A 54,825-nucleotide genomic window follows, 5' to 3' on the forward strand; every position below is an offset into this window, starting at 1 on the left:
GATGTCCTGTAAATGTTTAATAGATATTGAAATCTAGTTCACTCAGCCAACTCTGACATTTTCAGCTTCTGTAAAACTCAGTAAACAGAATCTAGTCTGCATGGTAAAGTCAGGAGTCTAAATCCTCTAAGCTTTTTCTTATACCAGTAATCTCAGAGACTTTTACAGACAAATTATTTACTCCTGTAAGTGAAGATCTGCTGAATTCAAAGCAGAAAAGAGACTCAGCCCTATTTCATTCCCAAGTTTCCTTCTGTGGGTAGCAGGTGCCTTGGTTTCAGCTTTCTTATCCTCAATGTCCCTATTTTTACCCCTTTATGGCACGTACTTGAATGATAAGAAGTGCAGCCTTCCGCTTCTAAGACACTGTTTCCTAGGAGGAAGAGCAGCCCTAATCTCTGCACAGAGATAAGGAGCCACTTAGACCTACTGCATATTCTTAGTATTTCTTTGCAAGAACATGCAGTGAAACGATGTTCAGCCTTAGAAGCTGTGTCCTAAAAGCAGTGAGGGTTGGCAAAGCTCAGCATTTGTGAAAAGCCCAGGCTATTTATTTAGAGGCCTAAATATGCTTTTTGGAGTCTGACATTAGGCACTGATTTTTAAAAAATTTCTTCTTAAGAGAAACTCTATATTACATACAAAATTCTTTCACCTCTTAGAAGTCTGGAAAACTTCTGCCCAATTCTGGGCTCCCCAGTTCAAGAAGGACAAGAAACTATTGAGAGAGTCCAGCATAGAGCCACTAAGATTATGAGGGGACTGGAGCATCTCCCATACGAGGAAAGGCTGAGAAAGCTGAGTCTGTTTAGCTTGGAGAAGACTGAGGGGGGAATCTCATTAATCCTTAAAAAAATCTGAAGGGCGAGTGTCAGGACGATGTGACCAGACTCTTTTCAGTTGTGCCCAGCAACAGGACAAGGGGCAATGGTCCATAGGAGGTTTAACTTAAACATAAGGAGAAACTTTACTATGAGGGTGACAGAGCACTGGACCAGGCTGCCTGGAGAGGTTGTGGAGTCTCCTTCCTTGGAGGCATTCAAAATCCTCCTGCAGGAGCTCCTGTGTGATCTTCTCTGGGTGATCCTGCTCTGGCAGGGGGATTGGACTTGATGATCTTCAGAGGTCCCTTCCAACCCCTACCATTCTGTGATTCTGTCTGTGTCCTATGCGACCTATACTGCTAAATGGGAAATATACTATCATACAATAGTTCTCCTGACTTCAGTTGCACTTTCACTAAACAAGGATCCCATCTTTCCTGCAATTAAAGTAAACTTCCTTTGATTTTAATGAAGATTTTGCCTGTACAAAGTGTCTTCTGTTGGTTTCAGGTGCTAGATTTAAGTGCTGTACAGTACCACCATAGTCCACCTCACTTCTACTCCTCCACCACCTACCACACAAAATAAACAAATAAAAATATATATATATCAGAGAACACTTTTGATCCAAACCCACAGCAAACTATACATCTGTTCAAAATGGTGAAGAATATTGATGAGGCTAAAGTTTAAACAGTAGCTTAATGTATGGAAGCAACAGGATTTAAATGGGTACAGATGTTTTAAATTAGGGCAGCCTGTGGGCAGGATGAATTTATCTGGCATGAACAGGTCAGCTTGAAATCTAATACAGAGTTTATTTACTATTGTTAACTTAATACAGAGCAAATAGCAGGTGAGTGTGAGCAGGGCAGTTGTAATTCCATCAGGAGCTGCTGGTTATATCACAAACCATGAGCACAAAGCACGATTCACCAGAATCCTTGGACTGATTTATCGCCTTTTCCTTTAGAACTGGGCTGCAATTGGATCAGATCCAAGGTCTGGGTCCACACAGACTCCATCCATCCATTGCTGCATGTCATTAACCTATTAAGCTTCCCATGGCAGTGCTCTCATTTTACCACTCCCTGCTGGCTTCTGTCATCCTCCAGTCATCGTTATGTCTTCCTCTTTTCGGAACCCCCTGTATTCTTTCCCTGTTTTGTTCGTGTCTCCTAAGCTCATGACATTTTTAACAACTTATTGTAATCAAGTAAAAGAAACCACTAAGCAAGCACTTGGTGTGATCACATTAGACAAGTTATTCACCCACGTGTCAAGGTAATTGTAGCTGTGTTAAGTCATTGAAACACAAGGTCCTAGTTATGTTTTGACTTCATTGAATACAGGACTTAGTCCATAATTAAATGAAAAAGTGGGAAGGACAAAGACCAGTCCTCACATGTTCACAGAGAGCATGATTGTCAGAATATTTTTTTTTTCATATCCTGAAGTCAAACGTTGATTTTTGTTCCCAAGCTTGCTTGGAGGGGGAAAAACAACCAACCAACCAAACAAACAAACAAACAAAACCACACCAAAAAAATACGCAAAGCCATTTTTGGCTCAAAGACTCAGATCCTAGCTATGCTATCAGAATTCCAGAGAAGCTCTACAGATCCCATCACAAAACTGTACTACAAGTCACTTTTGTATTTCAACCAAAAAAAATCAATTGCACTTCCAGACAGCTTTAATGATCCCATTCCCATAGGCTTAACATTTTTGTTGGTACAGTAGTAAAATGAAACATGAATCTTTCCACAGGGTGACGATCAGGGTCAAGAAGAAATGAGAAGCCAGCAGCAACTGCAGATTCTACCTACAGCACTGCTGAAGTGTGTGCCAAATTGATGCTTGGTTTTACACCGTAAATTTAGCAACGTGATTTATGTAGTTTTGAACATTTGTTTTTAAACAATTGCTTGAGTTCCCTCATGTTTCAACCACTTTGGGATGCAACAAATCAACCAGGTGGCCAAGATGTGTTACAGGCTGCAAAGAGCACGCACAACACCGTGCCCCCTGCTTCAAGCTGAGCACCACTGAACAATGAGAAAATCCCCTTTCACCACTGGATTCTGAACATCGACTAGCAGGTTTCTGCTGCTGAGGAGCAGGTTGGGGCTTGAGCACTGTCCAGCAGGTGTACAGTTAAAATTAAAACTCATTTGTGTAACACAAACACATGGCTGGAGCATGCCCTCTTCCTCATGCCCATCAGCTATCTGTGTAACAGCCCTGTAATACCAGAATTACCAGCTGACTCCACAGCCAGTTTTAAGGCTACCCCATAGCATTTCAGTCTTAATAGATAAACATGGTAAGCTGGTGGAAGCTGGTCAGGAGATACAGCTGTTGCTGTTTTTACATAGCTTCCCACCTTGGGCGTGTACACAGCAGACACAATGTCATCTGATCTCATTCACTCCTCTGGGCCATGTCCCAACACAGAACAGCTGATACAACTTACCACTTAAGAACTGCAAGCACTAAAAGTTAAAAAGATCTTCATTTTCACTACTTTTTTTCCCCACAGGTGAAGTAGCAATGGCCTCATGAGAATCTGACGGTGTTCAGCTGGTATCTGGTCAGACACCTTTATACTGGAAAGATTCTGGCAATATAGAAATGTTAAGCTAGAACTGCCAATTCCTGATTTTCAGAACAGATTTTAGACTGCCTCCCAAGAAGACATATCATTTCAGAAACAACTGTGCTGTAACACAATTAACACTGCTCTAAGACACCAGCTGATTCATCTCTCCAGCCTCCTCAGAGCCTGGCCATCACCATGTAGCTAATGCACGTAGGTGCACGGCCACGCATCATGTAGGTCCACGTACACATACACTGTGAGCTCCAGGAGGTATCAGTGCCTTGCTGTAGCTCCTCACAGGCAGCACTGAAATAAAGTTTGTTACTGCTAAGAAGACCTCGAAGGTACAGATAGGAACACAGAACATGCTGGCAAAGCCAACATAGTAAGTAAACAATGTCTGTGAGGCAAGACCCTATCCTCAAACAGCGTAGCAACAGCTCCACTGCGTCTGACTACTAACCACCTCCCTTCTCCCTCTGTTAACTCCCCAACATACCATTTGTTGCGTGTTTAGCAGACACAAAAACAGGACAGGTCCCTCCACAGTCTCGAAGGAGCCAGGGGCTCAAAGAGCTCCGCCCATTTGTCTGCTGGGCAGGAGGCTCCAGCTGCAGATGCCTGAAGTGCAAGTCTCAGTGCTGCCCCTGGGCAAACCGAAGCCTACAAAGCGCCTCAGAGCCATCTTGGGCATCTCTTCATCCTTTCAGTGCTTTCTCTGAATCCTGCCTACACGCTGCCTCGGTGCCATCGCCGGGCTGTGAGATGCCACCGGACGGCCCCCGCCGCACCACCTCTGGGCTGTGAGGGGTCTCCATATTGCGTCGGCGCCATCTTCAGGCTGCGCGGTGCTCCTGCGCCAGCGCTCTTAATGACTCCCCAGCGGTCCTCACACGTTTTCTTACTTTCCCTCACATGGTGTCTTAAAATTTTTTCAGCTCAAAGGTGTCTCCTGCCGTCTCCCTCTGGGCAGCTCAGAGCCTTTTTTGTCCTCTCCATGTCTTCGAGCTGCCCTGCTGCCATCTCTGCACTGCCTGCTGCTTACAGGCTGCTTCAGCAACATGTGCCTCTGAACTGCCTCAGTTTCTCCTGTTTCTTTTTTGCCCTCTCCCTTAAAGCTTCTGCTGGGCCACCAGTCATAATTCTGCTAAAAGCCTCACAGGATAATGTCTTCAGTGTAATGGAAAATGAGATGCTCTGAGTCTTCAGCTCACCAAGGCTGGAGCCTGGCAGACCTGCCATTAGCCCTCACAAAAGCCTTGACACTGGCTCAGCACACCAAAAGAGCTGAGTGAGCAACATCCTGGCAGCCTGGGCCTGAGTATCAGGCCAGCAACCAAAATTTCTGAACCAGCAATGGGGAAGAAACCTAGTTCTTTATAACAAACTAGATAGCTTAAGATGCCCACAGCTGGTCAGCTAGGACGTGCCGGGCACTTCCATCCTACATCAGCATGGCGAACAACAGAGCCAGGATATGTTTGATCAGCCACCAGAGAGGTCAGGCCTTCAGCGGCACAGTCTCTAGGAATCATTTGTCATGCCTTGCCACTAAATAAAAGCTACCACGGATGGATAGGAGGGCTTTGATGCAGTGTTTAGTATTCACGGTTTATTATCAGCTAACCCTGTTTGGTGCACCATGCAGGACAAACATGTAAATCCGTCAGAAATCTAGGATCTGAGAAATATAGGCAATACAATGTGAGCATATAATAGAGCCATTCTCCAAGGATTGCACACTAATTTCCCCTTTTTGTTGAAAAATTCCTTGCCAAAATTCAAAACTATGTTCCTGAATTAGTTCGGGCTGGATAGCTGGAAGGCATTTTCCTGAAGCCCTCCTGAATCTTCTGCTTACCTATGACTATGGCAGGACATCTGTTCAGTGGAGGTGCTCAATGTGAGTTTATCACAGCTGTGCTCTGTGAGCTGTGATGACTCTCCACCTGCTCCTGGCTGAAATTAGAGCAGTTTCAAAATGGGAATATACATTTTCTACCCTTCCTCAATCTTTCAGTAAAAAATATAAATGGTCTTCTCATTCTTTTTTTTCCCTTCAGCTTCCAGCAGCTTTAATTTTAATTTTAATTTTCTAGCGTAAGAACTGAAAGACATAGGAACAAAAACCTAACGTTTCTTCTTTTGGCATGGGAACTATAATGGAACCTAAGGGTGGTATTATCTATTATTTGTATTACCAAGGGGCCTAGAAAGCCTACTTGGGGACAAAGTTCCTTTTGTCCTCTCAGTACAGGAGACAGTTCAAGAACAGAACAGAAAAGACAGTCTTAGATTGTACCTATGCAATCCAGTCATGCCCATCCCAGACAGGCATGAAGTAGCAATGACCCAGACTTGTACATCTATAAAAGGCAGTGGAGATTTGTCTAGAAATACTTACCAAGGTCCTGGAAGCATTAAATATTTCACTAGCATAGTCCTGTGCTGGAGCTAATAAACCCTGCCTCTCAGTATTTAGGAGCCAAATATCACCCTTACATTAATTCTAATTCTTACATGTAATTTGAAATATGGCTATATTAGAAGGCTCCACTGAAGTCAAAAGTAACTTGTTTCCACATTTCACCTTGGTCTTGTTGGCATTTCTGCCAGTGAAAAAACTGCTCTTGCTGCCACCTTTAGATAAACCTCCTGCTACTGCGGTTTGTCAGTGACCAAATGGTCTGTATGGGCCTGATGAGAGAATAGCAAGACCAGCCACAGGGGATAATCAAGAAGTATTGGAGCAATATAGATAAAGCAATAGGTGGACAGCTAAACACTTAATCTCACTCTTGTGGAAGCCTTTTAGCCTGTGATCCTAGTGATGCAGACCAGTCTGGGGCAGGTAAAAGAAAATACCTCTTCTCATAGTATGTGGGAAGTTCATACCTACAGGAAGTCAGAAAATGAAATACTTGTGGACAGATTTTAGTGGATCATAATGTTTTATGAGTTATAAAAGCTAGAGTTATGCCTGCCTTACTGAGTTCAGCTCAAAACTAAAATGAAAATAGGAATTTGGCTTGGGTTATATTAGAAATTAGAATTTATGTTAGAGTTACATTTTGAATCTAAGTACTGAGAGTTCAATGAACAGGTTTACATTAAACAACATGTCTGATAAAAACTTAAGCGATATATACCAAGAAATGAGTAAGTAAAGAGTCGTCAAAGCCTGAAGTATTCATACCACGTCAGGAAGGGTTCTTACATTCTAACACCATCTATAAAGAATTACCAAGGTAGCAGTGAGCGATACATGTCACACTGAATTCAGGGCAAGCAAAATAGATCACTGAACAGATCCAGTGTGGAAAAGTCCTTTTTCCCACTGTCCTAGCTTTTTAAGTCATGGATGTTGGGAAAAGCATTTATTTTACATTTACATTTACATTGTGAAACTAGTTTTGTTTCTGTGTACTAGTGATGAAGTGCTTGAGGAAGAACATGTATCTGAACTTGAGGAGTAAATTGAGCTGTGGAGTGTTACCCATCTTGGCTTTTACTGGGTAAAACTAATCCCAGTCCTGTATATATTTCCCAAAATCTTAGCTTCATAAAAACTTCAGGTACAGTTTCCAGCCCTTCTGATACAAAAGTTGTTAGAACGTGATACAATGCACAGTAAATGTTAGAAAAACAGTGAAAAGAAATCTTTTTTTAATCTTATGATTTTACAACAATAACAGGGAGTAATGGGCCATTTCATGATTTTTAATCTCTAGATAAAGGCCTCACTGGTGAATAATACTGTGAATCTGTGGAAATACTTCCTTAAGTGCTAGAAAAGAATTATCATGTAATGAGTTTTGCAGTGGATATGTAGAACTCATTTAGATATAAAATGTAATTATGTGGTACGTATCCTGATTAAAAATGGTCTGTTACTGTCTGTTACTGTCTCCTTTTTGATTATTATCCTCATGGCAATTCATCTATGTCTGTTAGAGACAGAGTAAGATGAGGCGACTGTTAACACCTCATATATAACATCTGGAACACCCTATAACATATTTGGCACAGTAAGTTGAGGCAATTTGAGTAATGCTTTATTGTTTCAAGTTATAATGATTTCTGTTTTAAAAGCAGAAAGTGGTAGAGAAGAATACAGTGAAAAAGGAGGCCCTTCTAAATGAAATAAGTATTTTTTAAAGATTCGCTGTGATTTGAACAGCAGAATGAAATTACTTTCAAGAAATCCAGAAAATATTAATTTCTCTAATATATATGGTATATAACTTAACCTTAAATCCCGTATTTGGTAAAGAGTTTTATATAAATATAAATATAAGTGTCCATTATGTACTATGTACGGAAGGATTGAAAAAGAAAATACTATATGTGCTCCATAAACATGCAATGTCATTCTTTTTTTCTGGGATAGAAAGCTGCATGCTTAAAGCTACTGGACAGACAGACAGAAACAGAGATCTATCCTGACATATTCTTAGGGACATGGATTGTTGTACTTTTTTTCCCAATTCCTGTCACAATGGATCCATTTTGTAACCCTGCTCCTTCGCTCCTGGGCATGCCCTGCTCTAGCACCCAGCAGGAGTAAAAGGAAGGAAGAAATAAGAAACAAAAAAGGAACCCGTGGAACAAGCCAACCCCCTAGCCCAACAGGCAAAATGTGTAACAATTCCGTGTTTACACATTTTGACTTTATTTTAGATCATACGTATGTTTTCTTTCTTTTTGGGCTTTGTTTCCTTCAGAACAAAATTAGTCTATGTCCTACCTTTCAAGTTCATTGAAAGATGTTGGAACACACAAAAATTGCGAGTAACATTAAAATGTTAGGCACTCCAAAGTGGGAAATGTCAGAATTAAGATTATCTATGCATCATCTCCCTCTTGGTTGTATACATTAATTACACAACGACAGCTCATAATGTTTTTATTTCAGGCATCCCTTGCCTTAGTCAAGGCACAGAGCACAGAGTGCTTAAGAATTAAGTTGGGGATTTATAAGGTACAGTATCTTGATTGTCTTAATGTGCACTACAGTGTGTGCAATTATTCCTGTGGCCACGGCGTTTAGAGACACTATCAGAGGTTGGAAGTAAAGGTAGGATATATGGTAGACATTACTGTAACAAAAGAGATCCCTTGTCCCAAAAACTTTCCAAGCTAGACAAACAGAAGAGCTGTGGGTTAGAAAAGCAGTAGCAATCAATTTGCCCTGAGTCCTGACCACTGTATTGCCCCCACAAGGAATTAGTGGAGCTCTGACAATAAATCCTGTAGCTCAAAAGGTGATTTCTGGACAAAGTGTGGCTATGCTGAAGAGTTTCTGATCCAGCTACCTTTGCCCTAGAGTGCTGGATTATTCTTTGCAGAGAGAAAGCAAGAAAGGCAATTCAAACTGGTGATAACGCCCTGGAGTTAGGTCTGTGATGGATGTCACACATTGTCACAATATAGAATAGCTCCCTAAAATTAAGAAGACACAACAGATCTGGATCTCAATGCTTCTCTACCAGTGAGGCTCACAGAATGTTGCTGTGGCACACTTGGAGCTTAATTACTTATTCATACATTACCAACAACAATTTCAACTATATCCTAGGCCTCTTCTTTGTCAAGGCAAGTGGCAACATTATTTAAATACAGTTTTTTACAGACGGTAGCACAGCTTGATTGCCAGAGATGTCTGTGATTAGAACATCAAGTTTTACAGCTTTTGCAATAGAGCAGTCCTTTCTCTAATGGACCCTTAGAAAAACTTCATTGTTCCCTTTGATGGATTTACATTTGTGCATTTACATACACAGAAATAAAAATCAACCGTGAGATGAAGTAGGACCTGCTTATATAGATGAGGCTGTTCCTGTATGGACACGTTAAAGGAAGGAACCTCACAAAACTCTTTTGTTGCTGCATCCAAATGACCCAGAAAGAAAACTGCACTAAACTTTGCTCATGTGAGTTGCCGGCTTCACTCATGACACTTATACATGACACCAGCAGAGTGCACCCAGACACGGTAGACCATCTTTAGACTCTTCCCTCCACATGTATTCATATGTAGCAACAAGCAACACTTTGAAAGCAAGACAGAAACATGTTCTTCCCAGATTCCCTAGTCTGTTCTTGCATCTATCTCCAGCAAGCAAAATGGCTGGGCTGGCAACTCATTTCAGACTCAAAGCCAAGAATCCGTTATCGTATGTCTTTGGCGTGTCGTACTGGAGCTGTAAGTGTTGACAACTCACATGGGTACAGCCTGCAGCTGCATCCCACATATTCTGATCCTCTTTCAAACTCTTAATACAATAGGGTCTCGAATACATTGTGAGCAGAGGAAAACAACCCCCCATGTTCTATTTTGGTATGTTGAGCCTAACGTCTATTGGCTGGGAGCTGTCATCAGACATGACCATATGTTACTCAATGGTATTACAAGTAAATCCTAATTGAGTGCAAATTATGAAGATTAAAGTCACCTCAGATTTAGCTGTATTATGTTGAGGCAAATGTATTTCAGAGTCCTGTTTCAAATGCTGGCAAATCTCAGCATAGAAATTAACAGGCTGTCATTACCTTGGATTTTATGAGCTGTTTGAAATATCAGGAGTTCCTTGTTTGAAGCCCTTAGTCACAGAATGTAAGAGCAGTGCTTTGCAGCTGAGGCTGAAAAACGCCGAAGACAATTTATTGTCAACAACTTTTGAAAAATTATTAAATATTGATACAACTAAGTCACTGAACAATCTCCTGGTATAAGCTTCTCATAAATAATTATAAAAGACTGGATGACTCCTGTACTAATTGTGGTTAAAATAAAAGTTTTACATTTAAGCAATCCACTGTCAAGATAAGCCAGGACCAGTTTATAACAGATAATGCATTACCCTTTGGAAACAATTAACTGCCAGAAAGATTTTCCTTGATGACTAGAATTTATTACTGTTTCATAAGAGGCCTGTGAAGTAGTGAGGAGCTGAACTTCATCTATTGGTGCGCTTCAGATGATGCACTCCATTTTAATGAGATTAAAGGTTTAGTGCAGATAAAAGATTTTTCTCTGTTCAGTGCACCTGGATTCAACACAGAGATTTCAGTGTGATTCACAGGGAGTCATCGGAGAGCTACATTCATCTTGATTGATAGGAGCTTCTGACTTTTTTCCTTCTTTTCTATTCCATACAGAGACAAAATGATCAGGACAAATTTTGTTCTGTTTTCAGCACTGATCGTGTGCAGCATACCCGCTGAGGAAATCTTTCAGCCAACTCTAGTGCTGGACATGGCTAAGGTGCTTCTGGATAACTACTGCTACCCTGAAAACCTAGTAGGAATGCAAGAAGCTATTGAACACGCAATCAAGAGTGGGGAGATCCTGGACATCTCAGATCCAAAAATGCTGGCCAGTGTCTTGACAGCTGGAGTGCAGGGTGCTCTGAATGACCCAAGACTGGTGATTTCCTACGAGCCATCACTGCATGCAGCTCCCAAACAAGAAGCTGATGCTTCCCCCACTCGTGAACAGCTCCTGAGTCTTATTGAGCATGTGGTCATGTATGACAAGCTGGAGGGCAATGTTGGCTACCTGAGGATTGATTATATCATAGGACAGGAAGTTGTGCAGAAAGTTGGAGCTTTCCTGGTGGACAAGGTGTGGAAGACACTGATCGAGACATCTGCCCTGGTGATAGATCTTCGTCACAGCACTGGTGGACAGATTTCTGGCCTCCCCTTCATCATCTCTTACTTACATGAAGCAGACAAGATGCTGCATGTTGAGACTGTATACAATCGACCCTCCAACACTACCACAGAGATATGGACACTGCCAAAGGTGTTGGGAGAGAGGTACAGCAAAGACAAGGATGTAATTGTTTTGATCAGCCGCCACACTACAGGAGTGGCTGAAGATGTGGCTTACATCCTCAAGCATATGAACAGGGCTATCACCGTTGGGGAGAAGACAGCTGGGGGCTCACTGGACATCCAGAAGCTGCGTATTGGCCCCTCCGATTTCTATATGATGGTTCCTGTGTCACAATCTGTGAGCCCCTTGAGTGGGGGTGGACAGAGCTGGGAGGTGAGTGGGGTGATGCCATGTGTGGCTATTGAGGCAGAGCAAGCCTTGCAGAAGTCCCTGGACATCCTGGCAGTGTGCAGAGCAGTGCCTGGCACTGTAAGCCACCTCACAAACATAATAGAGGACTATTACAGCTTAGTGGAGCGAGTGCCAGCGCTGCTGCGGCACCTCGGCACCTCTGACTTCTCTTCTGTGCAGTCAGCAGAGGACCTGGCCACCAAGCTCAACACTGAGATGCAGACTGTATCTGAAGATCCCCGCCTGTTGGTCCGAGTCATGATGCCAGGAGAAGCTGCTGATCTCCCTGCTGAGAAGCCAATTGCAATGGCAGCCAATTTACCTGACAATGAGCAACTGCTACATGCCTTGGTGGATACTGTCTTCAAGGTGTCAGTGTTGCCAGGCAATGTTGGCTACATGCGCTTCGATGAGTTTGCAGATGCCTCTGTGCTTGCTAAGCTGGGACCTTACATTGTCCACAAAGTGTGGGAGCCCCTCCAAAATACAGAGAACTTGATCATGGACCTACGTTACAATCCGGGGGGCCCTTCCTCCTCTGCTGTGCCTGTGCTACTCTCTTATTTCCAAGATCCTGCTTCTGGCCCTGTCCATCTCTTCACAACCTATGACAGGCGCACTAACCACACACAGGAGCACAACAGTCAGGCAAAACTGCTGGGCCAGCCCTATGGGGCTCAGCGTGGCATCTACCTGCTCATCAGCCACCACACTGCTACAGCTGCTGAGGAGTTTGCTTACCTCATGCAGTCCCTGGGCCGTGCCACACTGATTGGTGAGATCACAGCAGGAAGCCTCTCACACACCCGTACCTTCCCTCTGCTGCAGCCTGAGCAGGGAGTAACCCGTGGCCTAACTATCACAGTTCCTGTTATCACCTTCATTGACAACCATGGGGAAAGCTGGATGGGTGGAGGAGTTGTGCCCGATGCCATAGTGTTGGCTGAGGATGCACTGGAGAAGGCTGAAGAGGTGCTAGCTTTCCACAAGAACATGGGAGTACTTTTAGAGAGTACTGGGCAACTCCTAGAGGCTCACTATGCCATACCAGAAGTGGCTGGTAAGGCCAGTGCTATGCTCAGCACCAAACGGGCCCAAGGAGGTTATCGATCGGCTGTAGACTTTGAGACGTTGGCTTCCCAGCTTACCAGTGACTTGCAGGAAGCTTCAGGGGACCATCGGCTTCATGTTTTCCACAGCCATGTGGAACCAACACTGGAAGAACAGTTTCCCAACATGATTCCTAACCCTGAGGAGCTGAGCTACATTATTGAGGCACTCTTCAAAATTGAGGTCTTTCCAGGTAACGTGGGCTACCTTCGCTTTGATATGATGGCTGAGGCAGAAACAGTAAAGGCCATTGGACCCCAGCTGGTACAGATGGTCTGGAACAAGCTGGTGGACACAGATGCCATGATTATTGACATGAGATACAACACAGGTGGTTATTCCACTGCCATCCCAATACTTTGTTCCTACTTCTTTGAGCCTGAGCCTAGACAACACCTCTACACCATCTTCGATCGTAGTACCTCTCGCAGCACAGAGGTGTGGACTCTACCCCAAGTCTCTGGCAAGAGATATGGCTCTCTCAAGGACATCTACATCCTAACAAGCCATATGAGTGGCTCAGCAGCTGAAGCTTTCACTCGCTCTATGAAGGATCTACACCGGGCCACAGTTATTGGTGAACCCACAGTAGGTGGCTCCCTCTCAGTGGGCATTTATCATGTTGGTAACAGTTCCCTATATGCCTCCATCCCCAGCCAAGTGGTGCTCAGCCCAGTCACTGGTAAAGTATGGAGTGTGTCTGGGGTGGAGCCACACATCACCATCCAGGCCAGTGAAGCCTTGGCTGTAGCTCAGCATATTGCCAACCTGCGTGCCCAGGTGCCACAGACGCTGCAAACTGTAGGCAAGCTTGTGGCAGATAATTATGCCTTTGCGGACATTGGGACTGTTATAGCATCCAACCTCACCAAGAGCATCAACAAAGACAGTTACAAAAGAATTAATACAGAAGAGGAGCTGGCCAGGAAGGTGACTGCCAACTTGCAAGCTCTTTCGGATGATGAGCACCTGAAATTACTCTACATCCCTGAACACGCCAAGGATAACATCCCAGGGATCATGCCAAAACAGGTACAGTTCTCTTGTACCCAGCTATACTGATGCCAGCTGGAATTGGGAGCACTGTCAGATATCTTATCTTGTTTCTAGCCCATATCATAAACCCATCAGGATTTACCTGTACCCAGGAGAGAAGCCAGTGCCTGAGAGGGTTTTGGAGGCTGAGCTCTCTCTGACACTAAGGCAAGTCAGGGTAGTAGCTGATGGCAGCAGATGGTAGTTTTGGATGCATGCATTTTGGGAACAACCTTCAGGCTGTAAATCTCTTTCAGCTGCCACCTGCCACAAGCAACTATGCAGGGCTTCACCGTTAGAGGGAAGATACTGCATTGCCTCTGTGATCCCCTGTCTTTCAGTGCTATGACTTTTCAAGCTGTAATAATGGCAGAAACCCACTGGTTCCAAACTGAGTTTGTAATTTAAGAAAAATTTGGTCACCAGAGTAAATGAATACATACCCAAAACATGCAGCCACCTACTCTTGAAGGGATTTTTTTCTATATAAAATTGCTGCACCTGCCTTCTATTACACCAGAATAACAAGCAACATCTTTGGTAGTGACAGTGGAAAGTTGTTCTGATTGTATCTCAGTCTCAGCATCGGTTTCCAGTGATCTAGAAATACTTTCAAAGAAGTATCTGGGTGCTAGTTAGGTGACCCCAGGGAGAAATTTATTTTTAGTAATCTACTTGTGCCCTTGCTGTGTGGTTTGCACAGCTCTCTGTGCTTTGTTCTGAGCCTGGGCATTTATACGCTGGTCTGCCTTGGCAATCTGTCTTGTTCGTTGTTGTGCTGGAGGGAGCTCCCAGGAGCACTTGTTAAAATTCCATCTTCAAATTAAAGGGAGGGTTAGGATAACCTGATCCCTTTCTTGGATGGAGTAAGCTCCCTCCTGGCTACTGCTCTAGCATGGCTGTCAGAGACATATTTTCTCCAGGACTCATAAAATTACTTTTCTAAGAGAATGCATTTGCCTTTGCAATGAACCAGAGTGTAACAAGTGTCAGGTAGCTATTAAATGTTTCCTGGGGGAGAACATCTGTGGGCTTCCACCCTCGGAATTTTTTGATATGCCTGATTTAATGTGGGCATGACCTTTGTGGTATAATCCCCACCACTGAGGTCAAGGACAAAGTCTAAGCACTGCCAGGGGAGGACATTTTTTTCAAGTTTGTTATCCAAGGGATGCTGGCCCCATTCTTGCCTCTAAGCTTAAATGGAAATAATTAATGAAAGGATTTTTCTATTCCATCACTCTCTTTCCTTCCTACCTTTGTTGAGTGTTGGGTAAACTTCACTCCAAAGATGTTTTTGACAGAGCTCCCTGCTAAATTTTTAGCGACATATCAGTGGTGATACATCATAATTTCTCTTCATTCTACAAAGTGGGCCCATCTTGAAAGTTAATCACTGTTTTCACTGAAGGCTGTTGGTGGATGCTGTTGGTTATTTTTACTTGTTCAAGCCTTACTTACTTTATTCAGACTTGGAACATTGAGAACAGGATGTACAGAACAAATACCTTCTTTGTCCCATGACGTGATAGAGCTAGTGAAGAAATGGCATTATACTGATTAATGCCTCTGTTCACCTCAGTGATTGGAAGATGTCAGGGATACATCCATAAGAAGGAAACCATATCAGGATGGATGAAAATCAGCAAAAATGTGGGAAATGATGTATAAATAGCAGAGGAGAAACACAAGTCTTTTATGAGGCTAAAATAGTTTCCAAAGGCATATGCATTCTCTTATAGTGCTTGAGGAAATTGGGAGGCAAAGAGACAAGAGAGCAGTGTTAAGACACTTTAAGGTGAAAGAAGGTGAGTGAACAAAGACGCTGAAGTCATTACAGTAAAGGCTTATCCTTGTGATAGAGGTAAAAGAAAATTCACCTCTTCCACAGATCACTGGGCAGCAAGAGTACCTTCATTTCTTGCCTTGCCTTTTCAGGGCCAGGAGGGATGTTTTCTGTGGAACATTTCAAGAATACCCCATACCAATAACCCAGAGAGCTAATGCCTTAAGATTACAGTGAGGCTTACGTGATGGCACTAATTGCATTTGTAAGTTTGGGGTTTTTTTTTGCCAGTCCTATATACATGGACACAGTGGCTCTTTTGATTTGTATTCCATTTATTTCTCAAAAGTCTAAGAGCTGGTTTGTCTCTTTTGCTACCTATCTTCCAAGCCACCCTTTGCATTGACAGCGGGATTTTCTTGTTAATGACCTTGACAGTGAAGCAGATCCAAGACAATTAAATGTAAGTGATGATGAATAGCTGCAGTAAGGATAGGATGGAACATAGAAGACAGACAAGTGAAACGCTTGTAGACCTTTGCATCTGCTACACTAGAACAGCTGCTGAAGCATGCAAGGTAGTGAATATGTCTCTTGTATGACAGCAGCAAGGTCAGTGCTAGCCAGAGTTGGCTGCTACATAAATGCTACTTTCCAAAGCCAGACTTCCCAGAGGCAAATGTGTATATTGTTTGTGATTCAGAAAATATCCTTTTGCTTATAAGGCAGAGCTCTGTAAACTTGCTGATGTGCAGTTCAGTAATCCCTACTTCTTATTCTTCCGTTTGCCTCTCTCTCCCTCCAGTCACACCTTCCTCTCCATGCTGCAACCTTTGTGTTCATGAATATCTGAGTATTGTACACTACTTATAGAAGAACTGCTGACTGGTTTTGGCAAATGTGTTATGTCAATTTTAAGTGACAGAAGTCTCTCTGAGTGGCTCTTCAGGCCCCTTGATAATGCCCAAATACTTTTAATGCAGTCTTCACACCTAAGAGAATTTTTATATTAATGTTTTAAATAATCGGCTGAAAATGATGATCAGAGTAAAAGGCAAAAAGGAATCCCTAATAAAGATAAATGGTTCCTGTTTGAAGTCCTCCTTTTCCCAGGTAAATAATATGTATCTATAACAGAATATTGTACTCACTGAAAGAGGCAATAGTTACAGATGTTTCCCCAGAAAGGAGTTTAGTTTACTTGTGTCCCTTCCTTTATGAGTGAAATCAAAATGCTCAGCCTCAAAGCATCAAGATAAATAATAAAATTACTACATCCATCTCTAACAGGTAGGAAAAAAATGTTGTGGGCCCATATGTTGCTGATTTGTATCAACATAACCACAGTAAAGTCAGTGGAACTATACAAGTTTATACAAGCAATAAAAAGTCTTGTGTTTAACTCTCATTGACTCTTAACCTTTTGCAATTCATGCTTGCATCTTGTAATTGGTGACACTTTGTTAATCACTTGCTCTTTTTCTAGTACTTTTCATCTCGTCCTGATACCCAAGCTCAATGCAGCTATGTTTGCAGTTACAATCCCATTTGTGCTCGTTAGTTTTTCCATTGTCATTAATGTTACAGTAGATTTGGCCATTAGTTTTAAGGATTTTCAATGGGTTTTGATTGAAAATCAAAATTTAGCCGTGAATCGTGTTTTTTCAAATTGCTTTCATATGTAATCTTCCAGGGCACTGACTAGAAAATAACTGCTCACTTGCTTGCAATGAGTAAGTTACAAGCTGTGTGTTGTCAGAGCAGGCTTACACACCACTGTGCAGTGCCACCCTTTCCAGGGTGGAAGTTCAGTTTCTCACTCTGCCCTGCGTTCCCTCAATGGGGACTGAAAGCTTTAAATAACCTCTTTCAATCCTTTCCAGAGCAACAGCTCAGAGGATTTTAGCTTTTGCTTGTGGTAACACCCTCATCCTGGCTGTCTTGGTGCCACAGAGGGCAGTATTAGAATTCAAAGCAACAGTTATGGAAAAACTGGAGAAATTATCTGTGAAGAGCAGGTTGAGGTTAAATAAGAACACATGGAAGGTTTTTGCACTGTTTCTAGGGTGAGAGTAATTGACTGCATAACTCTGGGAGGAAAACAGTATGTTTAGGGAGAGTCCTCTAAAAATGTATATGGGTTCTTCAGAGTCCATAAGCTGAACACAAGTCAATATAGTCAAATTGTTGCAGTGAAAAACAAAACAAAAAGATCATCAGACTGGGATGGATAAAGAGGAATATAATCAGTAAGACATGTGAAGTCTTCTGCAACATTCAGGGGTAAAGAAAATTCAGCTAGAAAATACTACACACAGTCTTGGGCAATGGGAAGATATGGGTCAAGTGGGGAGACCACAGAAAAGAGAAACAGGAATAAAGAGAAGACTGAATAAGAGTAATCTTCAAAGAGTTTAAAACGTTTGAGTTGTTTATTCCAGAGAGAAGAAAACTGAGAGGAAACACGAAAACAGTCTTCAGATACATAAGGGAGTGTTTCAGATATGAAGAGAGTAATCGGTTCCCTTGGCCATGGTGAACAGGCCAAGAAGCAATGCACTTAAACTGTAGAAAGCCGTGAACTTGGACTGTATACACTAGATGTTAAAAACATCTTTGTTTTTAAGATGGATTTTTTTAAGGCTAGTGACGTACTAGACTGGATTGCCTGGAAATCACCCAGCAATCTGGCTGTTTTTAAGAGCAAGTGAGCATCAGCTGGCAGGGATATAGCTCAGTCCTTGAGCTGGGGACCTACTAGGAACGATGCTTCCATCCCAGCCTGTGAGGGTACACAAGGAACCCACATGTTATTCTAAGAAAGAAAGGTGCAACCCTGCCAACTAGCCCAGTCTCAGGCTTTGCAATGGCACAAGGTTGATGGCTGCTAATATTTAACAGGCATTTGACAGCACTAACAACCTTAATGGAAATCAGAGTTACAGGTCAGCATAAAATTAGCTATGAAAATACGGTTTCCATCTAAATAGACAAAACAGCTTAGGGGAGAGGGAAAGGGGGAAAAGAGAGAAGAGAGGCACAACTGGAAAAGTAGTTTGCCCATGGCTGGGATATGTGTCTGTAGCAGAATCAGTGATTGAATTCCGTGCATGAGGTCCAGGGCAGAATTCTAGGTCCTGTTTTGTGTCACATTACTTGTTCAAGTTATGCCACTCACATGTGGAAAGGGACTGAAGAATAGGGCTGAAGACCCTATACGGTTAACAAAAACCAGTTCTTCCTTAGCTTGTAGGTCCTTTAGTCTAGCCACATTGCTTATAGTGTTCTTACTAAGGGCACCTGAGGGTTTATATTTACCCATCAAGTCATTTGTATGTAAACATTGCCTGACTGAGCAGCAGGATCTTACTCTCAGCTGCATCCTGTCCCAGCTTGTCCTTGGCCTGAAAACAGAGCCCAGCCTTCCAAAGAAGAGCGTGCAGTTGCTCTCTGAAACTAAGCTCACCTCCTTAGGCACCAGCAGCACATGGCCCACGTGCCAGTGTCACAGACTTGCAGTTTTCTGGGGCAGCCACTCTATACTATCAGTCCCTGCCTCCTCCCCTCTTTTGTTTAAATATAAAGATGCTTTCCTCATCCCCCACCCCCTGAAATTACTCTCTGAGTGCTTTCCATCTGACTTCTGGTCTTAGAGCCTTTAGAATAAATATATTTTCATACTTTTTCCTGCAGCTGTTAAGAAGAAGAGTTTCTTTGAAATCCCTGCATATTCATTTTATCCCATGAGACCTAAGGCTTTAAGAGCAATCTGCCCACCCTGAGATCTGTAATGAATTTCTAAGAGTTAGCAACACTGCTAGCAAGTACTGAAATCTTCATTGAACAAAGATGTGATTCAGCCCAGTAAAAGAGCGAGTAGAAAAAAAAAATACCATAGACAGAGAGGTTATTCTTAATCAACATGCTTATGGGTATGCATCTAGCAATTATTTTTGGAGACAGAGCTAAGAAATCTATGTGTTTAGTTGAAGCATCACCGGCAAGTAACTGAGAGTAACACATCAATATTATTTGTAGATGGTACCAATAAGTGATGATTTTTTTTCTCCTGGAGGGATCAGTACCTCTGAACTAGATATAAGCTCTGTCAGAATAATGCAGTGTGTGCTGGATATATTCTTCAAAACTGTGGTTTATTAAAGTACAGTGGGCAGATCAAGTAGCATTGCTGTCACTGGGAAGTGGATTGGAAATGACAAACTCAGTAGTGCTGGACTGATATATTTACAGTCCAGATACAGCAGTTATTTACATAAAGCACAGTGAGGAAAAAGGTTACAGAAAAGGACTCAGTAGAATTTGCTTTTACCATCAGATCAACAACTACTGGCCAGTAAGGCTTTTTAATTAATGTTTGAAATGTTAGCAGTTTTGGCATACAGAAGGCACTCAATGTTGAAGAAGCCCAGGGCAACCAGAAGTGTGATATTCTGGGTAATATTCCCTCAGGTAAAGGTAAAGTGCTTGAGCTGTATCGAGTACAGCTGCATTCACACACCTTGGAAACCCTCTTTCTGCTGTAGCAGACCTGCTTTTGGCAGGAGCACAATCCCAGGTCAGAGCACCACATGTAGGGCAGGAGATTGTTTGACTCCTTTACAGTTGCAGAAAGCCCAAATGCCTCTCAGATTCTGTGGCATATTGCAGGTTGGGAGAGCACCTTTTAGCACGTGGCTCACTGCTGACTCCTTGTTCTTTTGGGTGTAAAAGTATGGATTGTCTAGGGCTGAGCTATGGCAGAGGGTAACTGATTAAACAGCAAGTATAAAATAATTTTCACAGCAGCCTTGAGGAGAAAAGGCCAATATGCTGAAGGTCATATAAGTCATATGTATCCCAAAGCCTTATTTCCTTAAGCTGAAGGAGAATCTTCCGTTTTCAGAGAAATGCATGCAAAATGTAAGTTTAGCAATATGACCAGGCTATGTCTCCAATGCGTGTAGGGGTTACTAGAATAACTTCATTAGTTGACTACACATTGCTCTTAAAAAAAAAGCCTGCTGTTTAATAACATAAGATAAACAAAATTAAATTAATCACAGCCTAACACACAAGACTCCAGGCACATAGCCACCATATAAGAGATTTAATACGTCTGCCTCATGAGTATCCCAGGACATGCCCAGCACATCAAGTTCCTCACTGTCACAGGGACTTGCTCATTGGGAGGGGCTGAGGCCAACCTCACCTGCAGCCAGCAGCTGTTTGTCAGCTGAGGCCAGTCAAGAGGTTATAAAAGTCCTGAGTGTATTATTGAGAAAGAACAACTAAAGGGAACAAGTGGGCTTGGGTGGCAGGCCTGGGATAGTGGCCTGTGCTGCAGACTGAGGAATGGTTCTTGTAGCCTGCTCAGCCTCTTTGGTCCAAGGAAATTCCTGTATTTTTGAAAAATAAACTAAGCACCAACAAATAGGTGCCAGATCCAGATGGTAGGTGTGCTATTGATGCACTCTATACTGGGCAAACAGTGCAGCAGCCAATGTTAACCTATACTAAATATGCAAAAATCTTAATATCGTTTATTATGTTCTTCAGACTTGGTCACATTCCTCACGTGTGTCCCACCTGGACTAAACTTGACCCACGTAATTCTTTTTCAGTTTTGTACCAAGCTATCAGTGCCAGCAAATGATTTGCTTTGTTTTTCCAAACTCTTTCAGATCCCTTCTCCAGAAGTATTTGAAGATCTGATTAAACTTTCATTCCACACAAATGTATTTGAAAACAACATCGGCTATCTGAGGTTCGATATGTTTGGAGACTGTGAACTTCTAACCCAGGTGTCCGACCTACTGGTAGAGCATGTTTGGAAGAAAATCGTTCACACAGATGCGTTAATCGTAGACATGAGGTAAACCATTGATAGCAAATAAGCAAAGCTCTTTCAAAACAGCATTTTATTTGTAACAGTGAATTAACTTTACATGGCTTACTGTCCTGTTTACAGGCTAACATTTCTGGGTTTAAATGAGAAAAGGAAACCAGCCAAGGAAAACAGTAACAGTCTGGAAGTATATCTCAAAATAAATTGTATCATCTCTTGAGATGTTTAGAACTAAATAGGCACATTTCGGGAATATGTTGCAGAATGCAATCCTAGATGTCACATCTGTTTTCATTCTCTGATTTCTTTCTAATCTAAATCCGCGTGTGCCTTGTATTAATTGTGTGTGTGTGTGTGTATATATGTATATATATGGCTTAATTGAATCTTTTATTGCAGACGGTGGTCAAGTGATTGAACAATCAGAAAAACAAACTATGCATAATGCTGTGTTATAACATCTAGTTTGACATATCTGGAGTGGTAAATTATCCTGGACAATGAGCCTTGGACAGAATGACCCTTGTGCACAAAGCACAAAGGTAGCTTAAAGACACTGTAGCACCCATAGACCCTGCTGCAGCAAGCTACTGCATCTTATGCCTGCTCTCAACTTAGGATTCTGTTGGACACTTCAATGTGTCAATGGTGCCCCAGATCTTATGAGCCAGAAGGTGGCATCCATTTGTTGCCAGCTATCAAAGCAGATTGATATTACAAATATACATTTCCCATACAATACTAAGATAAGTGTTTTCCTTGCTTTGGTCCAGAGACAATGTTTGTGAGCCCAGAACATTACAAATATCAACTAAAGAAAAGAAGGCCTCTGTAAGAACTCATTTTTAATGCTAGAACCACTTACACCCATTGCCATCATGGGGCTCTCAGTATTTGCTAATCTTAATATTCTTCTGCGATTTGAAGCATGTGCAGGAAAAGATGAACACAGCGATGAGAGCAGAGAGAGAGACAAATCCCACTATGTGAGCACAGAGGAGGCAGGGCAGCAACCAACAAAACATACACGTTACTGAATTCAAATTCAGCAAAGGCACCAACATCTTCTTATAGACTTCAGATAGGACTGAAATTTTCCTCTTTCTTGCCACAGTTTTCTGCCAAGCTAAAACTCGTACTAGGGCCAGGGGCAATAAAACAGCAAAGGTGAAATCATGTCTCAGGTATCAAATGGCTCATTATAGTTTTTGGGTTGCTTTGGCTTTTTTTTTATATTTTCTGTATTTCCAGCCCTGCGAGTGCACATGAAAGGTCCAGTCTTTGAAGGCATATAAAAGAGAACCCCAAGCATTTTCCCTTTTGAAAATCTCCCTAAACCAATATTATTATTTTAAGGCAAGGCTGATAATTTCAATTTTGCGTGGGATTAACCATAAGGAATAATGTTTCTCATCTTACAAGATTTCATTCCTGGAACGGCTGGGCCACTTACAAAATTCATATTTTGATAATTTCTGTTTTGCATAGGATTAACCATAACATATAATGTCTCTCTCCTTAATAGTTCCCCTCTGTGGAACAGCTGTGCCACTCGTGATCTTCATATTTTCAATCTTCACAGCTTTGAGAGGAGACACCGATAAACTGAACAGCTTCCGTACTATCACACAAGAAGTCTGTAGTGAAGGAAGTAATTGCCTCCAAGAGTTAAGTTAAAACTCTAGCAACTGCTCAGACATTATTACTGACTAAACTTTCTGCAGTTTCACTGTCCTTGGTGCAAAAGAGTCCCAGGAAGAGCTCTCCAGGATTGCTCTAGCTGCCTGCTTGCTGCCTACTTCAGCCATGATGGCAGCTGCAGGAAACAGGGCTCTGCTGGGTGTAGCTGCCTCCTGAGCTGTGCAGCAGCAGCAGGATCTCCTGACAGCACAGCACTATCTGGGACACACTGAAGAGATTTATTTCAGTTTGAGCCAGTCCCAGTGTGAATCCAGGGTACAGCTCTCACATGCTGCAGAATAAAGAGGCAGCTTCAGTGTTTGAGACAGAGGGCCTCCTGAATTGCATAATCCTTTTCTGGAGGTGAATTAAAATCTTAGTTATGGACTGCACTGAGCAAAACTCATTTGTAGCAGTTTTTTTCTGCAGCGTCTGTGACAGGCACTCCTCACATCAACTACAGGAAAGCACTCCTAGTAGTGAGCAAAGTAGAAATATTTCCAGTGCTGTATGTGCTCGAGTATTAATGAAAAGTGACAGACAAATAATAATTTGGTATTCCATTGTGTGTGTTCATAGCAGGGGTTCTCCAGTGACGCGCTCTTCAGTGAATTTAATCTTCAGAGACTGCTGTGAAAATAACTGCTAACAAAGTTTTCAAACATGACTTTCCTAAATGAAGCAGCTAATGGAATCACAAAGAGAAATGGCCTGATCTTATAAAGTGCCAAACACCAAGTATTCTCATTGAGTGCAGCAGGAAATAAGAACACAACAGATCTACAAACATATGTTGGTTAAGTTGGGATCTACATTTAGACGTTAGGGTTTAGGTATTTACTCGTGCTGCCTATGTCAGTAACAGCATAGGTTATTCAGTGCAAAAGAATAAGAAGAATCAGAAGTTTCTCTGCAGAAGAGTCTTTCCTTACTTTCTGAATTTTTTCCAGGTTGAATCAGGAAAACAATAGACCATTCAGTTTTATGTTTGCATTTGAAGTCGATTGTGGGCAATAACAGTCCAAGACTCTTAGACAGGATTTTGTTTCTCTGATAAATGTGCAAATGCTGATGGGGGAGAATGAATACAAATGTGTCAAAATGCAGCCATAAGCCGTTTCAGTACTGATGTGAAGGAACAATACTTGGAAGGGATATTTACTGTCTGCCAGCAGTTTTCAGTTGTTTCCTTAATATTTTTAATGTTTGAAAAGGTACAACATTGGAGGTTCCACCACTTCCATACCAATCCTGTGCTCATACTTCTTTGATGAAGGACACCAAGTTCTCTTGGACAAAGTTTACGACAGACCCAGTGACTCAGTAAAGGAAATATGGACCCAGTCACAGCTCAGAGGTAAAATGACAGTTGCTTTTTAGAGTAGCTTTTCATTTCAGATGTCCCTTCTTGTGTACAATTAGACATCATAACTCATTTGGTGAAAGCACCTGGCTCAAGCTGTGCAGAGAATGCAAAACCAGAAATATGCACTTCAGCCATGGCCCTTAATGCCGTCTATAAATAACAGTTTATTGCTCCTAGGTATAGGGAGTTTGGCACAGAGGTTTGTAAACTGGTCCCCAGAAGTTTAGCTGAATACTGTGTACAGCAGTTGTGGCTTTTTGCTTTTAGAAGTTGCCAAAATTAAAAATAAATCCTGTATTGCCTGGACCTCTAGTAATATCTCTTCCAATACTCACATATAGTTTTATATGTAGTGCTTCACTTCCTACATGTGTAATACACTGTTTCAGTAGATGAAAACACCCGCAATAGACCAGTTTGCCCAGAAGCAAGAGAGAAAGGAAAGCCCTAAATTTTGCACATCTGAGTGAGTTTGGAGCATTTAGCAATGTATCACACACACCCCCCACACCCTGGCCTGCTGTTCATGGAAGCTGGAAGAATGCTGCAACATGCAGAAAAAGAGCTCTTCAGTGCTCATAAAGCGCAGATAGAGTGCTAAGAAGCCTTAAATGTTAGTTTTAATTATTTTCCCCCTTAGAGCTAAGGCAGTACCAAAAAAGGTGTTGCAATGGTGTCTTCAGTTATTGGCTTTGAGCATGCTGAAATGGTTAAACTCTGCTGCAGGCTGCAGGGCCCATCTATTTTCCTAGGCAGTCAGAGGTGGACTGTGCTAGGGGATGTGATTACTATGGACACATTCCAGTTCCCATCAAAGAGAACAGGCAGACTCACACTAACTTCAAAGGAGCTGGGTCTGGTTCTGTATTATATGTATCTACTGTGAAAAGGGTCTTCTAATGGATATTATCTCTACAGTGAAATGAGAAGATCAAAGATGGTGTGAAAATTAATTACCATGCTATTGGCCCTTCTTTTACAGTTTAGTATGAGAATTATATCTCTTACTGTAAACTTAGTTAAAGAATGACATTTTAAGATCAGTTAAAGAGCAGTTTAGAGTAGTTTTCAAGTTATCAGGTCTCAGTTATAATGCACTGGCCACATTTTCTAAGGAACAAAGCTCTCAAAAAGTATCTAGCATGTTCATATATATTGAAAATAAGGTGCAAAAAACTTCCTCCTCCTGTCAGCAGGTTTATTTGAGAAAGTGACATAACTTGGCTCGGATCCTAATAATAAAGGAGGTTTTGTTGAAGCATTTGGGACAAAGGCCATGCAACAGCTTCCATTCACAGACGATAAAAATCCTGTGGAAACCACTATAATGATAATTTCATAAAATGTAGTTTGCAGGCCAAGCTCTATGACAGCTATGTTCCTAGACAAGGGGTGGGAGTGAAACTAAAGATGCTGCTGGCTGAGTTTTTTGAGTATTCCTGCGGGAGCAGTGGAAAATGCTGCTTTCCTCACCTGCCTATCCCATTTCACTGACAAGAGCTAGAGCTCCTGTAAAAGTCAAAGCCACAGAAGAGCCAGCAGCCGTAACCATGAGCTGGTGTCCCAGCTGCTGGAGCTCATAACCATAAATTGGTGGCACAAGTGCACCACATGGAGTGACAGGCTCTTTTACAGTATAGAGTAAAAGGTGCTTTAATACCATCATAAGTGCAAAGTAAATTTTCAAGTTTCTTTGGTCATTAATAGCTGATAGAGAATGAAGTGTGTTGCATTTTGGCTTTACTTGCTCGGTTATGCAAATAAATCTCTGAAAAGGGGTGCATTTTCTGATGCTTTTTGTCCTTTACGGCAGGAGAGAGGTATGGCTCTCAGAAGGGGCTGATAATCCTCACCAGTGCTGTGACGGCTGGGGCTGCCGAAGAGTTTGTGTACATAATGAAGAGACTGGGCAGAGCTCTCATCATTGGGGAGCAGACCAGTGGTGGCTGCCATTCCCCACGGACACATCAAGTAGACGATACCAACTTCTACATCATCATCCCCACCTCCAGATCAGTGACCTCTGCAGGGACCACGTCTTGGGAAGGGAAAGGGGTGCCTCCTCACATGGAAACATCAGCTGACACAGCACTCATCAAAGCAAAGGAGATGCTCAGTGCTCACCTGCACAGCTCTAGATAGCCCAGTGGGGGAATGTGCCCTTGGAAAAAAAGATAGGCTGTAATTTTCAAAGGCGCCCAAGGGAGTTACACTCTCAGAAGCTGAACCAATAATGGGTTTTGGGAACCCAGAGGAGGATTTAGCCATAATTTAGGTAACTAATACAAAATTGAGACCCCCAAAGATCTCACAGTGTGTGTATGTGTATGTGCAATGTGCGTATGTGCATGAGAGGTGACGGGCAGGCTACAGGTGTTCCTCTTTTTGTTAACTGTCTGGCTCAGTAAAACCATGACTCCTTTACTGCACAAGAGCAAAGGTCCCACAGAAGTTGCAAGCCTCTTCTGCTACCCAGAATAATTTATAGGCATCAGCAGTGATGGTGTTTGGGACCACAGAATTGGATTTAAGTTTCTATCAGCTGAGAGAGGCTTAACAATGGAGTCTCATTTTTTGTGTGGGTTTTGTAGTAACCAAGTTCTTAAGGAAAGCAAGCTGCTTCCCCAGATGTAAACCCTAGAAAGGAGTGGGAACTTCATTTCAATCTCTATGGTCAGTGGTTTGTGCCCTGTACATAGCTCGAAGTTACACCATTTTCAGCATGCTGACTTTTTTAGCCCATTCTGTGGAACCCAAATCTTTCTGGGCATGGCTGAGATACCTGGACAATTCACTGGGATTTCTGGATTCCTCTCCTGTGGTCAGACATAGATGTTAGTTGTTGCAGTGTCTGTTTTTTAAGATTTAGCTCCTAATCACAGAGATTTCCAATGGTCCCTTAGAAAATCCCACCTGTCAGTACTGAAGGCATGTGAACCACCTCAAAGCATTTATGCAAAGATAGAAAACGCACCTCTGCTCCTTGGAAAATGGTGTAGCTTTCTATTCATACATATTAAAGGAGAACTAACAGTAGCTGGGGACAGTCTGTTTTCCAAAATGCAAGAGCTAAATTAAGTCTCTTTTCCATTTCATCATTTAGATGTACCAAAAATAACCATTCCCAGTTTGTCAGGGTTGTCCAACCTCCTGGTATTCCTTAGCTGCATGTCTGGTTCTCCCCTAGTATCTGGAAGAGGGATGGGGAATGAGCAGGAGAAAGGCAGTGTGCTGAGTCTTTCTCCCAGTACTCAGATCAACAGAGTCAGGGGAAAAAAATAATATGTTTTTACTTAAGGCTTATACCAGATTGCCATCTGCCCTGCTCAAAATACAAGAAGAAAGCAGAGAGGCATCCTTCACACCCTGCTAACAAGCTACTTATTAGGTAATAATGTATTCCAGAACAACGAACAGAGTTATTGACATGAGCTTAATCAATGCACAGCACTCCTTGCCTTTCTTGCAATTCCTGTCTAACTACTCATCTTTGTAATGATTTAGAAACACATATGACTCAAATCTATATCTCGACGTTTCTCATCTCTACACAATTCCAGCTGTAAGGCAATTAAGTTGGGAAAATGGTCCCCCTAAATGTAGTCAGGGTTTGTAGTAGTTACAAACTGCTGCTTGCTTGCTCGTTTGTAAGTTACTGCTGTTTTTTTATAAAATGTGTTTAAATACCTGACTGCAGAGAATCTCTTTCAGTATTTAGAGGAAAATAATTTTAACAACCAAATAGACTTTCCATCTTTTTTACTACTTGTTTGTCTTACCAACTACACTCAGCGCGATCGCTAATCTGGACTCTTTTGAGTAATTTTCTTACTTTAACTTTTAGGCACTAGCTAGTTGTTGAACTTCTCAGTGTTGTGGAAAATATCTAAATGAATTAAAATTCACACAGACCTTTGTGTAAAGTGATATGTGTATGAAGAATATTAAAGATAGTTAATACAGAAATGGCTGGAGTAGTCAGTGAATGAGTAAACACTAAAGTCTTTTAAGCCTCTTTAATATCTAAATGATCCAGATATACTGCTTTGTTTTCCTAATCACAATCAGTTGTGCTGTCATGTACAAAGTAGCTGTTAAATCCAACAGCTGTTAAATCCAACATTTAAAACTTTAGCCAAAGAGCAAATAATTTCTTCCTGTAATAATATGGTAAGTACTTACAAATAAGAAATACTCCTAGAAGTTGGAATCCAGTTGGGGAAACAAACAATGAAGATGCGTTTGCTGGTGAGTCCATCTGAAATCAATAGTGCTGCTGGTTCACTAATGTGACTGATTTCACTGGAAAATTAGTGTACAATCTTGACAAATTGTATTAATTGACAAACTATTATTTACTATTTCATAGGTCATCTACTGGCTAATTGTCACGGAAATGATCAGTCTTAATTTGTTTTTCTGTCTTCACAACTTGCTAGATCATATTTATTCCCTTCTCATTGACCTGGACATGGTGCAGGGTAAATTGTATTAGGCTGTACTTTTTGCTCAAGGTAGGGTCACAGGAAGTGTCTTGTTTGAAGACACTGAAAAGATCAGCTTTCTTATCTCAGAGCAGAGGCATAACAAGCAATATAGAGGAAATATCTCCTATTCTGTATCACTTTAATACAGTGAAGTTGAAAGGGTGCAATTTCAGAACTGACAAAAAGTAAATACCTGCAGGCCTCGCTGAGGCAAATGGCACTGAACCTGGTAAGGCTGTACTGTTTAGGGGTACCAAACGCTTCTAGAACATCTGGAATTATGATAAGTAACAGAGCTCTCCCTGAAACCCAAATCTACACTTTCAGAATTAAAGCTGATTTCTAGCATCTATGTGGTCAAGAAGACTTTTTTTCTCCCCAGAAGTGCTTTCTGCATAGATCTTCCACCTTATTCTGCAGTGTCAAGGAACACATAGATCCTGAGCTGTATGTCCCATGTTGTATGTACATCTCCCAGGTTTGGCTCCACCTGGCATTTTTGGTGTTTCTAGCGATCACTGAAACTGTAAGCTCAAACAAGCCAGAGCCTCTTACAAAAACCTGACCAAACCATGACCACAGCACAATGGACCTCACAAAAAGTAATTGTACATAAAGTTACATGGCATTGAAAGGCTTAAACACCACAACATTAGGAATGAAAATCAGTTATAGAAAATACATGGTTTGTGGTTTAAATGAGAAAGTTAGACTGAAGTTTTCTTAGAGAGAGACAAGCAATTTCGGAAGTGCCCTTCCACAGCACAACAGGAAACTTGCTGGAACTGCCACCTTTCTCTCTTCTGGTTCCAGAGCTGACATGGACATTCAACAGTTTATAGCACCAGTTCCTTACCTAGAATGACTTCCTAAAGTTTCTTTCTAATCATGCTCCTTTTAAAGGCAGCAAGAAAGGAGTTGGTGTATCAGGCCTTCTATCAGTATGATCTTCCTTCTTTTAGCGTTCACAGAACTCTGACCAAGAAATGGCAGCAAACTTTTTTCCCCCCCCTACCAAATAATGCCTTCTTGCTCTCTGGAGAATGCTTCTACTGTAGTATTTCCTGATCACACCACAAAAGCTGTCCTAGTGCAGTGATTTTCAAACTGTGGTCTGAAGACCACTGGGAGTCCCCAGACTGCCTCGATTAGTGAAAAAGTACCCCAGAAAGCAAGTATATACTCTTCAAAAACCCATCTGAGCGCAGTTTTGATGGAGAAACACATCTTCATTAGATGAAGCTGAGAGGTCAATGAGTGAATAAATGTCCTAATCGGGCATTCCGAATCAGTAAACTCACAACTCACTTCAGAAACACAGCCTGAACAGCTGAGCTTGGCAGCATTGTGTTATGTCCTCTTTCACTGATCCAGAAAGAGATGTCATGAGAAACAGTGGTTTGATCCAAGTGACACAGGCAATTGCTAGCAAAGACAGAAAAAGAACCAGTCAGCTTACTCCAAGTTGGCTCCTTCTCCTGTTTTAAAAAAATGAAATACTTTTTTTTTCTTCTTCCAAGCATTTCTACCTGTAGAGAAGACACAGATCCCTGCTGTAAAACCACAGTATTGCACCAGGACTGAATGCAGTCCTTCATGAATTCCTTAAGTCCCGTCATTTCTTCACAAACCCCTTGCTCTAGTGGATTGCCTTTCCTCCAGCAGGATTTCCTTGCAACTGCACCAATTTAAATGTTCAGACTTCTAGACGTAAGGGAAAAAAAGGCTTCCAGCATGACTCAATTATAGGACGTTTGTTTTTCTTTGTCTCGTTAGGCTTCCTTCTGCCTGTGCAATATTTTATTCACTCAGCTTTAATACGAATATTTTTATTTAAAGAAACAAAGTATGCAAAACTTTTGGACAAGCCCCCTAGTTTATGTAACCCAGCTTAGATGAGACACTCAGTTAAACTTGAGGCACATAAAAGACATTCCCTTTGTCTGTATAAGGGCTTTACACGAGAGCTCATTTTACACATAGGGGATCAAGTTCTGGTTCTGTTGACATCTGTGCTGTTTTGCTCTCATGGTAGCACAGGTGTAGCAGGCAACAAGAGGTCACATTGGTCAGTTGTGTGTGTAAACAAGTCTTAGTTCACAAAACACTTTAGTGGAGTATAAGAAGCAATTTGTTCACTCAATTCTTATGCCAGTGGCCACTTCTTAAAGGAGCAAGGGAAGTATTGCACACATTTGCCTGCAATGTGATTTCCATGTTGCAAGAGAAAAATCCCTAATATTTACATGCTAGGACCTATCTGCACTGCCCCTGCAGCTGGAGGAGGTGAGGACAGTACTAGAAATATAGCTGATTAAAAACCTCTTCTTTTGATCTTTGCATTTTCAATCAGCTCTGCCACTTTTCATAACTGGTTCTCTTGCTTTTCTGTCCACAGAAGCCATTTATTTACACATTGCTTGTCATCACAGTATGTAAGTTACTGTGTCCCAGATATGCCCACAAAGAAACTGGGTGAGACTTCTTACCTTTTTATTTCTCCCGAAGAAAACAACTTCATGACATAAAGGAAAGCTATCTCTCCCTGTAGCTTGCTGCTTGCTGTAGCCTCATACCATAAGCAGAGTGAAGAAGTCTGATTACTGGTGAAACCTCTAAGGATCTAACACACCATTGGAAGAGCTTTTGAGGTTCAGTTTACCAGTGGCTGATTTTCCACACTTTCTCAAGATCACTTACACCAACACAAGATCAGTGAAAACATGTAACTGGGTAGATTTGGTACAGCTTCATTCGGATCTAAATGATATGCCAGGTGTAGCGCACTGGAAAAACAGGCCCTTGGAGCAGGGTAACGTTGAAGCGATGTGCCAGCATAATACTGGAGAGCATTACACAGCTGGTCTTGTCTTTTTCCAGAAGAAATCTGAAGCTAGGCTTTCTAACCATGAAACTGTTAAGAAAACATGGCATCTTTCAGTAAGTACAGAAAGGAACATTTTGCAGCAATGGTACCAAAAAACCTTTAGTCTTATTTATACTGGGCCAGGCTGATCTTAAAGTAATTTATGTAAAACAGGAGTAGTAACATGGAATTATTCTGGATTTGCACTGGAATAAATGAGATCACAATCTGGCCTAAACTATTAATGGGGATCTATAAGCCTAACCACATACGAACACAGTTACACCATGGAGTCCTTCATTACACTTTATGGACACCGACTTCACAGTGAACTGGCTGGCACCCAGATAAATCCAGATGGAGTGAAATTTGGCCCATTAAACATTGCCATAAATATATTTCTTACACAGTAAATGTTATTGGACACAAAATAGAGATGGAAAGATCAGAAGGAAACCACATAATCCTCTACTCAAGGCAAGGTTGTTACCTGTGGGCCCCTCAGTTCAAGAAGGACAGGGAGTTGCTTGAAAGAGTCCAGTGCAGGGCCACAAAGATGATGGAGGGAGTGAAGCATCTCCCTTATGAGGAGTGGCTGAGGGAGCTGGGTCTCTTTAGCTTGGAGAAGAGGAGACTGAGGGGTGACCTCATTCATGGTTATAAATTTGTAAAGGGCGAGTGTCAGGAGGAAGAAGCCAGACTCTTCTCTGTGACAGCCAATGACAGGACAGGCAATGGGAGCAAGCTGGAGCATAGGAGGTTCCATGTGAACATAAGAAAACACTTTTTCACTGTCAAGGTGACACTGGCCCAGGCTGCCCAGAGAGGTTGTGGAGTCTCCTTCTCTGCAGACATTCAAAACCCGCCTGGACGTGTTCCTGTGTGACCTGGTCTGGTGTTCCTGCTCTGGCAGGGGTTGGACTGGATGAGCTTTTGAGGTCCCTTCCAACTCCTGAGATTCTGTGATTCTGTGATTCTGTGCTTCGTGTTTCAAAGCTTTCGTTCATTTTGTTTTTTAATTACTCCAGTGAAAGGGCTTCCACCACTGACCTTGGAAAGCTGTGTTACAATCCAGCGATCGCAGTGAAAGCTGTCTCAATTTATGTCTTCTGAACTCAAAGGCATAATGTAACATCATCACTTTATGCTGAGAAGATTAAGCTGGGGTGCACAGCCAGTGGCTGACCTGCACTAAGTCAAATGTTTATGTTAACAGGAAACAGCCATGTATTAATGTTCAATAGCAACATATTGGGAAGAATATAGCCTCCTGACTTATAGAAACCTCCCAAGAGATGATAATGAGAGTAATACGTTGATCCCAGCTGACATTCTAAGACTCTTAGGCTGTCTTTTATCACTGTGATATATTTACTTGCTGATACTTTCATTATCAGCCTAGGTATCATCATGGGCACTCAAAGAAAACTTCTGTCCAGTGTGTAGCAAACAAGCACTGGACTATATAATCAGTATGGTGGAAAAATAATAAGGAGCATAATACAATGTCCTTTTAACTGGGAAATTAGTGATTTCTGATATTATCTATCTGAAAAGGAATAATAGTAGACGGGGCTCAGAGACAGGCCACAGAAGCATCAGACAACCTGAAAAAATGCTATATAAGAGAGAGAGAAAAATGCTTGCTTGAAGAACACGTCATACGCTATCAAGAACAAGTTCCTAAATGGGTTATAAAAGTAATGAAAGGCTAATTAGATGAGCTGCAGTAACAGCAAACAGGATTGTTTCTTCCCCTGCCAGAGCAGTAAAACTCACCTGCTTCTGAGACTAAGCAGAGTTGAAACAAATGTAGGCAAGACAAAAATGTCTCATATGGACAGACTATAGAGAGAATTTGGCACTTTCTTTTTTAAAAAAGTTGGAATTTGCTCATGTAGAAACCAGAGGATAGACAAGCTGGTCTAATGCAATGCAATCCATGTACACCTTTGTCGTTTTGTGAAGCACATTCCTCTTCTAGCTATTAGCAGAACAGATCCTATCATCCACATACAGTGTGCAGATTCTATCTATCAGTAGCTAATAGGAACTCAAATACCCTAGCTGCTTTCTTTAGAATATTCAAAACCTGAAACCCACAGGCCAATCTCCCATCAGATCTGAATGCCTACTAAAGCCACACAGATCTTTCAAGCACACATCAGGGTAGAATTTGTGCGCCCTGTCTACATAATAACGTAGACAACAGGTCCAATTTTGATGCAGATCCAGCTTGATTTTACTTTGCAAAAGAGATTTCAAAAGTAGCAGAGCCTATAACACAACTCAGATATACTCATTTACAAGTCACATCCTCTTTGGCAGTCTATTGGTCAGTTGTTGATGATCATAAATTTCAGACAGAGTCTTCAAGTCCCTTTCAAAGCCAAGGAGACACTGAGACACAAGTTTTTACTGAGACAAATCTGATGAAAGAGCTGATTCACCTAACATAAAAGAGAAAGAGTCCACCAAAGCTGCTAGAAATGGTTAACATCTGTTCTTGTAGCATATAAGCTCTGATTTTTTTAGTGCTTAAAGATTCCTCATTCAATGAGGTGGTTATTACTTCTGCATTTACACTGTAGTGCACAGACACTAGCAAATCAAACACAAGCAGAGAAAAACATTTGCAAAACAATAATTTTGTTCCCAGCTCTTTGCAAATTAACACTACGCGTGCATTCATTTCACTATTTTATTTCCTCGAAAATAGATTGACAAGGGCTAGGCTGAGTTTTCAAAACTTACGACCCACTCAGATTCTTGTAAACATTTTATATTTTTTTTGCAAAGCATCTATTATAAATTATTGTAAACAGTGTTTTCCTGTAAGAAGTTAATGTAAACTCAAAAATAAATGCATACAAGTGAATCATGTTCCCCTTCTTTACCCAACCTGCCCGGTCCCTTAGCGACATCTGTCTGCAGAGCTCTAATTATGAGAAGTCATGTGTCGGGATAAATGATGGCGTTCTCGGAAGTACTCGTGACAAATGGGACATGTTAGTTTCTCCTCTCGTCTCCTCTTGCACTGAGACTCAGTTGAGGAATATTCTTTTTTGTGATGTGACCGCATGTGGAAGACTAAATCAGATGTCATGCGAAAGGACAGGTTGCATTTGGCACACCAGTTCTGGGCAGCCACTCCAAAGGATGTGAAGGTGGGGGGAAGAAGAGTCAAGGAAGAAGAGGAGGAGGAAGAAGTGGTGGCTGTGTTTTGTAACTGTCCTCCTGCTTGTTTGGGCCACGGTTCTGAGGTATATGGGAAAACATTGCTCCGAGTGATGCTTGTCTGCAGCATCTGAGCATTACACAAATCACTGACAAAGAACTTGGAATTGAGAAGAGTGCTGCAGCACATGATGTCTGTGGTGGCAATGAAGCCAGACAGCTCCCCCAGGCTCTTTGGTGACTCACTCATGGGATGAGAAGAATTTATTGCAGCTCTTTCTGCTAAACACTTACTGGGTTTGCTGAAAGCACTCTTCTGTTCTCCTCGGGCTCTGGTGGGCCACACAAAGGAGAATGCACTACCGGAGGAGTTCAGCAACACATCCTTTGATACCTGCTCTTTACCAAGCGGGACTGTGCCATCCTCCTGTTCTGCCTCCTTCAGCCTCTCATTCCTCAGCTTCTCCTTCATTCTCCTGACCTCGGTGAAAGCACTCTGCTTCTGCTCTAAAGCATCCTTCCTAGCTGACTGCTTCCCTGAACTAAGCTTCCAGAAAGAACCAGCCAATACATGTTCTCCCCCAACCTCTTCCTTGCCCCCACAGTTATGTTCCTCACTCAGATTATTGGTTTTCTCCAACAGCACTGTCTTCCTGCTCTTGTTGTTCTCAGCCTCTTCAGATTTTGCTCTCTTTTCTCCTGTGAGACCATGGGCATCATCTTTACAAGCTGCCATTTTGACCTCTAGATCCCTTGCCAGGCTGTGGAAATTTGTGGTCTGCTCAGCTAAGTTGCTCTTTTCCATCTTAGGGTCCTGGAAATTTCTCCATAGCAGGGCGCTCTTCTCTGGGACACATAGGAAGCGGACATGGGAGAGATAGGAATGCTCACATTTAAAGACTCGGTCACATTCTTGGCATCTCAACTCTGCGGAAACAGACAACAGATGGTGAGTTTTGCAAGGTTAGAATCATGGGCAGATTCTGACCCTGTCATTGACACAGACAAAAAACCGAGAAACATTTCTTGTGTCATACAAGAGTATACGTGGTAAAGATAATGTCAGTGCAGGATCAGACCCCTTGCTGCTGCAGAGAATGGTTCACCCATATTTGCCTCCATGTGCTACTAGGAGAAATGCTTTCATTTAGACACTCTGACCAAGTTTGTATTACATAAAATGGCCTGGACCCAATGGTCTAGATAAAACCATATGGACTTTATGAAAATTGGGTCTACATTTCCTAAGTCATTGACTTTAATACAGGCTAAATGTTAAATTCTATGTACCCAAGCAACAATGTGGTTTAGACCTGGATTTAAAGGTCTTGGCCTTTAATAGAGGCTCTGAGCCTCTATTTCTACATATGATAATCTGGATTTTTAATCCTTTTCACAAATCATCTGATGATAATGCCTGAAGCTCTTGGTCATGCTCATTTAGCAAACTTCTATATGACTCAAGGCACAGATACCTGTGGCACAGAAAATAATGTTAGAAGTGAAACAGTGCCAGTGATGAGCAGGAGGAATGGGGAACATACATTGGTATGACGCTGTTTCCTTCTGGCCTTCAGATGTACTGCACCTCTGGTTAATTGCGGTGGTTGATTGCCCATGAACAGACAGGACATAATTCAGTGACCGAGATACAAATGACACATCTTAATCTTTGTTAACAGTACCCATGCTACATTATTTCACAACACACAGCAGTTTTTTAAATGCAAATGGTGCCAGACCACACCTGAGGCCTGGGATGTGTAGGAAAGTTCATACATTGGTTGGGTAAAACTACAAATCCCTAATTTGTAGGCTCAGCACATCTTAGATCACTTCCCAAACTACAGACACTGAACTTTTTGTAAGAAGATAGGTCTGCTGATTTGGGTGGAATGCTGTTCCTGTTGATTTCACAGGGTTGACGATGTGCGTCTACACAGAAGCTCACAGAATATGCTGAAATCAGTTAAAATTACTTAGTGGGGTCCTGATGTGATTATGTCTATATTAATTTAATATTCATTTACAGGCAAGTATATTATCATATTAATTTAGCAACTCATACCTTTACCAACCTACACCTCTACTAACCAAGTTATATCAGCTGTGTTTAAATCAACCCAAAGGAATGTAGAAAGGGTTTTGCTCTGGTCTAACTAGATCAATGTTTGGAGCAAATGACAGCTGGAGTCAACCTTGGCACGGACCTGGCAGTGATTTGCTTGATCTCTCCATAATCTAGATATTTTTTTTTCAGTAATTGCCAGTGCAATTTCTTTTAGAGCAATAAATACCTAGCAATATCTCAGAATGAAAATCGTGCCCTTTTCCTTGTTCTCACTATGTCCCATGCTAAATAAGCAGACTGAGCTGTATACAGTACTGTTTGGGATGTCATGCATTTTTCACAGCCTTGCTCATTTACAAGATTAAAGTTGAACTCTAGCCTATGCTTGATTCCTCAATGAGCTCAAAAAGGCATATTTGCAATTGATACTTGCAACTGATAAGTTTTTAGGATTCCAAGGTAGTCAGGTGCCTAAATGTCCATTACACAGCTCAAAAATTGCAGCATTAACCTCTAGTTCACCATCCTTTGCTGGAAAGCAGTGATGAAAATGGCATGAAGAACTGTAACTTTATTCTTGCTCTATGCCTCCAGCTCAGTCCCTGAAGCAGGTCTTTCTTTTAGCTGACCAGCTAAGGATTGAGACAGGTTTCATTTCCTGTGTTACAAGATCATCGCATACTAAAGAAGTTGCAGACTCACTTCAGTCCTCAGTGACCCCTGCAGTCAACAGTTTTGTACTTACCGTTCGGGGTACTCTGAGCTTTTATCTCATTGAAACCTAAGAGGCTGGAAAGCTCCTCATCATACCAGACAAGCAGCTCCTCATTTTTGTTGATCTTCCTAGTAGAGCGATAATATAACTGACTGTTTTCTAAGTAAGCTTCCAAGTTCTGCTCCTTGCTATTGGCAGCTGCTTGTACAAGCCTCATCCAAGGCAGTCCTGTGGGATTGTGCACAGATGTAACATCTACCTGCGAGACAGGACACAAAGAAAGCAAGTTGCAGGTCTTGGGATTCCAAATAGATTTGCATCACATTCAGGGATTTCAAATTCATCTTCAGCGGCATCACACGGCACATGCAGGACAACCAAGCAGTTAACAAGCAAACCCAGTTTTCTGCCTCACACCGAGACAGTATGGCAAAGCTGTGAGCCCAGTTCATACACCAGTGTCACCAAATCCAAAGTCATCATAGGGAGAAGGCTTCCCTGGTGTGAGTACTGAGAGGTTTGGGAATACAGTTGGATGGGAGGGAGAAGGAGACACTGCTGTTCACAGACAACCTCTCACGGCAATGCCAGGGACATTAGGCAGTCTCCAGCCCTCTCACAGCAAGGATGATGTCCTCTGTCTGATGCAGGTTGTCCCATGAGACGGTGTCAGACGTGGATCACAGATGTACAGAAGGTGTGCTCCTCTGTAAGTAGGCCTGGGGACGGGGTTGGATGTGAGATGTGCAGACCCTGGATCTGTGAGCCCAGAAATGAACACACACTCTGGGTAGTGGCACATACAACTTTTCATTGGTGTAAGAGGATATGGATCAGAAGGTGTAAGAATACTCCTGGTGTTTTGATTCAACACTTCAAGGAGACAACATTCGCATATACAACTGTTTGGCTAGATTACAGAAAAATTAGATTTTAATAAATACAACTAAGAAATACTTATATGATCTGTTACATTTTTCAGAAATAAAATTATTTGTTCCTATTCCTGACTTTGATAAATCAAGTAAATTCATTTCAGGGTATCTAAACCGATAAAAACTCATCAGATGAATATTTTTCATTAATTTCTGAGTACTGAGGGCTTGATTTACTTTCAGTTTGTATACATTCAGAAATATCAAACAGATTAAGTCAAAAAAATATTGCTTAGGTTGCAAGGCCAGACACTCAGAAGTTAAAAATTTAATATTAAGTCTGCTGCTCAAATTCAATTTCTCTTCTGTGTGTATATTACAACATAGTCCTTAGTCACATATACTCCTTTCTCCACAGGACTCCTCAGTCATTTAGTCACAGGTTGACCAGGCTCTGGTCAAATAACATAACTATAAAAACTTTGGATTTGTCTTCCTTATTCAGTGTGTCACTCCCGTATTAGTTACTTTATTGCATTTGCTTTGAATAGGGAATGATTTCTTTCTTTATAGGTTTTTCTTTGGTGTTTACCACGGCAGATCTATCTTCTCTGCAGCATTTGAAAGGTGGGGAAGATTTTCATAGCTTGGAGGCTGAAACACAGGGCAATCAAGGGCAACATTTACACACATAAGACTCCTCAACTAATTTTTGAAGCACCAAGTCATTTAGAAAGGTTTAGAAAGGACGAAGTTTGGAAATGAAAAATGTCTAATGACAAGTATGATCTAAATTTCACCTCAAGCAATGTATAAGTCTTTGTTTTCCACTAATTGCAGGGCAGCCATTCGTTGGTGTTTGGTATCAGTAGCATTCTTTTGGCTATTCCTTTCTCTGTTTTTAAATCTCTCTGACTATTACCTACCACAAAAAATATGATCACATTAGTAGCTTGAATACAAGAATGAAACATTAAGAGGCCACTAGGATAAAAGTTAATTAGTATAAGGGAGAAAATAAATTAGCATGCCCTGTAACTGGTTCTCTCTAAATGCCATGGTAGTTAACAATGATTGAGAAATCCAAAAGTCTGACAGCAACACAAGCACACCCACCCACACACAGTGGTTGTAACTAAAAGCTATGTCAGAGGCTGTAATTTATTAGCTTCTGCGTTCCAGAAATATTGAAAATCCACCCGCAAAGTCAAAGGGAACACAGCTCCTTCAGCAACCAGGCTGAGAGGGCTTAGAGAAGGTATGGAGGAGTAAAGAACAGACCATAAGACCTGGATGCTGTCGACTAAAAGCATGCACCCGTTTTAGTTTATTCATGTGTATAGAGACACTAGAAACCCTGCAAGTCCACCCATTTCCTGAGATGGCAATCCCTGAGGTGAATCCTTTGCACCCATATATGAGACAAAGGCTTCACGCCCCAACAAGCTCAGTCATAGCTGAGCAATGGGAGCAATCAGCCTTCCTTGATAGAGGCTGGAAGAGAACAGAGAGAGTCAGATTCTTCCTTGGAACTCAGAGTCAAACCCACAAGAAGCTGTAGGGGCCAGAGGAACTCAGTGGGAATCAGTGGCCTTTGTAAGGGGCCGGCTTTCTTTGCCTAGGGTAAATGATTGGCTGGAAAGAACCACCTGTGCCAGTGGTTGCCAAGGCATCCTCTTTGCCTGAGTGTACAAACTGGTCCAAGAAGCCCAAATTAGGATCTCTCAGAGGATAAGAGAAAAGACATAGAACTCCCTTTTGGACTAACATAAAAAGCCAAGATAAGGAAATTCTTGTTAAAAATAATATTCCCCAAAGTCTTGCAGAAGTGCTGCCGAACTGTGATGAACATGAACCTCAGCTGTGGAGAATCCACCTTGCTAAATTATTCCTGTGTATATTCTGTTTGTAGTATAGCCAGCATATCAAAACCTATTTCTCGTTTTGCACCTCAGTGCCATGATAACAACATAGTATCATGGCTGAATCATTAATGAATTGTCTACGCACAGAGCTGGGAGTTGAACAATAGCTCCTGATTTCTGGAAGGTTTACTTTTAATTATGGGTAGCCAACAAGATATAGAACCACCACTGAAACAGCTACTTGCACAGAATTTGATGTATTTACTGCCAAAACACAGAGATCTGAGCCAGCTCAGGCATCCAATTTCATGCCTGCATAATAATTACTTAACTCAAATGTAGCAAAATACTAAAGCCATCCCTTTGGCGGGTTCTTCCAACCCTTTGAGGCTCTTTCTTGGTTCTACAGTAATTAAAAAACTCGCAGGAGAAATACTGAAATATTCCATAAATAAAGCCTCATTTCAGGAGAGACCTTCCTCCAAAGAGCTTGTAGTTCTTCTGGAGTACTAATAACCCTGTCCAAGCAAGCAAACTTATGCCAGACACTCGAACAAATAGTCAGAAAAATCCTGAAGCCCCTTCTTCTCTTTCTGATTTTGTTTAAAGTTAAAGTGTCAGATGTATCTACCAACGGTTGCATCTTCCATATTACACACACTCCCTAGAATTTCTCTACTCCAGAGCACAAAAATCTTAGGAGCACCTGGATGTCTCCCAGATCTGTCCATGCCATAGCATGTGGGACTTTTACTGCCTCACGCTATAAAACACTACCTCCCCATCTTCATCTAGACCAATGGTGACTAAAATGCACTCTTGAGATGCAGAAAGCCAACGTAAGAGGCCAGCATGAGAAATATGCATTGTCCAAATGAAAATGTTATGATAAACAGGCTAAGGGAAAAAAAAAAGGGAACTAGAGCTGAAGAGTTAACATTCCACCACAGTCCTGGGATTTCTGACCTTCCCTACATGACAGCTCCTTTTGTTCACAGATGTATCTCTGTGGCTTCTCTACAGTGATTGAAAAACGAGGCTGTAACAGACAGACATATCTAAAGTAACTGCAGGAGGTCCATGCACTAATAGCAATAAGCTGTGGCTGCCTGAAGATTGTGTAGACTAGCTGCCTGACTGCTGTCTTCTACAGTTCATACAGCCTGTGCTGAGATCACTGCCATTGTGATTTTACTTCATGGATGACTGAGCCAACTGGGTCACTGCTCGCTCAGATCCATCAATAAATGCTGCAAAGGCACCACCTGCATGAATCAGTGCAATGCCACACTCTTCCCTGTCTGCTCTTACACGGCTGTCACACCTCCTGATAAGCCTCCGTTGTCCTTCGTAAGGACAAAACCCAAGTGTGATGTTTCTAAACTATTCGTCTCTCTTTTCTTCTACTCCCGGTCAGGGCTGAAGCAGGTCATCAATCATCAGCATAGAAATGGGACTTTGTGTTCTTCCTGCAAAGGAAACGGTTTTCACTGAGGTCCCTACAGTCAACAGCTCATAAATCAGCAATGCACTGGCTATTTCTCCCTTCGAAGGAGCTGTTAGTTGTGCTGAATAAAACAAAAATGTACCCCTTGGCAAAGTTACATTCTGAGGGATAGTGTAACTCTTTTTTGATACGACTAACATTAAATGCTGATTTCTCCTACCTTAAATACATAATGGATGTTCCGTCTATCAGAACACTTGAGAGCAATAAAAGCTACAGTGTCCAGCAGGGTGTTCTGGAGCATGCATGGTCCAAAAACAACTTCTTCGGGAATGTCTTGTGTGGTATGAACAGTAGCCAATATGTCCGGAAAATGGTGATGCAGAAGTTTGTTGTCACTTGTCCAAAGGAATTTAGGCAAAGATGTAAGTTCCATCATAAACCTGTAAAATAAACAAGAAATTGCATTTGGAATAGAGGTGGAAATGGAAGGGGGCTTTACTACTTACAATATAAAGACTTCCAGGAACTGTAGGTGAATTGTAAGACTATGCCAGGACATTGCTGGTTACAGAGTTTGCAGCTTTATTAACATCCAGCTCAGAAAGAGAAAAATGACTTTGCACTAAGCCAAAATCTAAGGTTTATAAACAAGTGAGTTATTCTTTCTTGGAATAGTCAGACACACCAATAGTTCAACTCCTGCTACACTGCCACTCTCTACAGGCAGGAATAAGAAGCTTTTGGAAGAGCAAGCAAAATTTTCAGGGAGTGGAACTCAGCATATTCTTTTTCAGTGTATTCTCAGATATCCTCCTAATTTATTATTACTAGTTTATAGAAGTGTAAGGAAAGGTAGAGAAGGAGAACAACAACAACAAAAAAGCAATCACTTTCTGAAACAGAGTTTGAAAAAGCATTGCTTTTTGATTTGGAAGTGCAACATCAGTCTAGTTTCTGGCTAAACAGGTACAAAATAGTAATAGCCTGAGTCCTTAGGCTACCCAACCTGAAAGCACAAAATCTGCAGAGGCTGACAAAAAGCTTATTTCCATCCCATCTCAAAATGTATGTGGAATCTTACATACCTGCTCTTGTTGGGAAAATGAAATCAGGTTATGGTTCTTTGCATGGTGACACTGTTAACATAATGTTAATAGAGACTGCTGTCTTTAGAGGATGAATTTTCCTGCCCTGAACATAGAAGATTACATTTTTCAGAGCAGTGGCGATTTCTGCAATATGAGCCACAATCTGAGAACTCTGTATGTAGCAAGGAGGCATGTTTGACTTATTTGTCATTCTAAACTTCTCTAGGTTTTTAATAAAGATATTACCATCTCCAGCTCCCAGCTGGAGGTCATGGAAAAACCCTCATTTATGCCATCAAGAGCTGGATCAGGTCCATTAGGCAGGGAAAATTAAAGAGAACAGCAACAAGCCCTGAAGAGGCCGTAGCCTAATAAATACTGAGATGGAAGGGCTGAAGATCCAGTCTAATCTTTCTCACTCTCTGCCAACAGAATTGATTTGTTACTCACTGACTCATGACTTAAACTGAAGTGATATAAAGTGCTCAGGAGAGCTGCACTGATTTAACTCAATCAGTTTCTAAATCAGTATAGTTAATTCAGTATAATTTCTTCCTGGTAGGCAAGGACTAAGGCCCTATCTTGAAAAATATTAAAACACATTGATACACACACAGTAAGTGGTAAACATCTGAAGGATGAAGGACTAAACCAGACATCCAAGGCAAAGAACAGGAGGTAAAGGAGTAAAACAAAAAAGCCAGATGACTTGCCAGAAATTAGTCACTAAGAGGAGGACAGAATGGCTCTCTGCTCTCTGTTAATGATGAGTTTCATTGCCTGGTTTCCCAATAATCTCCTGAAGTTACTACTGGTGTGAGAACAGAATGATGGGATCTATGTGCGCATTTGTACAATAGATATGAATCTGTTCCATTGATTTAGATAGATCCTATGTATGTGTGTCTTTCCATTCTAACTATACCGATTTTTAATTAATAGTAACAGTCAAGGCATATTTATTTTCCCAATGATCTCCTGAAGTTACTACTGTGGTGAGAACAGAATGATGGGATCTATGTGTGCATTTGTACAATAGATAGGATCTATCTAAATCCACAGAACATATTCATATGTATGTGTGTCTTTCCATTCTAACTATACCGATTTTTAATTAATAGTAACAGTCAAGGCATATTTATTTTAAATAATATATAAAAAATACAAGTTCCAAGCCATCAGAAAATAAATTTGAGAACTAAAATGCTTAAAAGTCTGTCTGAATAAGAACAAGTTTAGAAATAAATTATGATCTGAGCCAGTTCCTTTTCTAAAGAATTCGCATTCAGGAAATTCCTAATCTCTTCTAGCACTGTTTTACTTACCCTAGACCCTAGAAGGCAATTCTTCTCACTAAGATGTCCCTTTCTCTGAAATTCATCTGAATTTATCTACGTAAACTAAGAGAGTTCTGTGCCTTAGCACACTGCTGTCAATCCAAATAAAACAGGCATCCAGGGCACTCAGAGCTGAGTTTTCAATGGGGAAGGATGCTGAATTTGAGCACACACACACTTCTTCCAGGAAGAAGATGGGTGCTACCTGTGTGAAGTCAGCCTCTTCATCCAGAAATCTCAGCCAAAGCACAGATACGAGGGGCTGAAGAAGCCATGCTCCCTTCCAGCTAGCTACTGCTGCCTGCTGCTTTCCTCTATTTCAGCAGCTTTCGAAGAGCTACTGTGAACCCAACCCTAACAAGAATCACTTCTCCGAAGACTGCAAATGAGTAGATATCGTGTGAGAATTACGTGTAACAGCACCACCTATTGATTTCTGCCCTAACATACGTCCCAAAGAAAGATTCACGAAGGGGCAGGACGTGCTTTAGCACAGTTGCCCCACTCTGGTTTTGCAACCTGCAACACGGATGGACCGCAGCCATCAGCTCCCAGAGCACACCCGCAACTCACCCCTCCAACCCTGGCAGCTCTTCTGACCTCCTTGGTGAAAGTCTCAACAGTTCCCAGCAGCGCGTGTGCTGCTTGCTGCGCTGCCTGCTCCCCTGCCCCAAATCCTGAATAGAGAAGGGCTTCCACACACCCAAAGGGAAGGGCAGGAACTAATGCCCTGGACACAGGAGTCTCTCTGCCTTACTTGCTGTCCTACAGGACTGCCTGCAGGCTAATTGTGGGGAAGGGAAGGGAAGACATCACTCCTCCTTAGCAGAACTGCACTATCGCAAAGGTATCTCGCCGTAACACAAATAAACCAGTATTTATTCTCCAGAAGACAAATCCATATGTACACATCTTCAGCTCCATTTAATTCTTCTAGTTTGATGGGATGGGGGAAATGAAGCTTAATAAGGAAAATCAGATATATCCTAACTAACGCATCTTTCCCCTATCCAAACTCACACATCCCTCAAACTCAGTATGCTGTTATAGTTTGCTTGTTTCTAATTGACTTGTGAATAAGTCAAAGATCTGTGATGGGGGAAAAAAAAATCCTTCAAACCTACAGGCATGAATGCCAAAGTCTTGAAGTGATGCCTTGGCAGCTGTGGTCACATTCAACTCTTGCGCAGAAGGGTCAAGTTTGTGAAAAATTATGTAAATAATGTACTGTGTGCACACAGCAAATGGGCTTGTTATGGTCAGCCTTACTCCAAAGGCTTTCAGCATGGGCAGATCAAGCTCTTCAAATAATTTGCCAGATGCACCATCTAGTGTAACATCTCAGTATAACACAGCATCCCAAGACAAAGTGATAGCAGGACATCCCTGAGTCCCTGGTGGTGATAGCCTATTGCATCTCTGCAGCTTCTGAGCACGCTGTCAGGCATGAATTGCTCCTCTCATGGGTGGGTCATTCTCTCTGCCACCTTCTACTCAAACAGGAGGTTAGGTGCCTCTAAAGGTACTGGTTTTTACATGGTTTGGTCAGGGTCATGTCAGGGAGGGAGTGTAATTTGTATTACAGTGTTCTCTTTTTGAAACAGAGAAGGTAGGCTGAAGATGTGCTGCTGGTACTCGGAGAGTGGTGATACACTGAAGCATCTTCAGAGGAAAAAGTGATTTTTTTTCTACAGTTTTCACATAGCACGAGAAAGCTCTACCCTCTGCATGAACAAGCTTTCAGCTTGTGTCACAGCTTGTGTCATCAGCTGAGGGTTAACAGTAAGCAGGCACAAATGTGCTGCTTCAAAAATGAGCTGCTACCTCTGCAAAAGGATGTGCCGCATTCTGTGGGCTTTCTGACCTTGGTCTGCACTCACTCAGAGGTCTCCATTGCAAAATGCAGATTCATCCACAGTACAGTACTGGAACAAGTCCTGCCTCCTGCACAGGTGAGGGGTGGTAGGTGGTCCTCTGGTAGCCACAGCCCTTATCTTGGAGAACCGAAATACTGACCTCCTCAAAAGTAAAGACTGAGCCTTGAAACATGACTTGAGAGGAGAGAGAGAGAAATGGAATTGATTTACTTTCTGAACACTCTGGTGAAACAAAGGAAACTCAACAGAGAAGCTGAAGGGAGATAAAAATGCCACGGACAACAAGAGTAAAAGGTGAAGGGGAGCTAAGTATCTGTAAAAGCTTTACAGGCATCACTGAAATATTATGGCTGGATTGTGCAACTCAGCAGCTGCAGCATGAAAGAGGGTGTACATGCACACAGAGACAATCTAGGCAATGTATTTCTACAGTGTAGACTTTTTAATGGTTTCTGCTGTTAAAGAAACTTATCAGGCTGCATGGCACTTTCTAAGAAAGTTTACCAACATAGATTTTACCCTTTGTCCCATGAGTCTGAGGATGGTCATGTCTGGAAAATGCACATAGAGGTGCCTTTTCAGCGAAGCTTGGGAAAGTTTAGCAGTAGCTCAAGCTGTGCTCTTCCCTTAGTTTAGCAGTAGCTAAAGCCCTGTGCTCTTCCCTAGTAATTCCGTTAAAATACTCATTGACATTTTACAGCAGTAAATCTCAACAGGGTACGGGCACAAGATTGCCCATGGCCCTAATCAGCTCTGCTCTTTTCAGTCCTGCCACTCACTGCAAACCCTGAGATAATTGAGGAATGGTTGTGTGCAAGGTCAGGTCCGGCTGCTGCCAGAAGAGCATCTGCTGGAGTTTCTGGGAGAGTCAGCAGGTGTGGGACATGGCAACACACAGTGCAGAAGGGTTGCTGCATAACAGTTAATACAACCTCATAGCTTGAGAGCACGAGCAGATAGCTTAGCATTGCTGAAATGTAGCAGCACCTCCTGCAGCACTTTAAACAGTTGACAGAAATGAGCTGGAACAAAGTAAGATCACCTGTAAGTGGGCCAGAATATAAATCTGAAGTACCTCTCAATTTTGATGAAAGTTTGATTTGGATCTAGACTAACCTTCCCATGTTTTTCATTTGGTTACAATCTAAAGCCAAAACTTCAGCCACAACCAAGAATGCTTGGTTTTTTTGCAAAACTTTTCTTAGTTTTCAGGAAGCTCAGACTTGAACCTGAATGGGAATTCTACATCAACCCATGAACCTAGTACTTGAGCTCCTGTTTAATTCTAAATCCAGTCTCAATGTAAATCTCACATCTTTGACAACAGCCTTCATGGTCTAAGGAAAGCCATACTTATTAAGAATCTACAAATGGATCCATAATGAGAAATGGAGAAGGTATATCAGAATGCCTGGCATTTTTCCTCAACAGGGTCTAGTAGGTGAATTGCTCACATTCTTCATAGTGAGTGAAGGACAGAGAAAATTATCATAACAGAGAATTCTCCAAGACTTCACCTAACTGATTACTCTTGTCTTATGTTACTGATTTCCACACTTTGCCCACCTCCTTTACAGAGTCATAACTCTGCTGTGCTCTCATTTCTTACAGATTTGCTACCTGTTGTACTTCTGACTAATTCATTCCTCTTCTACTGTATAGCAAAGTTTACAGACCTCTGTCATAAGCCTCTTTGTGAAGGTCATATCTTCAGCTCTGTACCATGCAGGCAATGATATGCTTGCCTCAAACTGTCAATGCTGGGAGTGCCATTGCCTCCTAGAGACATGCAACATAATCCTGCTGTTCTCACTCATGTTCTGCATAAGCAGTGAGCCTCTGGGCCCACCCTCACACGTGTCTCTGAAAGGATGAGCTAAAATGAATATTTATAGTGCTTTAGAAGCACATTTGAGTCAGATCACCTGTTAGACGATGGGTACTCTCCATATTCTATCTGTCACAGATGTGAATTTTTCATATGGATGAGTTTAGGGACTTGCTGTTTAATGGACTCTTCATCCCCCAGAGAGAATCTGATACACATATACCATATCCCTGAGTGATGGATTTTGCATCTTGATTTCTGAGAAGTGTGACAGATCTGTCAAACAACAAGTACCTATGGGCAGGCAACTCCCTATGGATTATGCAATTGTGGATGTTCCATCAAAAAGCACAGGAAACAGAGCTCACAGCAACTGCTCCCAGCCTGCTTGCTTCCAGAAGCAGCACACAAATTGCTAGTCATCTTTTGCTTTCCTGAATGCTCTTCCAAGCCAAAACCCTGCAGACAGCCTTCTCCTCTCTCTCCCCATTTCCTAGCACTTGCATATCATCCCATTAGCTAACTAGGGTTACAACATCTGCCTTCCTGAAAAAATGTTTACATAGCTCCCTCACCTCCTGAGAAAAATAGGTTTCTAGAGAGGGAAGCAAGAGAAGGACATAGGAACAGTCGTTTTCAAATCCCTGATTTTCTACTGTATGGCCTTCAGATGTCACTGCGAGCTCTTTTAAGAAATGTCTGGAAATGCCCAAATGTAGAAATACAAATTTAAGCAAGGACTCCTCTGTCTCCTATTTTCATAGGATTTGGCCTGATTCTCCTTGCCACAGTGACTATGTTGAACTATGGCATCACTTGACATTTCTTGGTGGTCATAAAAGCACTGGTAACCTTGCTTAATATCATGAAAGACTTTGCAGGTGCGAAGGAAACAAATTAATCACCATTGCAAGAGGGGAAACTTTCTAACCAGAATTTAATCAGCAAGTTCAGCTCTTCACAATTGTAAATGGAAGAAGATAATCAAAATTGTTTCTCTTAAAAAAAAGTTTTTTAAAATTTAAATGGATTCTTCTATTTCACCTATACATTCCATTTTAACTGTGGATTCATTTGCATATAGTGATATCACTTTTAAAGCAATTAACCCAGTTGGTAAGAAAACCAACACAGAAGTTACTCATAAAGACTAATGAAGTTATTTGATTCTGGAAAGCATCATCCCACAGTCTCTCCAATCATTTTTACATCTACTCCAGACTTTCTTCAGAGCTTGGATTAACGTAAACAGGATAAGCCTGTATTTGCCATGTCAACAAAACTGAAAGAAAAAACATATTAAATACTGGAACCATCATTTCCTTCACCTTTTAACTTATTCCTCTCTACTCAAAAGTGTGACAGTGTTTTCCCTGAAGCACATAACCTGTGACTTCATGCCAATGCATTCCTGTGGCTGCTGCCAAAGCTGCCTTTGATTTCAATAGAAGGTCTGTTGGTCTGAGGAATCCATGATCAGACATGCAGTGTCATGCACAATAAACTACAGATATTAAAGGAATTGAGCTGATGCAGACAGAGTGCTTCTGTCTGAGGCATTTATTATTCTCTGTTGTTATAACGAACTGAGGTTTCTTAACACATGAAGGGAATTCCAAGGGAATCAGAGATGGAAAAGTGAGCAAATCCACTTCTTGGGGTTTATACATTTGCTTTCCTTCTGTGAAAGGTTTTATTCTCTTTTTATTCAAGATGTGAACTGCAAAGGAGAAGAATCAAAACTAAAACTGAAGGAAACTGGCATGAAATCAAAGAAAGGATTGAAAAATTCTTGTTTTAAAAGATAAAATAAGTAATTCCAGAACCACAAAATAAATCCCAAAACAAACTGCAACCTGTTTCCCAAATCTATTAACTTACAAACTGAGACTGTCCTTTAAGAGCAAGAGAACAAGCCATTTCTTGTAGCTCACTGCCACTGCAAGACAGAGCTTCTGTGCTGCAGCTTGGGCACAGGTCTGAGAGCTGTTTCCTTTTGAGCATGAAGTGGTGCCTTCAAACCTTTACTGCTGAAACACCCATGTACATGAAGAAAACTGTAGAAGTGTACATGGGGAGGACATGCAGATAGAGCCATGTGCTGCCATGCCCAGCCTGTTTGGGCCGAACAAAGCCAGCTGTGGGTTTGCTAACTCTCAGATAGATGTTACTTCCCAAGCAGAGTATACAAAACTCTTGGATTACCTTGGAAAGGGAAGAGTTGCTGATGATTTTAAGGCAGAAAACTTTCTGAAGTCATGTGTTACTTATTTCTGAGTCTCAAGTTTAGCATCCTGCCCATCTTCCAGAAACAACGCATAGACAATATTCCTTGAATTCCTGAGCTCCGAGTATGTTCTTTCTTCTTCTTACTTTCACTGGTGGCAAATTTGGACCTCGGTTTTCATAGAAGCAAGGGGGGGTAGCTGATCCATAGAGGGTCCTTTCCTGCCAGTGTGCCACTACCCATCTATGTGTTAAGAACAGCCCAATTAGCACTGATAAAGAAACTGAGATGATAATAATAAAGCCTGTGGAGACTAGAATGTTTTTGCTGTCCAGAGCTATGACTGGGTCATACTGTGAGTACTTCTCAGTTTCTCATAGCCTCTGATGTGCTGCTGCCCTGAATATATTCCCTATACTCCTGGGACAACTCAGCCCCTGCAGCTTGCCTGAACTAGGTGTCTGGGCAGAAGCAGAAGGAAATATAAGTATGCATCAAGGAGGGATTTGGTGACTGCAGAGATGAACTGAATCTTAAAGGCTGTGGAATAAATTTGGGGTTGAAAAAAATCTGATGCATGAAGATGGTTTTCCCTTTGCATTCCAGGCATCTCCAGCTTTGTTTCATCACACCTTCCTGTACAGCAGATGCACAACTCTGACCTGACAAGCCTCTAAAAATAGTGAGTAGAAAGAGGGAAACTCACTTCGCAGCATCCCCTGAAAAGATCGCGAGACAGCTCGGAGTGAAGAGCCTTGTGTCTTACATTGAGCTTCCAGAAATTTGCCCTTTATGGAGTATCAGTTCAATCTGGATGTGCTGGTGTGAACCAGAGACTTCCAAACTTATGGGGTGCTCACAATTTTGTTACTTTATTTTCATTATATCCTCAGGGAGTAGCTCTGCAATCCTTACTGTTTTAAGGCTCTGTGGTTTTCAGACTATCTTCCATCACCTGAAATCCTCAGTACATGCAATGTAAGCTGACAGCTCTTGATGAACCATCATTATATCTTGGCTGGATACCCAGCCTAGTGAATCATGAAGCTGCCAAATCTTTTTATTATGAACAATCTCTCGAACTTCAAAATGAAGAAGACAGAGCTAAAAACCCTGCTTGGAAATTAGTAAATGCCTCAAGCTCCACATTTGCCTTAAGCAAGTCTTGTGAAATACAGAAGCCATTTAGAAATGCAGATTAAAAGAGAAGCTTCCAACTTTCTTCCTATTTTCTCTGAAGATAGGGAAAGCTGAAGTGGGGTCTCTCCTGATGCATGGCAGCTGCCCCACAGACACATAGAGCTGCCTCTCCAAGTAGATTTGGATTGAATCACTTCTTCCAAGACTACTGCAAGGATGTAATTTCCACTTTTTACTTGAAGCCCAGGAATTAAAAGTTTGGGATTGAGTGTCGGATCTAGGCTTATGAGAAAATAACTGAGATTTGAACAAGCCCCAGGAGAGTCATGTATCCTGTCCCCACTGGCTTTCAAATGGGAACTCAGCACCAAACTTACGTGTGTTCTTAGGAAAGTTCTACATCTAACCCCCATTTCTATAGCCACTATCCTCCATGGCAGGAAATGGGGTAGGCAGGAGAGGAGTGGACTATCCCACATAATGGGAAAGACTGGTAAATACTGATTTGCTGGGATGTGTGATGCAACTGTATCTATATAGCTTGACCTGAAACCTTCTTTGATCTATCAGACCTTGCAGCAAGCTGCAGGTTTTCAGTCTGGTGGAACATGAGCAACCCCACACAGTCACTGAGGTCTCTGTTACACACTTCCCAGTGCTTGTATGTAAGGAATGCAGTGCAGGCATTAGGAGGGCTCTTGATGTTTCAAGCTGGACAATAAGCAATAGTAATACAATGCTGCCTTAATTAGAAAGGATGAAAGATCTTCATTTTTCTGCTATCCCAGTGATTCAAACAGATGGGGTCTAGGAGTTTGGCTCCATGATGCATAAAATGTCAATACTCCTTTCCAGCTGGGTTAGGCCCAGAGGCAGAACTAATGCTTGTCTGGCACCACATCTGATTTAATGGACCCTGGTGGATGGTACAGGCTTGCACAAGTCATTCATAAGTCAGACAATCCACCTGCAGATAAAGAGGAGCTGACTACAGCTCTGTAATCAGATGGCTTTCAAAGACTCAATTTTTGTGTGCAGGGCACTGCACTGGAGGGCTGACTCTTCACTGTAGTACTGCTGTTCTGTCTAATGGAAGCATTACCTTTATCCATCACTTTGCTCTTGTGGTTTCAAGGCCTAAGACCTTAAAAATAGGGTTCCTTGTAGGATACAGCCAGGCTTAAGGATTATCAGACTGTAAACGTTATGAATGAACATCATCATTGCAGCTGCACAGAACATGTAGTACACTGTATGGATATGCTTCAGCTCAGAGCACACAGTATTTCATAATCCAGATCTGAATTGTGCGGGTGGTCACTTCAGAGACCTGGTCTGGTTTTTGCTCCCGCTGCTCTGACATCGTTCACCATTCAGCAATAGATATAATGCCCTAAAATGTCACAAGAGTTTTGAATTTTACAAGGGACAACCAGGAAGAGAGAGAAATGTAAAAATGCTTCTACTTTTCTCACACACAAAAAAGCATACAACAAACACACATTTTAAAGCAACAAAGTTATTCCACAGGAGAAGGAACAAAGAAGGCAACTGTATTCAGCTGTCAGCAAAGCATAAGAAAGTTACTCGTCACACAGACGTGTGTATCCACTTTCAGCAAAATCCTTGTTTGATTGTCATAAATAGGAGCCCTGATCATGGCAATTTATGCTAACACATTCATTCTCACACAGATTTGTGCATTTGTGCTTTCACCCAGGCATCCACGCAGATGAAACCACCATTCCTTTTGTGGAGCCACAGAAAACGGAGAAACAACCAACCAACCAACCAACCAACCAGCCAAGCCAACCCCAATACAACCAGACTGAACCAAAATGTGCAACTTGTGAAAACAGTCAGGAATAGTTTTTTTCCTCTCTCTTCATACAGTCCACATTCATGTCTCCTTTTCGCAAATTAAATGAAATTACACTATTTGATTGATGTTCAAGATATGTAAGGTATGCTCTTCAACAATCCTGTCATAGTCCTATTTATATTTGGTAGCTCTTCATTTAAACAAACAAACAAACAAAACAACTCAAAAACCCAAACAAACAAAAAACCAAACAAAAACCCAACAACCATTTTATCTGTTCAGATGTTCTTTTCTGACAGGAAACTAATATACTGATATGTAAGCACATACATATCTGTATGTACACGTATATACACACACACATCCACAACTACACCTATAACTATATATAAAACTATATAATCTTCTGCAATTTTGCATGTTCATCATCTGAGATTTCTTCAACAGCACTAAGTAACATTAACTTGCATTAAGCTTGATTACATCAATGCTAAACTTACCACATAATGTCAGCTCCAACAACAGCAAGTAACTGAGCTCGTGAACACTATGTAATGTGAAATGGTGAGGGAACAACATTAACACCTTATTTTACACTACAGTGAAGCAAAGGAACCTTTTAACAGGAAGATAATTTTGTAAATTAAAATAGGTCTGACCTAAAATAATTTGTTTCCCCCCAAAAAATACTTTGTTCTTTGACCTGGTGTTTATTAATAGCATTTGCAAGTAACATATGACTGTGCTGTAGGTAAATTATATTAACTGGATTCACTGTATTACACCCACAGACATATCCACATATAACATACCAAGATTTAGCCAAGTAATTTCTTCTGCAAAATCTTCCCTACAGCCTCTAATTCCCTATACAGAATTTATTTTTGTACTTTCTCAGTACTTTCTTCTAACAGAAGCTAAAGTAGTATTTTGATTTGACATTAATATTTCTATGGCTATCAAGCTATATTCTTCTATAAGGTGATATCTCTATATAGAGTTCTATAATGCAGCTCTACTTTGCTTTGAAATGGTGGAAGATGCTTAAATACTGAACAAATTTGCTTTCTCAAAGAGCATCTTATGCTTTGGTGTAGTTTTACACATTAAGAGAAATAAATCCTAAATTTAATCTCCCAGACTTCCTATTGCCTAAATAAATTCATCTCCCTAGTACCAATCATTTTTAATAAATGTTAACAACAGCTGTCAAGCACTAAATTTTGCATTTTTAAAATCCAAAAAATAAGGGATAGCTCCTGGGCAATAATTTAGTATTAAATTCTGAATTTCATGCATGAGTGCAGCTGTTTCATTTAAGAGCAACTAGATTAAAAATGTAATACTATTTTAAAATCTTGTCTTCCATCAAGTTTTTATTAACATTTCTTCCAACTAATACCTGTCTGATCACAGAATAAAGCCATTAAAATGCTTCAAACCTTTGCAGTGGACTGAATTCCTACAGAAACCTTTTCACAGAAGGCTTTCCAAATGTAAAGATCGACGTGACATTTAAAAGTGACAACAGCAGCTTCTAACTTACTCGACCAGTAGGAAATTCCTGCTAAGGAACATGGATATCCTTACATTAGATACAAAGAAAGAACAACAATGTGAGATATTCCAAAGAAAGTTCATCAAATTCTTAAAAGCAATTAGACCCCAAGGAAGTACC

At 41.5% G+C, this 54,825-nt stretch overlaps 2 protein-coding genes across 2 annotated transcripts; one reads left to right on the plus strand and one right to left on the minus strand.

Moving 5' to 3' along the window:
* Positions 1-10,527: 10,527 nt before the first annotated feature.
* RBP3 (retinol binding protein 3, interstitial) lies at positions 10,528-26,480 on the plus strand. The gene is made up of 4 exons (XM_010188138.1): positions 10,528-13,642; positions 21,113-21,303; positions 24,171-24,313; positions 26,136-26,480. Exons 1-4 carry the CDS (start codon positions 10,595-10,597, stop codon positions 26,462-26,464), a joined length of 3,711 nt encoding a protein of 1,236 aa, XP_010186440.1. The 5' UTR covers positions 10,528-10,594; the 3' UTR covers positions 26,465-26,480.
* A 7,888-nt stretch (positions 26,481-34,368) lies between these two features.
* ZNF488 (zinc finger protein 488) lies at positions 34,369-42,265 on the minus strand. Its single transcript, XM_010188139.1, has 3 exons — positions 42,046-42,265; positions 37,669-37,897; positions 34,369-35,779 (listed from the first exon to the last, which is right to left on the minus strand). Exons 1-3 carry the CDS (start codon positions 42,262-42,264, stop codon positions 34,614-34,616), a joined length of 1,614 nt encoding a protein of 537 aa, XP_010186441.1. The 5' UTR covers position 42,265; the 3' UTR covers positions 34,369-34,613.
* Positions 42,266-54,825: the final 12,560 nt, after the last annotated feature.

Source organism: Mesitornis unicolor, unplaced genomic scaffold (genome assembly GCF_000695765.1).
Source record: "Mesitornis unicolor isolate BGI_N332 unplaced genomic scaffold, ASM69576v1 scaffold1837, whole genome shotgun sequence".
NCBI classification, from domain to species: domain Eukaryota; kingdom Metazoa; phylum Chordata; class Aves; order Mesitornithiformes; family Mesitornithidae; genus Mesitornis; species Mesitornis unicolor.

Coding starts and splice junctions, on each gene's coding strand:
- RBP3 (XM_010188138.1), top strand. CDS start 10,595: ATGATCAGGACAAATTTTGTTCTGTTTTCAGCACTGATCGTGTGCAGC. Junction 13,643..21,112: donor CAGGGATCATGCCAAAACAG/GTACAGTTCTCT, acceptor AAACTCTTTCAG/ATCCCTTCTCCAGAAGTATT. Junction 21,304..24,170: donor GCGTTAATCGTAGACATGAG/GTAAACCATTGA, acceptor ATGTTTGAAAAG/GTACAACATTGGAGGTTCCA.
- ZNF488 (XM_010188139.1), bottom strand. CDS start 42,264: ATGATGGAACTTACATCTTTGCCTAAATTCCTTTGGACAAGTGACAAC. Junction 37,898..42,045: donor ACATCCATTATGTATTTAAG/GTAGGAGAAATC, acceptor CCTGTCTCGCAG/GTAGATGTTACATCTGTGCA. Junction 35,780..37,668: donor AGCTCAGAGTACCCCGAACG/GTAAGTACAAAA, acceptor CTGTTTCCGCAG/AGTTGAGATGCCAAGAATGT.